The sequence below is a fragment of the Equus przewalskii genome, chromosome 28 (genome assembly GCF_037783145.1).
Source record: "Equus przewalskii isolate Varuska chromosome 28, EquPr2, whole genome shotgun sequence".
Classification (NCBI taxonomy): domain Eukaryota; kingdom Metazoa; phylum Chordata; class Mammalia; order Perissodactyla; family Equidae; genus Equus; species Equus przewalskii.
Window position 1 is genome coordinate 7,347,740 of NC_091858.1, and position 72,089 is coordinate 7,419,828.

A 72,089-nucleotide genomic window follows, 5' to 3' on the forward strand; every position below is an offset into this window, starting at 1 on the left:
GCAGAGCTTCTGGAGCCCCGCAGTCTGGGTATAACCCCTTCCCTCCACTTTCTAGTTGTGTCACCTCAAGCAAGTTACTTAACCTCTCTATGCTTCACTTTCCTCATCTACTAAATGGAGATGATCACAATAACACTTACCTCTTGATCTAAGGGTATTTTTGGTAAGTTATTTTATTTAAGGCACTTAAAACAGTCCTGAGGACAAAGTAAACCCTCCATCAATGTTATTGGTGCTATTATATTAGTTTCCATATTCCCCAGAATCTAGCATGAACCATGACATGGATTATGAACTCGATGGATATTTCTTGAGTTAGACAACAAAAAAATAATGTGGTTTTCAGTAAAATTATTATGCTTTGCCAAAGTGATGGAGGACATACCAGACAAGTATTAGGGGATTTTAACAGGCAGAAGTGTGGTCTGCAGCATTCACAGCAGAGACCTGAAATGTGGGCCTAAGTGGTCATGGGATCTTCATGTTTTTTTAAAAGGAGAACTGGGAACCGGGGTTCAGGACTGAGGCCCTCTGAGTCCTCATGTGTCTCTGACTTCTTTCACTGGGATTATAAGAGGCTCAGGAGGGAAGGCCCTGTAGAGAAAGACTGTTACACACCTGCTGGATTGATAGAAGAGCAGCTTAGTCACCAGCACTCATGATTCATCGCCTCCAAATTGATCTGGGAAAGAAGTCTTTAATCCATTTCAGTATGAGACAGAAGGGAAAACAATTAGCATGAACACATTGCGAAAATAAAAAGAAAAATGACCCATTGCTTTTCAACTGAATAATGGATGCTTTTTTCTTGCAAAAAAACCCCAAACAAAAAAACTAAAGACATGGCCCTTTCCTTACTAAGCAATGTCTAAGTGCTTTTCCCTCCCACTGTTGTTTCCAAGCCATTACACTGAAGTTTATTCTTTGCTTCAAAACTCTGGCAACATCTGTTCAAACTTCTGAAGCAATGTCAACATTGCCAGGCCACAGCACCTCTGCCTAATATCACAAAAAGTGTATATGGACCATCAGCCAAAATGGCTAGAAAGAAAGGCCCATTGGCAAGCTGGAAGTTCTCATGTCTTGCAATCCACAGAGATTCTCCCACCAAGAGAGGCTTCCACTCACTCTAGTGTGTAGACACAAGTCTTTACAGCAAGTCTGAATCTTGTAGTTCATCAGTGTAAGCAGGCACCGTTGATTGACAACTGTTCCTCCTAAAAGGAAAGGGGGAGGAAGGAGGTATTCTTTAGTAAGGGCACTCTTGAGGCTGTGTGTATTTTTAGGTTTGAGCTCTATGTAGTGCAGACTGGCTGTGAGCTGGAGCTCAGCCTTCTTGTTTAGTCACCAGATAATTAATTATCCAGGAACGTGGTGCCGTATCATCAGGGCCAGGTATGCCCCTCATTGCTATACCCCCTCTTTCCTTGGCCTAAGGAGCAAACATTCTCCTCCACTTAAAATGACATGCCAGTGGCAGTTCGGGCTGTGTGAGTACTTGGGGTCTTGGCTGTAGATGCCTCCAGAGGGCGGCCCCTTTGGGACTGGGCAAGAAAGACTCATGTTGAGGCCAACTTGATAATGTGCCAATCTCCTGAGCAAAAGTTCTTTTTCCCTTGTCCTCATTTTTTCCCTCTGAGAAACTTGAAATCCTAAGTGAAGTGTGCCTCTAACACTTTCAAAAGATTATCACTTTCCTCTGTGTCATCCTTAAAATTTTATCATTGCCTTCAACTCCACCTCAGTTTTCAGGATGTGATCCCATTCTTTTCATTTTGAAAATAGCTTGGGGCCAAGATGGAAAAAGAAACAACCTGCAAACCAATTTTTAAGCAGTTTTTAACTTACCCAAAATGTCAAGTTATTGCACCTTTTAAATCTCAATAGATCTATTTGTAGAAATTAGACCAAAATCAGCAATTTCCCTGTTCTCCTCTTCCCTCCATCACTCTTCCAATGAATCCATTGCAGAAACCCTCCTGTGACCAGGGGGCTGTGGGAGGCCCTGTAATTGGGTGTAATCAGATCCCAGAGGAGCTTTTCCAAGGAGGCTGAGATTCTTTTGACAGAAACTTTTGAGAAGTGGAGTCGATATAATGAAGTCCAGAGTTTTCCAGACTCCTCTTAATATATCCATCATGTCCAGCCCCATCATTGACATGTCGACTCTCTTGTTTCTGATTTAAGCTGTCAGACTCAGTAAAATTGCCCCAACAGCTTTAGCATATGTGGCAGAACACTGACAAGATGTTACTTACACCTAATTAAGGCTGAGAGCATAATAAACAATCCCAGCATCCCAGCAACCTAATTTCCTCTGGTTTCAAGTTTTCTGGATCTTGACCTCAGCACTTTGAAATTCAGGCGAATTTGATACCAGGATTCTTAGGGATATTGCAGTTGCCACACTCTAACATAAAAACGGAAGATAAGAGTGCAGCAAAGAGAATTTGAGAAAGAGGTGAAGTCACATACAGGGCCAGAATGGCTATCTGACCTGATAAGAAGCTGTGGTTGGACTGGACGGTCTTTAGTTCCCCTCTGCCATTTTCACTGTCTCTGCAGTCGGGGATAAAGCCAATAGGACAGGTAGTAGATGAGCAGTAAAAAATCTCTTGCTGGAAAGGTGGAGAGGAGGAAATGAATACTGTGCTGAGCGCAGTGACTGAATGTAGAATGTGCTAAACTCAATAACAAGCAAAATTGTTCCAAACAGTCATTATTAAAACGGCCATGGGATATGCTCCAGGGGGAAGAAAAAATCCCCGCTGTTCTAGTAATTTAAAACAAGTTTCGATGGAACCCTCCGCGGTGATGCGGCATGGAGTCTTTCCATCTTGGCCTGGGCCGGAGACTTGTGGTTGTCCCATCCTGACTCTTTCCTGTCCACCTTTGTCTCCTGCTGACATAAGACCTCTTTGGAGCACTGACCGTTCCCTCCCATCCCGCATGGAGTGAGTCACCCATGTCAGGATGGAGGGCACCTTGACCTTCTCTACTCCACCCCTTCTCGAAACCCCCAGTAAGAATTCACAAATCCAGTTAAGGGGGAAATTTTGCCATTTCCTCTGTGGAACACAGAGGTTTTATGTGATGACAAGTGAATGGATTTCTTCTCTGCTGAAGTCTCCAATTCTCACAGAATTGCCAGAGGCAGGAAAAAAAAAAATCAGCACTTTGGCAGCAATAAACAGCCTTTTGCCTTCAAAAATACTTCCAGATTTGTTTTTTACTCTCTCTCTCTTTAAAAAATTTTCCTTTTGTGTGTGTGTAGGAGGGAGAGTGATTTTTAGTTTTCTTTTGCTTGGTAGGAGACGAGGAAAGATTTGCGGTGAATCACACGCTGTCCGACTCCTTGTCCAATGGATCCGAGGCTTCTCCCCTCCTTCCTTGCCAGCTCCAGTGTCTCCTGAATTCCTTGGCAGGGCCCTGGACTTGTAGAGAGTTAGTTGCAAAGCACATTCATCCTCCAATATCTAAATGACCCAGCCAGGACTCGAGAAGAACTCAATTTCCTGGCCTGACTTTTTTGGACTCTGATCACTCCAGGTGTTGGGACCATTCAGGAAATAAGAGCCAGAACATGTGAGCATGTTTTTAAAAAGAACACAGAACACTTGCTGGTGGATGACCCAGACACTTAGCCAGGCTGTTGGCCCGCAGCAGAGTGAGCCCTGGGGAAAAAAAAAAAAAGGAAAGGAAAGGTTAATAATTATTGATAAAACAAAATGAAAAGCTTCAAACAGTCATATGATTTGAAAGGAGAAGCTCTTTTTGAGCTTCCTATGAAACCGGGTGACATCTCCCCTGTGGGGTGCATCTGTGGGTTATTTCAGCATTGGGAAGGAAGGGAAAAGGGAGAGCGTTTAATAAGAGAGTTACATGTTTTGTTGACTTCATCATGGAAAGTTCATTTTAATAAATGGAAGGCTTTTTTAGTTAAGTGTAGTTCAGCAAGAGAATGGCTTTACCTTGGCAATGGCTGCTGCTCACAACAGCACCTCCTGAGGCCGTTGGCGTTTTCATTTACTAGAGAATCTGGTGTTCTACGTTCTTCCTTTCCTTACCTCCTCCTGGGACAGAAGACTATCAAGTTCAAGTCTCCTTCTGAAGCTGTCTGAATGGGGCCAGCCCTCTAGCTTTCTGATTGGCATTGTCTCCAGCCTTGCTGGGAAGGCTGAACAGCTTCAGGTAACCACAGACGTTTTGAACTGGAACGATTTTGGGGTTTATCTTGTCCATCATCACACTCCTTACACCACCATTTAGGAGATTAGGAAACTGAGGCCGAGAGGGGTTACATGAGCTGCCAAGGTTCAAAACTGATTAGGAGCATAATTAAATCCCACACCCAGAGTGTGATCCTCTTTCCTTTACCAGCATGTCTCAAAGTGTGTTCTCTGTAATAAGTTTTGTATTATGTTAATAAATTTTATGTAATAGGAGAGTCAGAAAGAGAGAGAGCTTTAATTAAAGAAATTTAGAGAATATTGGGTTAAGCTAAATTAAGCAAGTTTGTTTACAGAAAGATTTCTCTTATAGTATGCTCACCCTTTTTGGTGCAGCATCTCAAAATTTACTACTTCTGTAGAACAGGCTTTGGGAAACATTTCCCAGCATTCAGCTCAGCCCTTTTTTGGTTAGTTAAGTTAGCAAGTTGCTTGCTTTCACTCATCTTGGCCTACAGCTTTTCAATTGTCAACTGCCAGGACAAATGTTCTATTTTGGAAAGAACCCTAGTCTAGGGACGTGAGCCCTCGATCCGTCAGTTCTGCCACATCTATTCCTACCTCCCCACATCAACTGTTAATTTCTCTAGACCGTAGTCGCATCGTGTGTAAAATGACGGTGTGGACTCAGTGATCCATATGGTCTCTTTGGCTCCTTTACTATTCCTGAGTTTAGATGGTGCTTGTTTTGTGGCTGATTCCGGAAAAATGCAAAGGAGAGAGATTCGCCCATCACTCAGGAGGCTGATCTCAAGCTCTCAATACTCAGGGATTTCTGTTTTTAAAAAGGTTCTAAGTAGAAACTATCTCAAAGATGAGACTGCTTCATCATTGACAGCCCAGAATTCCAAAGTTCAAAGTTTCAGATGAAAATTTAAAAAAATAATTAGAAAAAAGGTAATCCCCTAAGTGTTTATACTTCAGGGAAAACAAAGGCACTTTGAATTCTGGATCAAAATCCATGTTAGAGTGCCATTTCACTCCCGTGCTCCAGTTCACTCCCTTCTTAATCCCTTATCTACATGCACAGTCTGCTGTCAGTACTTGGGCTGGAATTCTGGAAGGTGACTGACAAGTAGAAAATAGAGTCTCAGTCCATTTCAGCAGAGGTATGATTGGTAGCAAGTAGGGTTGAAAGAGGTGTTACAGAAAACAGAACAAGTGAATGCCCCTGGCTATGGAAAACTGTCTTAAAGCTTATAGGCATCTCACTCAGCTACTAAGATTCCTTCGCTACTTGCCTGAAGCCTGAGGGCTCCTAGGCCATCATGGGTCATGATTTCTCCTCACCAAGTGCCAGTGGTGGTGAGGTAACAACGCAGGGAGGAGTTAGAGCAGTTTCCTTCCCAACTGCGTGCTTGAGGTAGGTGTTCTTCAAGAAGAGGAGTCCTCTTGTGATCCTGCCATTTTTTTCTAGCACTGTGGGAAGTTCTGGATTCAAACTTTTCCCCTTCTGCTTGCTCATTCTCTGAAAGGATTCCTCTGATGAGGGAAGTGGGTGGTGGCCCTCCTGTCAGGGCCGGGTGTAAATTCTCCGGGAAGGCTGGCTTTGCTCCTCTCGCTTTGTCCTTGGCCCTTGTGTTTGTCCAGGGCTCTCTGGTGTCCCTTTCTTGCTTTTTCTTTTCCAGCTGGGCTGTGTGTGCACTTTGGGGAGTCAGCGGGAGAGCTGATGGTTGCTGAGCCCCAGTCATTCATCAAACTGATGGAGCCATTTCACAGCCAGGGCTGCTGCTCGCTCATTGGCTCTTGGGAACTGCCTAATAAAATGACAAGAGGCAGGAGTTGATTTCCTGTCCGAGCTTCTGAGAGGAATGGGATGATGGGGTGGAAGAGGGCTGGGGCAAGGGCTGGGAGTGGAAATAGGGGAAAAGAAAACAGACTTTGGGGAAGCTGAACTGAGGAGACGGGGTGATATTTTGAATAGTGAGGGTTTGGGGATTTTTATAAACCATAATCCTAACTAGTCAGACTAAAATCCATTGCCTCCCATAAAGATATTAAACAATGTGTTCAGTGAAAGGGACTTCTGAGAAAACTGTTCCTTCAGTCTGAGGTTACTTTGTGACATATGGTGCCATCTCCCTCTCCTTAACCCTGGACTCAGCTTCCCGCTGGCTTTTTTTATGAAGGGACCTTTGAATCCCAGGGGTGGGGGTATGGTTTTTGAGCTGCTGCTCCCCATTTCCTGCTAAACACCTGTCCTGCTTCCAGGAACAATCTGAATCCAGCCCTGTGTTGAGAAACCCCAAGATGGATACAGTAGGTGTTTACCACCAGGGACCCAAACTTCTAGCCCATTAATCATTGGGGCAGACGGAGAAGCTGGGTCCCTTCATTCCTGATGCTCCCATATTTTGCGAGCACTTCTAACATCCCACAACTGGCAACAATTCTCTAAAATTCAAGTTTCTCTATTGCTTTCTCTTCCCTTCCACAGACCCCAGTTTTGCCTGCCCACCCACTAGCCTTGGTTACTGGGTCTTTTGTTCTGCCTGGGGCAGTCTTGCTAATCAGGGTATGTCATATGGGAGCTATCAAGAGAGTACGGGTCTGCCTAACAAGTTGAAAGCAGGCAAAATCTGAGTAAGCTTTCATGATTCTGTGACAGAGAGGCATCCAAGAGAAGGTAGACAGGGCCTATGGGCGATGTGAGACACTAAGAATGGAAACCTGCTAATTTTCACTCAGGGCTGGTGATGGTTGTATTGACCTTGACTCTCCACACCTCTCAATATGGAAATGCTTGGGAATTTTCCAGCTTCCCAGATCCCTTCCTGCTTTGAAATGGGCCATCTCTTTCTGGATTGTGGTTGCCTGGGAAACTGTAGCCCAGCTTTGGCCTCAGAAGGCATCTCCATGGGCTTAAAAGGCTTTCCGATTGCTATCCTTCCAGTAGGGGCCATCGCCGAGAAAGCCATCTCTCACCGAACTGCCACATTTCAGCAGCAAAAGAGAATAAGGGAGGAGGCTGTGATGATAGGATTGGGGTAGGGCAGCATCAAATTTTTTTTCTAAAAATACCTTCAAGATCAGTATTATATTATAATCTCCTAAAGGAAATAAAATGTATCCTTCCTTCCTTCGTTCATTCAATAAAATACTGATAAAATTGTTCTAGGTGCTGCTAATATATGAATAATAATAATAATATCTTCAAAACTCCACTTTAGCCTACACCCTTATGAGGAGAGCCAGACAGTAACAACACACAGATAAGTAAACATGATGATTTTTTTATGTAAGAAGCGCTGTCTGAGTGCAGAACACAGTACACTGGTCTCAGAGTTTCTTTTACCCCATTTAGTCTAAAAATGAAATTTTGGTATCATGCTTTACAACTAACAAGGCCTTTTCACATATACGTCACACTGTCCTCATGACAACGTCATTGTGGGCACAACAAATATTATTATTGATGAAGTAATGAGGTGCAGAGAGTTAGGGACTCGCACAAAGTCACGTGTCAAATAAACTATAGAGCCAGGCCTTGACACCAGATCTTCTTACTCCAAATTTAGTGCGACTTCCTCCATCCCTTGCCACTTCTCCACATCTCCAAGATTATGGAGTCTGTGAGATCTCCTCTGACAATAGTCAGGGACTGAGAGTTAGGGATAAAGAGGAATGTTTGTTAGTGGGGGAGGGCTGTGGAGCCGTTCAGCCAAGAATGAGTTTTTCATGAGAGCAGGAAAGTTCCTTAAGTGGCCTTTGGCTTAGCAGAGGCTCTGCTTCATCTCTTCTTGACGTTGTCCCTGGGAAGAGGGGAGCTGGGGTGGATGCAATGGGGAATGTGGGGAAAGTTGTCATTTCAATGTTGTCTGTTATCCATCCACATGGCCCCTGGGGCCCTATTTTCAGACTTGTCTGCTTGCCCAGAAAGGGGCAGGCCCAAGTTTCACAGAAATTAGAAGCACATACACTTGGCCTAACCAACAGAAATGATGAAGAGATGCATGCTGGTTCAAACCAGTGCCTTCAACACTCAAGAGCAGGGGGGGACCTTTTTTCTGCCTGCTTCAATGCGAAGACCTCTAATTAGAATCAGAGCTGCATAGAATATTAGAATTGCCATGAATTTTAGAGATGACAGTCCAACTACTTCATTGTACAGACAAAGGACTGAGAGGCAAAGTGAGTTGGCTCGAGTCATACAGTGATTTATTTAATCCTGGAGCTGGGACAGGAATACAGACCTCCTGACTCCCGACCTAGTGCTCTTTCCTCCCCATCTGGCTGCCTTTTGAGTTAACCACAAAAATCAGAGCTTGGTGACAGCTCAGGCAGAAGAGTGGTTGCTGGGCTAGAGGCCGTTTTCCACCATCACCTGTGACTGTTGTGTTCAGCCTCGCGAACACCTCCTTGAAGCCTCTGGCAGCTTGGTCCTGTGATTACTGCAGAGAGAAGGTGGTAAATCAAGGTCTGTGTGGGGAACAGCATCATCAGTTCTGGCATGTGTATCTAAGCAAGAAGTGCCTCTCAGGAAGGACCTCACTCCCTGTTGCAACTATATCATACCTTTAACAAAAAGTCACTTTGAGGTCACTGTTTTTTGTCCAGTATTTCAATACATTAAATGCAATTACTTCATTGTTGATTTACCTGTCATTACAGGCATGTGTTTGAACATGATTTATTGAGTGAGTTTTGTGCCAGTTGACTTGCAATAGATTGCACAATATTCAAAGGGGCTCATTTGCTTGGCATTACATTAGAGGCATGATGATTGCAACACAAAGCAATGTAAATGAATTCTGAGAGGCTCCATCATTCATGTTGTCATGTACTGAATCCTATTATTATTTATTACCATAATTGTACTGTGTTTCCTGGGGCGATAAATTAGGACTGATGGGCCCCGCTGACAGTCAAGGGCTGGACTTGCTCTATATAATTTAATAGGGATACTGTAGGGTCTGTGTGTTTGGAGGCGATTTTGGTAATGGTGAAAATGAAAGAGAATTTTTTTTAGAAAAAGTACAAAAACCTTCCAAGGTTTTTTTTTCCCCCTCTTTAGTGCCTTGGCTGCGTTTTAAGGCGTTGATAAAAACTGAACTATAGGGAAGAAAAGTTCTGTCTTTCAACACAAGATGGTTAAAGCTCATGGCCTCATGCCACTTTTCCACATCGAGAATGCTGACAGGTGGTGTTAACTCTCACACAAACAGGGCATTATCATGCATAAGGAAGCTAGAACCGGCTGAGAGCTCAATGGTCAGCACGACGGCATATTAACATATAAGGCTGATGGACTCTGGATATCTCATCTAACAGGGCAACACTTCTGAAGAAACTGAAAGGTATGTTTTCCTGGAACAACAGAGAAGGAGCAGCACAGATTATAGATAGAAAATTGCTTTACAAGACGTTAATGTGCTATGCAAATACCAGCATAAGATATTATTAAAATCATACAATGCAAGTGCTGGAAGCCATCTTAGAGATGACTCAGCTCAACCATCTCACTTTACAGATGAGAAAACCGAGATGCAGGGAGGACACAGCCAGCAATTAGAATGGTCATTAGAAATATCCTGCTAACCCGAATCATATGAAGATTATCATCAACTGGCCTTTGAGTTTGAGTGACGTCAAAGAGAGCTGAGGAGTAGTGGAGTATAGAACTGGACATTAGCACAGGGGATGGTCAAGGGAAAAGCCCCAGATAGTCTTAAACCTCCCCTTGGATCTCTCTTTTGTTTAACGACAAAGGAGTAGACTGTGAATAAAGCTAGAAAGTAGATGTTAGTCAAATGCTGCTGGCCAAGAATCTCTTAGAATCCACATTTAGCATAATCCTATTGGATCAATTTTATTTCAGGAAATAATCAATCTGTCTTTGACCCTGGGTCACAGGTCAGGGATTTCATCACGGCCTGGAAAGAAACTTTTTGATAGTTTATGCACATGCCTGGGGTGCTCTGTCTTTATCTATTGCAATCACAAATATCCTGTTTGGGAGCTCAGTGTATGTAAAAAAGGGGATCCTGCTGAATGAAACTAGGAAAGAGGTAGAATTCTGTTTAGGGAGTTAGGGAGTTAGGGAGTTAGGAAAGAATTGAAACCAGAGTCGGTTTAGGCTGATAGACATAATCTTCTCAGTAGAGACCTCATCTAAGTAGTTTTATTTTCTATTACTCAAGAGCTTAGAGGAAAGATTTCATCCTATTTGCCTGAATTCAGCTGTGTTTCTATGTGGCACTAAATGGTTTTATTCAAATTGATTCAGGCAGTGCCATAATAAAATCGATGCATTGCCACCTAGTCAATCAGATTGGGTTGTTAAAACAAGTGAACTAATCAGCCACTTCTTAAAAATCAGATCAGATCATCTGTGTGTGATTCTCCTGTCCCCTGGGCAACTGGCATTATAGTCAGAAATCAGCCCCAAACCTCCTATAGTTCTGACCCACCTTAGCCCCATCCCTATAGCTAAGGCACCAAGAAATGGCTCCATGTTTGGCCAGTGGCACACACGATCCAGACAGCACCCTGTGCACCCCATTGGGTTGGAGATGGCAGTGGGCTCTTGGCATCTTCACGTCTCACAGCAGGAGGCAGAGTCTTCTGTTTTAGAGCATTAAGGAGCAGTCTGCAGTAGCAGCAATCAAGTAAAGGAGGCAGAAAGCTGTTGGAGAAGGAAAGCAGTTGCTCATTGCCTATTACCTTGTCCCCTGAAATGGGGTGCTGGATTTACAGGTGGCTCCCCAATGTAGAGTGGCCCCATCATGTCTTTCTGGATGACCTCAGGGGTTCTGAGATATCTCGGTCAACAGAAAAGCTACGTCCAGCTTCACCACAGGCTGACCCTCGAGACTGAAGTCTTTCATTGACAAAGGGAGGCAAGTAATCAGGCCATTAGCAAAAGGCCATCCCAAACTTGGTATTTAGGTTCAGATTCCTGCTTTTAGAAAGACCCTGGCTTGGGGCCTAAGTGGCTGCAGTGTCTCTCCATCAAAAATTTGTTCTTGCTGGTGTCCTGTCTTTTGCTGGACTGAGGAAAGTAACAAAGTGCATTTATCTATTTATATCATGTTTGTGGCCATATCAGTCCATTAGAATGAAATCACCAGCACCAAAACAGGACTGGAAAACAGTAATATGGATGATAATTTTGACATTAAAGTAGAAAAATATTATGCATAATTCACGAGATTCTGGATGTGGGGCAGACTTCTGTGTGTCCGAAGCAGAAGCTCTGGCCAGCTTGGGGCCCAGGTCCCAAATACACAGAAAGGGGGTCCACCCTGTTTTCTGACTACTGGCAGATTTACTAGCCCAGGATTCACCGTTTGAGCAACTTATTAGACCAGGAAAGATAACAAAGTAAAAGGAGAGTAGGGACTTTGGGTGGATATAAGAACATTTAAGTTAAGAAGGTGATTATGACAACATGGAAGATGTTGGGCAAAACCCATACCTATTAGTCAGTGGTCTAAGCTCATCACGATGTGGATTATTCATGTTCTAGACTAGGATCAATTTACACCAAATTTACCTCTTAAATATCTTCTTGCACCTTTTTTGATGGTGTGCAAGGATGTAATTGAAAATAATTAAAATGTAAACATTTGTCGTGTTTAGAAATAGTCTTAGTTCTCATTTCCTTCTTCCTCAATCATTTTCACAGAGAGAGAGAGAAGGAAATCTGCTTATGCTTGGACACATTTTTCTTTAAATCAAGCCAATGGCAGCCCAGTGAAGCTCAGGTGTGTTTTCCCCAGTGTACTAAAGATACGTGCTTGAGGAAGCAGGACCCAGTGGGAACCCCAGACCTGTGGCCTTTCTCCTGGAAGCTCGTATCTCAAAGCTGGCCGAGCTCTCCTCCCACCGAACAAGCTGGATCCTTTCTTTGTATTCCTTTAAGGGATATTCTCTTAAGGTTCATACAATGTTTTTAATCAGAACGGCCCTACCCACAACCACAAGTTTTGCTGGCTAGTCAGAAGCACCTGCTAACAAAGTAGAGGATGACACTTCCCTCTGTTCCCTGGCCACTGCAAAGTAAGCTTTCTGCAGTGAAACCCTGTAAATCCTTTGAGGTACTGACCTGGAAGGTGGTAGTAGTTAAGGGCTCAGAATGTGCTGAGTAAGGAGATTGGCTGGTGAAGAAACACTGTGGTCAACAGAGAACATTTTAGGGCCTTTCCTTTTGGAGGAGAAAGCTCTGATGTGGCTAGTTGTCCCAGGGGCGGAGCGGTTGGCCTGAGTAAGAGAGCTTGAGTTTTGGTAAAAAACAACTTGGTTTGAAATCCTGACTCTGCCATTGTACTGAGCAGCCAGCGTCGAGGACCGCTGTGAGGACAGGCAGGGATTTTGTTGTGCAGGTGCTCGTGTCAACCGTGGCTCTCTGCTTGCTGTTCTGAACAGGAGTGCCGATGGAGACTGGCCTGCTCTGGGATGTATCCACTTGGATTTTCTCTGTGGAGAACTCCAGTAAGTTTGCTCTTGGAACAAATTCTAGATCCCTCTAATTTGGGCAGGCTAATAGGCCATGTTTTTTATAGTCCTGGGCGTGTATTTCTCTTGGCTGACAGCACTGGGGAGAGTACCTGGGGGGCAGGGGAAATGTTTGGATGAAGGTAAGAGGAAGGAATGTGAATGAAGAGTCCTACAAGGATAAGGAGAAGCTTCCTCTCTAAGTCCTGAACAGCCCTCCCTCTTAGATTTTCCTCACACCTTCCCAAAGGGAAGTTTCATTTCATACTGGTGGTAGGAGGGCTTCTAGAAGGACACGGGGCGTCCTACTTCCTTGAAGAGAAACAGTATCATTGATAACTTGAAACCCAATTAGATCAAGAGGGAAATGCTTTGTTGGGACTGGAGGGGCCAGAATAGAGTTTTAATGAAAAACACATTTTATTTCTAAAGTAACTGGTCTTATGTTTATCCCAGAGAAAGTCCTCAGGGTGCAGAGGAGAGAAATGTAATAAAATGATAATGAGGGGGCCCAGGACCCTCTCGAAGGTACTGTTGCTGTAAGCAGTTACTTCAAGGAAGTTCCCTGCTGCTTCTCCAGGCTTTTGGGCGTGCCTGGCAGACCTTATTCTTATTCCAAATCAATGCATGTGGAGGCAGCCCCCTCAAAAGCTGAGAGAAAAATGTGCTGAGAGATTGGCTCTAGAAATGGAAACAAAGAGCGGAAAAGGCTCTTTTTCTCATCACTTTGGTATAATCAGACCGTCTTCATAGCCTGAAGCTCTCCAGGTGCGCACGCCTGCTGTGGTCTAGGACTGTCCAGCTGGACCGTGCCTGAGCCGCGGGCCCTCCCTGGCCAGGCCTGAGGCAGGCCGTGAGCCTCCTTGGCCCTTCCCTGAGCCCCGCCCCCCAATCCCCACATCTCACCATTCGACTGTGTAGAAGAGGCAAGGAAGGGCGACCCAGGCCTCAAAGGAAAGAGAAGCTTTCATCTGAAGGTCTAGAAAGGCTCAGAACTCCTGATCCTGGCCTATCCGCCAGTGAGTTCTTCTTAAACTTGAGGCAGCTTCACGCTGTTTGCACCACATGAGCCAGCCACATGGTCTTGCTGGAGAGAAAGATAATTCCTAAAGAATTAGAAGGTAGAGTCAACCACTGCTAACAGTTTCCCTTGCCATGTTGAACACCAAGGCCTTTGGCAACATTGCTCAGTAGTACTCAGGGTCTTATTTCTGATGCCCAGTGGAATTCCCTCTCCTCAGGACTGTGCTGACCATGTATCTTCAGGGCTTACTATGTAAAAATATGTTACATGTAGTATCTCATTTAATTCTCACCACTGTTCTGTGAATGACTACCATAGTCTCCATTCATCATCTTCATTTAACAGAAAGGATAAGTGGCTTATCCAAGTCATACAGCTGGTGGGTAGATTGAGAATTTGAATCTGTGCTCCTAACCTCTGCACGATTAGGTGAGAAGTAGGCTGGAGCTCCCCCTAGTGGTGGTCATGTGAAACCAACCGTTGCTACATTAATTGATGTGTGCCCAATTGCCATTCCCCTTCTACTGCTGCTCACCAGTCCCTCTCCACTTTTCTTCTCAAACCCTGGCCATTAAAGTTATAGTCTTAAATCCCAAATTTCATCCTTTCTCCACCTTAGCCTTTATTTTCATTCCTATCCAGAGTCCTAAATTCTTGTCTTATGTCTGTCTAATTTGTAACTCTGCACTCTATCCCTTGGGACTCTTTATATTTAAAAAAAACTCACAGATCTGTCCAAATAAGTTTTTGTACATCATCCCACCTCCTAGCATTAGGCAATCTGTGCCTTTTCTCTGAAGACATGTTTCTCTTGTAATCATCTCCAACATGTCCTTCTCTTATTCCTTTTCCTTAACTGGACAGAAGGTGGGGTTGGCACAGCCGTTCTCTCCACCACTTCTCCCAACCATCGTTTTGTGACCTTTATCCAACAACCGTGCAAAGTTGAAATTCATAGACCTTGCTTTCCTTAATGCAAGCAATTAAGATCATTGCTTTCCTTAATGACCCCAGCACCTGGCTCACAGTCTTTGTTTCCTTGCTAAAGTCCAGGGGACTCCAACATAAAAATTGATCATCCTCCCAGCTCCGTACTCAGGTACAGTTCAAGTTCCAGAGCCTCAGGGAGTTCTGTCTTGCCTCCACGGAGCTGCTTACCCGGGGGACAGTCAAGATCATCTTGGGCAATTGGCTTTAAGTTCTTTGGAGCTAATGGGACTAGGTTTGAATTCTAGGTCTGCCACTGTATGCCTCTGAGCAAATGGCTCAGCCATCTTAATTTATTCATCTGTAAAATGGGGTAATAACAATAATGCCCTACTCACTGGGGTATTGTAAAGATTTAATGAGATTATACATAGAAACTGCTTAGCATACTATTTGGCACTTAAATACTACAATCAGTTTTAGCTTTAACTGTTATTATTGTCATCACTGAGAATTCCTCCACTTACATCTCGAGCTCTTACATTTTGTGAGAGCATAACCTCCTCTCTGCTTTACTTTTCTTACTTCCTCATTTCATTAAAGCAACTTTTAAATCTTATCAGGGTCTTGCCCGTCCTTCATTTCTTGTTGGCTTCCTGTTAGGTTCTGAGTGGTACTTCCACAACCTCCCTCCCCTCTCCGGCTCCACCCCCATCTCCTCCTCCTCTCACTCTCAGGGGATTGCCTTGTCTTTCACCCTCTGAGATGATAAAGCTCTCTGACCTGGGATCCTTCAAAGTCTTCCCTCTCACTAAGCACCTCTGCTTTTTCCTTGTTTGGTATTTCATGAGCCATCTCTTTCTTTGCTCTTCTCACGGAGAGAGAGGACTGCACTTTTTCCTAATCCCAGTGAGTCTTTCCACCTATGCTCTTAACCCCCTCCCTTCCTAGTTCCTCTGAGACCATGATTCCACAAGTTTCCCAATCCAGTAGTCCACACTCCTCATCCATTCTGTAAACTGGGTCTTGTAGAGAATCTCTCTTCCCCTAGCTTCCAGAAATCTGCATAATTCTGGTTCTTCCCCTAATTAGTCACCTCCCCCTCCCCTTTAAAAGACTCATTTGATATCTTCTTTCTTTTCCAGTCCGTAATTGTAAGCTATTCATTAGGCTCTGCCTATTGGGTTTTATTTTCCATTCTATACTCTCTCTCTAAGTGGTCTGCTTCACTCCCATATCCATGTCTTCTACAGCCATGTCTAGCTCCGTCATTACACACTGAAGATTCAGGTGCACATCTCCAGTTATCTGCTGGGTGTAAACATCATGGGTTCAGTTACATCTGAGTTGAGCTATCATCTCTGTTGTTATCATATCCCATCCACCAGCCCTCCCTCAATGTCTTTCTTTCTAACTTCCGTATTTTTGTTAATGGTGCCACTCTTCTCCCTTGTCCATAGGCTTGAAATTTTGGAGTCGGTGTTTAAATTTCTCTCTACAGTAATCATTGCATCTAATCAGTTGCCATTTTCCTTAGAGTCTATTTCCAGAATGTCTTTCGTCTCTGTCTCCTTCTTTATACTTCTGATGCCTCTAATTTGACTCAGGGCCTCATCTTCTTGGACTATTATAACACCTGCCTAAGTAATCTCTTCACTTCCAGATTCTCTTTATTCCAGTATAGTCTGTCTTTATACTGTTATTTGTTTGTTGCTTTCTAAAGTCAACTGTGTTCATGACTCAATTCATTCACTCAATAATTTATTCAATAATTCATTCATTTGTAAAATTTATTGAGTTCCTACTTTGCACCAGGCCCTACAGATAGGTAGATAAAATAAGACACAATATTGTTTACATAGAGTTATTAGCTAACTGCTATAATGTAAAACTCCAAAATCTCAGTGGTCCAACATGGTAGAGTGACAGCTCAGTGCAGATTTGAGGCAGTGGGAAGAGTTTCACATAGACTGTTGACGCCCAGTCTTGCCATCTAGTGGCTTTGTCATCTGCTAGAACTCTGGAGACCTCCCCCGAATCCTCTGCACTTGGTTTGCAGAAGAGGGAGCACATGAACGAACACATGAGAAGGCTGAGAGGCCAGGTCTAGAAGAAGCACACATCATTTCCACCCACATTTCACTGACAGAACTGTGTGGGGCTGGGAAAAGTAGTGTAGCGAAAGGCACCAAAGGAAAAGGAGAAGCAAGGATATAGATGAACCTGAGCAGCCCCCGACACTGAGAGCATACAGGGTTTTTGAAGGGCAGTCAAATAAACTGACAAGTGAAATACAATGCACCATAGCCCATTGATTTAGAAGCAGGCTTTGGGCTGGACTTTCAAGAAATCCTCAACTTTAGCTCCAAGAGACCTTGCCCAGTTTAACTCCTCGAGAAACCTGTGTGCTCCAAATGGAACTGCTTGTTCCTAAAGCAAACCTTGTGTTTTTTTCTCCTCTGAGTCTTTGTTTGTGAGTTTACCCAAGAATTTTCTTCTTTTACATCGCCATTTCACATGAAAAAATCCCACCGTTCCTTCAAGATCTGTCTCAAAGGCAACCATGAAATCTTCCTTGGCTTTTGTCCCCCTTTTAAAGCATCCACATCTCTCTGTGTGGCATATTGTTTATTCTGCATTATATCATAGTAAGGTCTTATCTCATTACCAGACCATGTGCTCTAGACGAAGTGTAGGCAAAGCTGCTGCTGCTCTTCGTTTCTCCTGAAACATGTAGCACAATGTCTTGAGCAAAACTGGAATATAAGACATATACTTTGTTAAACTGAATCCTTGTTTTTTGTTGTCATTTCTTATCTCCCCAACCATACATTAAACTTGGAAAGCTTAAGGCATTCCTAACAAAGTGCCTTATATGTGACCTTAATAGGCATTTGTTGCTTGGTTTATTGGGTAATTGACAAAGACAGAGCATGGCATAGAGATAGTGCAACGGATGCAAGCTCTTGTCCTGAACCTACGTACACTAGTTGTGGGACCTCAGGCAAGCCACTATGCATATTTAAGCTTCAGTTGGATCATCTATAAGGGTTGAACTAAATGATTTCCATGTTACTTTCTAGTTCTAAGAACTAGTTCTATGCCTTGCTGACTCCTCCAGGAACGACCCTAGAGCTCTGGTTTGGAAGCAAAATGGTTTAAAGAGAGCCCAGTTTTCTGGGCTAGAGTAAAGAAGTTAGGTAAAGAGAGAAGGATATGCTTGGTTATGTTGAATCATTGGATTATGGGCGGTTGAGGCTGAAAGAATGAAGGAGAGAGATCCTGATAGCCTGAGGAGAGAAGCTGAGTTCCGCAGAAGGATGAGTACCTGCAGCCTGAGGAATCTTGTAAAGCTGGGGTTTTCAATATGAATGGAGAAGAGGAGGGCTGCCATGCAGAGGGAGTTGGGAATTCATCAGGGTATTTTTATCAACATCATAACTGGCATTTCATCGTGGATGGAGCCAAGAACAACAGGCATCCTGCCATGCACTGGGCAACCCCACACGTCAAAGAATTACCTTGTTTCACATGTAATTTTCAAATGTCCCACTGGACATGTATCTGGGTAAAAGACCTGTTTAGAATTATCTGAGCCTAAATCTATGTCATGTATAAACACCAGAATATTTTTTACACTGTTTTGAAACTCAATGAATTTTTCAGTAAAGCATCAATTCTGTAAATTGACAGAAAATAGTACTTTAGTTTGTTTGACACTTCACCAAAAGTTGTTCATCATTTTAGAGAATATATCATTAACACAATGCCACCGCACTGTTTGAATCATAATGAAATATTCCAGTATCAGTCCACATTCATAGCCAATGCTTTCCTGCCATTGCATGTAGAAGAACAGGCACCTGAAGACTACATGCTTTCTTCTAGAATGCTACACTATGTGCCGTCTTCTAGAATAGTCGTGTTGAGTATTTACATATTGAAACCCTTTCCTTGGATTTCTCCTTCACATTATTACAAGTATGGTACTACATGATTTTTCAAATTATGTGTAGAGGTAGGTTATATTATTTTTGAATTTCACTACAGGATAATAAATGGAGTGGTTTAAATACTTAACATAAAAAGAACATTAGATGTAATTGGACCAAGAACCAGTGATGTAAAGAATTGAAGAGTTCATGAGAAGCTGGCCATGGGAGATCACATGGAATCCAATCGTATTCTCACTGGGACAAGATTAGTCTTTGAGTCTGCTATATGGACTTGCAAAAGTGTAACTTTTATGTAGTTTGTCCATTTCTAATATCCTCACATCTACAAAAGAAATCTTCTCCTAGTAACTAATATCTGCTTAATGTTTTATGGTTCACTGAATATTTACGTTTAAAATATTTCATTTGGTACTCAAAGCCAGCCCATGAGGTAGGTGTGGGTCGTTATTATTATCCTTGTTGTTTGCTGAGGAAATTGACATAATTAGAAGTTAAGTGACTTGCTTTAGATTATCTCTCTGGTATGGGGTGACATGGCACCTCTTAATCACATTTCCTTGTTGTGTCACTCACAATGGAACGATGACATTTTATTGGTACAGAATGCACAAACAAACATGGATTCAAGCATTGATTCTGAGTCTCAATGGCGTTAACATCTTGTCAAATTTCTCTGAGAATAAAATGAGGTACTACATGTAAAGTGTTAAGAACAGAGTTTGGCGTATTAAAGGTATTCAGTACTGATGAATTCCTTTCCAAACTCCACGGCTACAAGAAGGTATACTGGTTATTTTCCTGGATGCAGAAAAGACTAGGTGTACTAGATGGTCATGGAGAGCTGGAAGCATCTTGTGTACAAGTGGAAAGTGTAAGGGTAGGCTTATGTAGAGATCTTCTTGCTTTGTCAGTGGTCAAGACATATCAAGGGAGCATTCTTCCCATGCTAGGATTTAAAAATTTTCCCTTTTGCGCCATCTTCGCTAAAGCCACTATGCACTCTTCATCTAACCTGAATAGGTGCGAGAGCTTGACCTTTGGTCTGTAGCTTACTCCCTACTCAGTTGCATTGGTGGAAAACTTCGCAAACAGGAAGATGTCCAACACAGCCCTGGAAGTCTCAGAGGAGGCACTGAGGCCTCAGCACACAGCTTTGAATTTCCTCCCACCCTCATTTCCCAAGCATGGACTCAACCTGAATAAACAGAGGTGGAGGAAAACAGGAAGGGGTAAAATAACCCAGCGGAAAGTAAGCACCCAGCAAAGACATAGCCCTGCTCTCTGCCTACTCAGCTCTGCTGGAAGTTGAGAAAATCAGAATCTATGAGGAAAGGCCTCTCTTGTGTTTCTGGTCTGTCTCCAATTCTGCCCACTCTTCTGCCAGCACACCCTGGTGTGTGTACATACACATGTACACAGACCCCTACTTCATCACTCCCTGTCCTTCCCATGTAATAGGCTGACCCTGTGGAGGTTCTGCAAGACCGCAATACCTTTGTTCTAAATTAAACTGTGGGTAGAATACCATTAATTAAGATTTTTCTGCAATGTTCATCTCCCTCTTTGTTAAGCTTTTCACCAATGCTGTTGACGGTGGAGCTGGCTACTGAGTCAATCACGCCCCTAAATGAATCACTGTCATGAATGAAAAGCTTTGGTCTAGTGGTCTGGAGTCTCGGATTGTTGTTTTAGCTCTGCCTCTGCCACTTTTGAAATCAGATCAGTCCTCTTAGCTTCAATTTCCTTGTTTGTCAAATGACAGTATAGGGCTAGATGATATCTAGGGAAAGAAAGCAAGATGCTGTTTATCCTAGTCTAAGGCTGTGAGCATGCAGAAGCCCTTCAGCTATTGAAGACGTGCGGACTTTTCTCTAATAAAAGGAGACATGGTATCCACTTGAGAGGACATTCCTCTGTCTGAGAGATAGACTGTCTCTGGGCAGCCAATCAAGTCTCTCAGATCTCCCAAAAGGCATCTCTGGGAAATGTGCAGAGCTAGCCTTTCGTTATTTTGAAAGTATAGTTGCAGGCTTTCTATCACTAATTTAAAAGGGGAAATGCATAACTGGTCCTACACATAGCAAAATACGCATTCTGTAACACACATTTGCTATTGCTTCTCTAAATTTCTACCATTCAGGAAAGATTGTTTCTAGGGGAGGAGAGAACTGGATAACTTCATCCCCACACATGCTTCTTGCTCTAAACATGGCCATTATCCCAACATTCCTTTGCATGTGAGGTTTGTTGAACATGACCTATAAGCTAACATGATCTATAACCTCAAGAAACGTCTAGAAACTTCAGACCATTTCTGTCCTGGCACAGGAGCATGGAGCTGGGGTTGTTGGCTGAATGCCTCCAGAAAGTTGGCCAGATAGCCATAATCAAGGTCATTGTCTCCTCATAGAGGGTAAGGGACCAATCGTCTTCCCATGACTTTGGGCAAATGCATTTTTATTATCCCACTCCTGACAGATGATACATGCCTTTCCATCAAAAAAGGCTCTTTCCTGTAACCCCTCTTGGGCATTCATAGGCTTTTGGCCTGAGGTTTGCTTCTTTTAGCTTTCTTGGTGGGGTTGGGGAGGGAGAAGCTACGTTTTCAGAGCCTTCTGTTAATACACAGGCAGGTCTTCTCCAGACAATGAGACCACTGTGCGGGAGAGGAATGCCTGCTTGGGCAGATCCCAGGTGGCTTGATTTAGGAGGTGTGCAATATCTGCCAGGCACCACAGAACCATTGTGATGCCAGTTATGTGCCAGAGGAATCCGGGATTCAGAGAGAGATTTAAGCACCTGGATTTGCGGACTTGCTCTGTAGGAGCTTGGCTGGGTTTCTAATTTCCCTCCCCGTTTTAGGGCATACATTCCTCAGTAGCTGGTGATGTGTTCAGTACGGTCTTAACCTGTGCAGACTTTCCAAAGTTGTTTTTTGACTCCTTTCCTCATTCCATCTTTACCAACCTCCAGAGCTTCCGGATCTCAGGACCCCATTGATCCATGTTTCCTTTGAACTCTTTGCTCTGGGACTGAGGTCAAACTGTCCCCTTCAAGGCCTTGAGAATGTGACTGTTGCCAACTCATTTATTAGTCTGAAGAGAGTCATGGTGCCATCAATATACCATGAAGGTAGTCTTTTGGAGGTGATGATGTTAGATTTAAAACTGAAGTTTATGTTTACAAATTACTAGCACAAGCACCTTAAAGAGGTTCAAAATGTGAGTAAGCCACCATCACTCCTGTTGGTTTCAGAAACGTACCATTTTTATCATGATTTAGGGATCAGAAGGCACGATCACTGTTACTCAAATGTCACCATGTTCTCCTCTCTACCCCTCTCATCATCCATGCCCTGGAAGATAAATTACTGAAATTCATATTATTGAAACTTGTACTTCTGAAAATGTAATTCTTTGTGCACTTATCTCCTCCCTATAGGTAACTTAAGCCAAGGGATTATATATTTTCATTTTTTTCTTTAATCAGTGTTCAGAAAGGGCCAGGCCTTTAACAGATATTTATCAATAAATGAATGGGATTCATGCATTCTGATTTTAGACATGAAACTAAAGAATATATACCCTTAGTCAAGTAACTTTATATTTATAAGCTTAGAATTCCATGTCTAAAAAAATAAAAGGTCTTTCATTAGATAATTTTGGAAGTTCCCTTTAGCTCCAACATTCTAAGACCCTTTTTCTTATTTAGAGACGACTGGGATTAGGTTTTGCCCAAATTTGATTACTATAAAAGGGAAATGATAAAGCTGAAGTTACAGGATTATCTCAAGAAATATTCAGAATAAGTTAGGTCAATGGCATTTCTAAGGCCCATTACGAATTATAACATCTTTCTCCATGATGGGTGGTGCAAACCGCACTGTTAATTCATGCATCAATAATTCTATGCCTGGGGCTTAAATTGGAGAGAGGGAAGCATAAATGCTGGCAGTGCTCCCCACATCTGTCAAACATCTAAAAATGGGTGAAATGTGGTTAAGATAGGTATAAATGGTAGTCTTTAAAGGGAAATATAGGATTAATGTATTACTTTTTTTTTTTACTTGCCTTCTTAGGATGAAGAAAAGAAGAGATTTTGAGCAAATTGTAAGAAAAGTCGTGGCTACTGAAATGCCTCAGAAGGAGGTGACACATAGGAAAAACAGATTCTCTATCTCTCAGATGACATCTCAATCTCACTGCTGTCACCACTTGGAAAGAATTTTGAGTGAAAGAAGTAAAATGCTTTTCTAGTAGAAATCCCTTGTCTGAAGGTCACAGAAGCCTACATATGGATTGGCTGCGGGAATTCTGATACCCTCCCAGATATTTTTAAAGAATCCAGAAGAGTCCAGGATTAAAGGGAAGTGCAAGGTAAGGCTTGCTCTGTCCCATCACCTTTTGTACCCAATTCCTGCTCTGGAATAAATCACTGGCCTCTCCTTTCTCTTTAGCCTCCCACAGCTGCTGTCCCTCTCCCCATGTGTGGACATACCCTTCCTTCCTCATTCAGCCAGTAGCATGAGCCCAATGCGATTGAGTGTAAGAGACTTAGTGGTATTTGGGGTGAAATGGAGGGTACTACATTGTAGCACAAAATAACATAGAACCTGAAACCATGTTTTCAGCCTTCTGGCCAAAGAAAAGTTTTCAGAAAATATCTTCGCCCTGAGGCTGCCTGCTCTTGCCAGGGGTTGGGGCCACTTTCACCATGGCTCTAAAACTTTCCTCTTTTGTTTTCCATTTCAGGATTCCCATTCTCTTCCGAAGCATCAAAGAGAATATAACCAGAATTTTTTTTTGCTGGGAGAAGATTGTCACTGAGCTAACATCCATTCTGGTTTTCTCTGAGGACCATTGTAAAAATTCATTCTCTTGGGTACTATCTCAAGCCTAATAAGAAGAATTTAGGGAGGGAGGTAGGTTGAGTTCAGAGCCCATGATTCTGAAATTCAAAGACTCTTCTTGTGTTATACTTAGGTAGCTGGTCTCAGGACAGGCCATTAGGAGCTGCTGCCAGAGAGCACAATCCTCCGCTAAGGTCGGTCCAATTTTCTCTGTCCTCTCACTCCTTCCCTTCCCGCATTTATATCTTGCCTCTTTCTCTCCCCTCTAGTTTTTGCTCTCTTTCTCCTTTCCTCTATCAAATATTAGGTTCTCCATATATGCGTGGTACTTGGCCCCATACTTTCATTGCTCTGCCCCATTGTGTTCGAGTCACCCCCCTTCAATTCTCCTTTGCCTTTTCCCAGCCTCAAGCACCCCAAGTCGCGAGGAAACAACCCGGTCTCCAGAGGCATCTATCTGAGCATTTCCTGAGTCATCATCTCCCCTGTCGTATCCAAATGTTTCAGGGGCATCTGGGGAGGCTTTCCAAAGTTACTATGATGTTGCTTGGGAAATATTAAGATATTAATCCTGTATCTCATTTGATGGTGACCATTATCATTTGCAGTGGAGCTGCTCTTCACGTCTATCTTCTTTTAGAATCACTTATAGCTGAAAATGTCTTAAGGGCCCAATGAGGCTGAATGTAAAATACATAATATCTTCTAGATAAAAAGACAATGGGGAAGATCCGTCTCTTAGGAAACCAGCTTGCTACCTCCAGGGACAGTACCCAGGAAGAAGGTAGTCTACTCTATTTCTCTCTTTCATTTTTTAAACTTTAATGTAATGAAAACCACACCATTTAGAAATGATTCTAATTCCAGTTTCAAGTCCCATTCTTTTCTCCAGTCATGCACGTATTTAGACTTTTTATTCCTTCATTAACACAGGGAAAATGCAAACCATTACGACAGTTAGCAGATATAATTTTAGACAAATACAACTTCTTATCAAATAAGCCTGCAATAAGTATTTGATGAACAGGGCTCTTCAATATAATTTCCAACACTAATTTAATGAGAAGTATCAAATGAATTTTTTTTATTCTGATATCTCCCATGAGACAAATGATACTTTGCAGACCTATTTTTAACAAATGAATTATTGACTTAAACTGGCACAATTAATCACAATATAATGGGATCAGGGGATGTTAGGGGCTCATTCATCATAGCTGATGATGAGTACCGACTCTTCCGAGAAATGAAACTCTTTAATCACTCCTAGATTAACAGTTACATGCTTTCAAATTTCAATCATAGGAAACTGGCAGCATAGAATGAAAAGGAGCCAGTGCTGGAGGAGAAAATGAAAGGGAGGCGTGCAGAGTTAGTTGTCTGGAGTCAGAAATCCAGCTCTGGCCAGTACTCCTCAGTGGAGACAGAAAAATGATTCATTAGAAAGGCAGTGTTGGTAATGGGCTGAGAACCGGGATGGCAATTAAAATTCTTGAGATCTGGGTTTAACTCTTCCATTGAAAGTCTGTGTGACTCCTGATAAACTGCCTGACTTCTCTGAACTTCATCTTCTTCATCAGCAGGATAAATATAGTACAAATTTCCAAGTAAAATTCACATGAAGATCAATTGAAATAACTACATTCTCATGTTTTGGACAATTTGAAAGCAGAGTTCCTTTCATGTGATCCTTAAAATTGCTTTCAGGACTGTTTGTTTTCCATCCTCAGGGCCCATGCCCATGCCTATTAAATGCTTTTGACTAATTAAAGAAAGATATGCAAGAAAATGTGAAAGCCAAATAAGGAACTCAGGAGAAGACAGATCCACTCATTCAGCTTCTATGTGAAGCCCTCCTGTTATTGAAAGATGAGTCAGATGTGACTCCTGTTCTCCAGGAGTTCAAAGAACGTTGGGCAGACAGCAAGAGAGTCACATCGTCTGGACACAAGCAAAAGTGAAAAAGCAATAAGATTTTATTTTGTTTTTTTCAATCAAAGACATGCACATGGTTAGAAAAAATCAAATGGTCCGGAGGCTGCTCCCTTCCCTCACTGGGGACTGTGCTCCCAGTTTGCCCATTTTGGTCCAGGTTTATGCCTGTTTTCCCAGCATAAATATTAATAACACCTGCTTTTACTCTCAAAAGTGTCTAGGTTTGGATAATACATTTTTAGTCAACCTAATTTTAACCATGTCTTTCTTCTTTATTTTATTTTTTATTTTTATTTTTTTATTTTGAGGAAGATTAGTCCTGAGCTAACATCTGCCAACAATCTTCCTCTTTTTGCTGAGGAAGACTGACCCTGAGCTAACATCCATGCCTGTTTTCCTCTACTTTATATGTAGGAGACCTGCCACAGCATGGCTTGACAAGCTGTGTGTAGGTCCACACCCGGGATCCGAACCAGCGAACCCTGGGCCACCAAAGCGGAATGTGTGAACTTAACCACTGAGCCACCAGGTTGGACCCTCTTTCTTCTTTTTTGTTATTGCCAAATATCTACATACTAAGATCATATCGTTATTTTCTTTAGTTTATCGTTGTGATATATAGTCCACTTACTCTCTATCTTTCTGGATTTGGCATAGCTCACACCTCCCTGGCCTTCCCTCCCCTCCTTCCAATATAGTTAAAGAAGAATTCCGAGTTTCTTCTTTTGTCCCCCTCTGCAAGTTCAATCATCATATTTAAACCTCGTATCATATTCTGTAAGGATAGGTCTCTTGACTCCCCATTCTTCTGTTGACACTCCCCCATTCCCTCCGTTTCTACACCCTCTCTACCTGTAACTGGCATCTGGTAGACATTTACTTTTGTATCATCAAGGTTGATTTTTCAACCTGATATTTTACTTCTTCTTATTTGTACATTTGCTGCTCTTTGTCCTTGATCGCTTTTCCCCAATGTGTTTTTCTGGGAAACTCCTCATTCTCCAAGAAACTGCTAAAGTGCCTATCCCTTTGTGATGTTTTCATTCAGTATTCCAGCAAAGCCAGGCATTTCAGCTTTGTGCTTCCACAGATTCCAACAGATTGCACTCTACTGCAATCACTGCTTTAGATTGATATGGCTTCTACTGAATCTGAGCTCCTTGGGAAACACTTCAGTTCTTGGAAGATAGTAATGGTTAAATAAATATTTTTGGCTTATATACAAATAAATAAAAATCAGTTCTGATTCAAAATGGCATTTGGCTTAAGGTTCCTTGTGTAGCCTCTTACTAAAATATTTTTTACTGAAATACTGATTAACGTATAGAATAATATTTTTAAAAATCTCATACCACCACTAAAATTTGGTACTGACAGATAACCAGTGGCAAATACTTTATATAAGCAGGACTGCTTATGTACAGATGCTTTAGAAATGAGGATTTGAGTCCAGACAAGGAGCCATGACTAGTGAGAGAAAGAGAATAAAGAGAATAAGGAATGAAGAGAGGAGGAAAGAAGCTATAAACACTAGCAATGATGATGTAACCAGTTATATAAAAGAAGATCATTTCTTCTTTACTTCCTCACTTGGATCATTTCTTCCTTATGTCCCATATATATATATATGAACACCACTCCAAAATGGATGAAATGATGTGGGACTTTTGTATCCTCTTCTGGGAAGAGGAATTTCTTCAGGTTGTATGATGGACATATTTGCACCACATTAGGTGGAGCATGATTTTTCTATTGTCTTTGTTTACAAGTTAATATAGTCAAAAGATGCATGTATGGATGCCATGGTGACGAGAGTCGGACCGTACTGGATTGTTTTATCATCAACCTGGTTGACATTTCCTGGAATTGTTTTCCCAGTGAGAGATGGCCACAAGAGGTACTTGCATGAAATTTGAGAGGCAGAAGATTATGTGGTTTACTTGTGGTATCAGACTCACAGGGGCCAGAGAATTCCAGCTTGTCTTCGGGTCCTTCAACTCCACATCCAGATTTTCTTTTCAACTGCCACCTCCATGTCCAACTTTTTTTCCAGCTGGTCTATAGCCAGACACTTGACTGTGACCTACAGATTTCTTCCCCCCCGGCCTCACTGTAATGGCTGGATGTACTAGCCTTCTCAAAGTAGGCTGTTATTGACTTCTCTGATCCTCCAAATCCCCTTTCAGACAGCCCTCCCCAGGTCCTCCCATAATTCTGTAATGTCTAATTGCTGTAGTAAATCCCTTACCTAAAATTCATAGTTGTTCTGCTGATCTAACTAAAAGCTGATTGGCACAGATATCATTGGAATAGAAAAAGAAAAGAGTTTTGGAGACTAAGGGACAAATTCACAGAATTACAATGGTAGTAGGAGACTGTAACACATATCTGTGCATCTTTTATAGATCAAATAGAAAAAAAACCAAGTTATGTGAGTCCTGAATAATATAATTAATAAGGCTATATGTGTAAATGTGTATATATTGATCTTTGTGTCCTGCAGAGAATATCCTTTATTTTCATTATCAATAAAACATTTATGAAATATTGATCTACATTATGTTCCAAAGAAAAACTTGAAAAATAATTATGAAAAGCAGGAACTTGGGTCCATGGATAAGCCTGGAGTATTTGTAACAGGTGCCGCAGATGATGGTATCATGCTGAACGAGAACTGAATAAAGACACAAGTCGGTATGACTCAGTAAACATTTGCTTAATACTATGACCCAGGTATTGTGTTAGATGAGGGGGCTTGTGAAGATAGTAGACATGACCCTTACTTCCAGGTGCTTGCAGTCTCACAGCGAAATGGGGAGGGCATTCTAAGCAGGCCACAGAGCATGGACATAGCTCAGAATTGAGTTGAGCATTTCGTGTCCTGGGTATCGCTCTGGGAGGTGAGGATATTTGTGTCAGGGGGCAATTGGAATATGACTGTTGATATATGAAGAAAACAGAGAGTGAGAAACCTAAAAGCATATTAACTTTATCCACTTGAAAGTGGGAGCTACTGGTGGCTTGAGAGGTTTCAGGAAGATTAATTCAGGGGCATGTAGAATAGACTGGGGCAGGAGAGCAGGACTGGGGATGAACTGGAGCATGAGGTTCCAATAGAGGGAGGGCTTAGCCGAGGTTAGTCACACTGTGACTCGAAACACAAGACTGAATGCAGCTAGTGTTTGAAAAACTTAGGGACTTCTCTGAGATAGGGAGGAGGGAGTCAAAAGTGACTACACCAATTTAAAACCTGGATGACTGTTAGAATGGCATTACCATTGACAGAAATAGGTTATTAGTGTTTTCTAGTTTCTCAAATGCACTATCAAACTTTCGAGAAAGGTAACAACTTAAACACATGTCTAATCTCTGGCCTCTAGAATCCTACAAAAATTATCTCTAGATAGCAATGGGGTTTACTGTGCATTGAAAACTAGGCAAGGATGCAGGACAAGCTCCAGAAACTTGGAGGAAATTTTTACTGGGGAAAGTGAAGGTAGAAATCTACCATATCTGGTCAACGCGATATGCATTTTCCTGCATACGAGAGAGCAGTTTGTCTGGGAAGTAAACTGAAGAGACCCAATTATATCTTTCCAAACCACCACCCACCAAAGGTTCTAAGCAGTGGCCGTTTGAGAATGGATGTACTGTGGGATGGTTGGGAGGACATCTGTATTCCAGCAGTTTGTCCTTGGTACCAGAGGCTGCACCAAGCAAGTAGCTGATGGCAGTTTCTAATCCTGGCATAAACCACAGAGAATGGAGACTGGTCCTTACTGATTTCTGAATGCCCTGCCACACCTAAGGAAAGTTCACCAGCAGAAAGGTCAAGTCACCCTCAAGTTACCTCCAGCTTGGCACCTCCACATTTCTCTAATGCTGGTGAATCCCTGCATTGGTAAAGTAAAACCAGTGTAGGGGACAGCCCTGTGGTGTAGTGGTTAAGTTCGGTGGTCCAGGCTCATGGATTTGGATCCCAGGCACAGACCTACACCCCTTGTGAGCCACGCTGTGGTGGCAACCCACATATAAAAAGTAGAGGAAGATTGGCACAGATGTTAACTCAAAGCTAATCTTTCTCAAACAAAACACCAAAAAGATTGGCAACAACCAGTGTAAATCTGTACCTTTCTCTTTTCTTTTTGGGGGCCTAAATGTTAAAAAAAATTTTTTCTTTTTTGGCAAAGGCTCACGGAATCTATGATGGGATTGTGTTAACTCTTGATACCTTAGTATCTTCAACTTGTAACAATCATATACAATCCACTTTTAAAGTGCACACATGGAGAAAAATGACCAGCATAAAAATATTCTGCAGTTTAAAAGGAAATCATTCTGTGGAATCAGAGCAAAATTCTTCTCATAAAACTCAAACTGCTGCAATAAACAGAGAAATCATTGAACGTTTCTGATGTATGTTCTCTCTCTATCATGTTCAAGTAGATATTACATTTGTGAAATTCGAGCAATATCATAGAAAGGTAACAATACGAAATCATGAAAGACCAAATGAAAATTTCAAAAATGTGAGTATAGAATTTAAAACCTCAATGTAGCAGAAAACAGCTGAATGGATACTGCCAACAAAGTATGTTCGTGAACATGAAGGAAAATCCTAAAATTTCTCCCAGAACTCAAAGGGAAAAACAATACATGAAAGTAGTGAGGGAGCTATGAAAGATGTGATCTGGGAAATCAAAAATATTCTTAGCAGTGGGTGCAGAAGAAAGTAAAGCAGACGGAATAGCAATAGAAGAAAAGTCTTCTGGGAGAGTTCACAGACCATTAAGAGCAGTGAATGAAGACAATGCCTGGACATGCATGATGGAATCTGGTATCTAAGAGTAACTCTCCCCGTCGAGATCAATGTCCATCTTCCTACCAGAATCTGGACACCACATGTTCCTATTCAAAAATACCAACATTTAAAATGTGTAAGTGGAACTCAATTGCTTGGTTTTTTAAATTAGTTGATAAGTTTTAATATAATTCGAATCAAAACTCTAAAAGGATTATTTTTATCTTGACAAAGTGATCAGAAAGCTCATCTGGAAGGTTTTTGAAATGTTCTAAAACGGATAATATACACAGGGAGTTGCATTTCTAGATTTGATAAGATTTTGTAAAGCTGGCGTAATTAAGCAGGGATGATAATGGAATAGAATAAAAAACCCTGGGACACACCACAGTGTTAATCAGATGATAAAGCTACTACTTTAAATCAATGAAAAGAGATGATTATTGAATAAATGGTACTAGACCACCTGGCTAACTATTGAAGAAAACAGCTAGACACCAGCTTCATATCATTTGCCAAAGAAATTTTTTTTTTTCCTGAGCTCAAGCCAGGGTTCTTTTTTCAAACCTAAGATTTTTTTTTTTTTTGCAAGGGAAGATTATCCCTAAGCTAACATCTCTTGCCAATCTTCCTCCTTTTGTGTTTGCTTTTCTCCTCAAAGTCCCAGTATATAGTTGCGTATAGCTGTAAGTTCTTCTGCTTCTTCTATGTGAGCCGCCACCACAGCATGGCTTCTGACAGATGAGTGGTGTAGTTGCACGCCTGGGAAATGAAACCAGGCTGCCGAACTGGAGTGTGCAGAACTTTAGCCACTAAGCCATCATGGCTGGCTCAAGCAAATTCTTGATGGATTAAAAATATAAACATAAAACATGAACTAATTAATGACCTAGAAGAAAATGTAGATAAGCATCTATCTGATATCACATAATAGCAAAATGAGAAACTACAGAGGAACATATTGATAGATTTTAAAACATAAAAAAGTTAAAATCCGTATTCACAAAAAAACTATAAACAAAGTTAAAAGATTTATGACAATTGGGAGACTATTTGTAACATGTATAGACAGAGGTATAAATACAAAGCTATGAATATATTTGAAAATTCAGGAGAAAAAAAATTCCATAGAAAAATGGGTGACAAACATAGTAAATAAGCATTTACAACATAGGAAGAGATATAGTGGTCAATAAATATACAAAGTTAAATTAAACCTAGCGTATTGGTTTGCTATGAATGCTGTAACAAAATTAGCACAAACTTTGTTGCTTAAAACAACAAAATTATTCTCTTACAGTTCTAGAGTCCAGAAATTTGAAATCGGTGTCACTGGGCCAACATCCAGGTGTCAGCAGGCTATGCTCCCTCCGGAGGCTGTGGGGGAGAATCCTTGCCTTGCTTTTTCTAGTTCTGGTGGCTGCCAGCGTTCCTTAGCTTGGTTGCATCATTTCAATCTGTGCCTTTGTGGTCACAGTGCCCCTCTTCTGTGTGTCAAATCTCCCTCAGCCTTTCTTTTATAAGGACACTTGTGACTACATTTAGGGCCCACCCAATAATCCAGGATAATCCTTCCATCTCAAGACCCTTAACTTAGTCACATCTGCAAAGATCTATTTTCCAAATAAGGTGACATTTCCATGTCCCAGGGATTAAGGCCTGATATCTTTGGGAGTCATTGTGCAGCCTATTACATCTAACTACCGGAAATTGTTTTCAGAGGACAATTTGGCTGGATACATCAAGCTACTTAAAAGTGCTCAAGTTATTCACTTTTTAGATATTTTTCAAATGGAGGTAATGAAAGCTGTAAACAAAGAAGATCATCACAATATTATTATAGTACTATTTATAACAGTTAAACATTGTAAGTCACCTGAATGTTTGGAATTTTTTTATAAAGGTACAGTATACCAAGCATACACTAAAAATCATTTCTTGAAGAACTTGCAAAACACACATGAAAAAATGCTAAGCTTGCAAAGCAGGGAAACAAACTGTATGATTCCATCTTGTTCAATACATTTAAAGACAAATAAATGCATATATTCACACGTGCAACTGGAATGACATACTCCACAACATTAGGAGTGGATATCTCTGGGTTGTGAGATTATGAGTGATTTTTATTTTCCTTTCTGTATTTTTTCAATTTTTTTACATTCTTTTGCAATGAACATATTTTACTTTCTTTTAATTCTATGATCCCTGTTAGACCAAGGTCTTAATCACTTAACCGCTTAATCATTTGACCACAGAGGGTGAGCTGAGCTGGGCATCCTGAGAGAGGAGGGGGCAGACAATGACTTTAATTTTTTATGCTAAATTGATAGTGGGACATCCAGATACCACTTGTACGTGGACTCTGGGGTCTTGGGGATCAAGTGGGGCTAACGGTACAGACACAACCATCTCTGGAGCTGTGCATGGTGAAGCCCTAGAGGGGCCGAGCCAGCCTTCTGGCCTGCTAATAGTATTCTGGTCTGCGTTCTCATGGAACACCAGCATTCTGCACCCAGATTCCTTCCACTTTCCTCTCTTTGTGTGTACGTTTATGCGCACTGGCTGCCTGACCTGCAATAATTCATTTGTCCAATAAGGTACTAATAAATTAAGATCTATGTTTCATATTGAATGAAGTATTTAAAATTATCATTATAGTTATATTTCATTTATTTCTTTTTCTTATTTTGTGAAATGTTCAATGAGCGCAACCTTCCAGGGTTGCCTGTCCCTAAACAATGGAGAGTAAAACCCAACACTCAGCTCATGGGGCATATCTCAGTCCTCTATGCCCAAAGACACCTGAAAGTGAATCAGTTTCAAACCCTGTGTTGCAAAAGAGAACATGACATGAGCTATGACGGTTCCGGGGGATAGCATATCACAGAAACAGAGACAACTTGCTGTAAGAGATATCTACATTTGGCCTCCAGGAGTGTAATTTTTCCTTCTGTCTTGAGCAAACTCGTATGAACTACAGAATGGCATTTTGCAATAACTGCAGAGCTGAATGCTGGGCTCTGGGGGAAAGAATGAGAGTACAGAAGCTAGCAGGTCACAGAGTGCTTGGACCCTGCTTCCTGAGCATAATCCTGAGGAGGCGGCACAGATCTATAAAGGTAATTTTTACAGAAACTCTGAGAACGCAGCAGAGTCTGGAAATAAAAGAAATCACAAATATTGTAGCACAAATGAAGCTAAGAGGACAGGGCTGGAGCAGAAAGGGGCATATGGATATAGAGATGACTTAACATCACCTTGCTTAGACCAATCGCAAGGACCAGGAAGGGAGAAGTGCACTTCAGTGGGTGTTCCTCTAGGTAGAGGATCGGAGTCCAGATGTCTGCCCCAGATGTCTTGGCATTGCTTAATAGACGTGAACTGGGATGCAACCCCAGGAAGGCAGGAAAACAGGAGGGCTGAAATGACTCAGATGAGTTTCTACCTCTTCAGTGGAATGGGAGCTCAAATTGTTATTAAACTAATTTTGTGGGCTGGATTCATGCTGCTGAACCAGTGTGCCCGTCGGCTGGGTCACCTTCCTGCTGGAATGAGGCAGAGCTGGAGAGAGAAGGCAGAGAGGATGGGCGCGGGGAAACGGAAGCGCAGCCTTTCTGCAGTACTTTTTGCTGTGCATCGCAGTCTGCTCACAGCCAGGGTGGAGAGGAGGTGCAGGCCTGGAGGTTTGTCCTCTTGAGCAAAGCCTGAACTTTAACTCGGGAATTGAGGCCGTCCCTGGATGTCTCAAGCGAAGCTGGTAACCAAAACTGCTTTTATTTATGGGCATGTCAGAAAGTTAGAATTGAGGGGAGAGGCCTTGGTTTATAGAGAAGAGGAAATCCAGGGGCCCAAACATCAGGCTGGCCGTATTTTCATTCACTGGTTCCATTTAACAGCTTCTCACAACATATGCAGTTTATATTATGGTATCCGGCACATGTAGACTTTGGCTGGGGTTATCCTCCTGAGTTCAGAATTTATGATCGTGCAAATAGACATTGAAGCAAAGAGTAGTCACACCAGAATAACCAGAGAGAAAAGCCTTTATTCTATTTCTTCTGGGTCATGTTAACTCTGTCCTCACCAAAAGAAGAACAAAGGGATCTCTTTTTCCCCAAAAAGAGGCTGGGCAGGAAATGAATACTCTGAGATTCAGCTCTGGACTTGGGGAAATGTAGCTTCTCGTTCTTTCTCTTTCAGTTCCCTGGAGCAGAAGGCTTAAGAAGGAAGGGAGGCCACTGAGCCCTTTTTCGGCTCTAAGAAAAATGAGGTCATTTGAGCAAGGAAAACAGCAGACTGGTCATTTAATAGCAGGCCCCAGAAACCATATAAATACTTCCTCATTAGAGCAGCCCAGCATTTTACAGCCAAACTCAAAACAGGGGCCTTTGAAGTCAAAAGGAGTCAAATTTGAGTAAAGGCTGTGAGCATGTCAGTTTCACTGAGGAATGCTGTTACAAAATGCTTTTGTGGGGTTTATCCAGTCACTGTGAAATTACATTTAGTTGATGTGAGAGTAATTGTCGGGTGAGGAAACCTGGTTAAAGAAAGAGAAAATTACACCATTGCCTGGATATGATGATTTATGTAATTATCTGGATACCACTTGCAAATTATAATGAAGTTCTGTAACGTTCCCTTCCAGTGTACCTACTTTTTACACTATCAGTGCATCTTTGTGCTCAAGAGTTTGAGGCAGCATCAAGCACAACCCAGGGCTCCTTTTTGCATTTTCACCATCAGGGAAAAGAGAAGAGACGATGGGAGAGAGCCAGCATTTAATGGATCACTTACCATTGGCCAGATACTGTTGAAACACTTTATTATTATTTCCACTTTATAGATGAGGGTGTTGAGGTTCTGTGAGGTTAAGTAATTTCTCCAAGATCACACAGCTAGAGAGAAGCTGAGCCTGCTTTAAAACCAGGTCTATCTTCCTTTCTTCCTTCAGTCCTCGTCCCGCTCAACTCCCCCTGACTTTTGAGCTCACCACCTCTACACTGCTTTTGGTGGAGCCACCAAAAATGTGAGTTGCCAAATTTACTAGCATTTTCAAACATTTTGCTCCTTTGTTGGCAGTATTTCACACTGTTAACCACTCACTCCTTTCTTGAAACTCTTTTCTTCCTAAAGTTTGGTGACTGTGTTCTCCCTATTCAGTGCTGACCTCTTTGGCTTCATTTTATCTGATATAATTATAACAGATAATAATATTTGTAGCAGTATTTGTAAAGTGCTTCCTATGTTCTAGGTACATGTCTCTCATTTAAATTTCACAGCTGCTCTGTGAGGTAGTTCTTCTTATTATTAGCTCTATTTAGCAGAGGAGAAGTCTGGGCCTCTGAAGGGTTTAGTGAATTGGATCAAGGGACACAGTCACTAACGTGTGGAGCCAGGATAAAAGCTGAGGGCTCTCAGGCTCTCGTCACCTGCTGGCTGGCATCCCTGTGCCTATCCATCTCCTTTGCTCTCTTCTCTTCTCCCTCTGCACCTTCCCTGAATAATTCCACTCAACGTCACACTTTCATCTACCTCCTAAACACTGAGGACTTCTATATCTCTCTTGGACTCTAGACCTCGTGTCCAGCTGCCTAGATGGACATTGTCACCTGGACGTCCCCAATGGCATTCACACTGAACATGCCCCACACTGTTCCCTGTCAGCCTCCTTGTCACCTTTGGTGCCGTCATCTTTCATGCAATTGTTCCACTAGAAACTGGGAGGAGTTCTTAGAGTCCTCCCTCTCGTGACTTGCTCGTATCCAAGCCAAGACGTCTAGAAGAATCTTCCTAAATATCTCTCTCATTCATCACATCCATTCCCTCTGCTCTCACAGCCTTGACTTGAATACAACTTCTCGGCTTCCCTCATTTACCCCGTTCAGGACTCCCCTTACCTGTTTTCCTGCTCTTTAGCCCGAGGACCTCTGTCTAATCTGCACTTTGTGTTCTTTCCAACATTAAGTCTGATTATATTACACTGAATTCTTCAGGTTCATCACAGCATGACAGGAGTTTCCTTTTTTCTTTTTTTTTAAAGTAAGAGGATCCTGTTTGCATTGAAAACTTATGAGAAACTCTGATAAATACGACAGATAAAAGTTGGAGAACAATTCGCTGAGACTTATCTGCTTGGCCTCCACTTCTTCCCTGAAAGGGCTTCATTCACTCACTCATCTGTGTGCGAGCACTGTTCTAGGCCCTGGGAATAAACCAGGGAGCAAAGATCAACCTAAGTCCTGCCTTCAGAGGGCTTACATTCTAGTCATGGTAGACATACAAGGAGATAGGTGAGAAAACTAATAAATAAGGGAATGTGTAATATGTTGGATGGCATGAAGAAAAAATAAGCTTGATGAGAGATTAGGAAAACCTGAGGTGGGGGTGGGTTTGCTACTTATAATAAGGCAGCCAAGAACAGCTTCTCTAATAGCTTGATATTTGGTCAGAGACTTAAAGGAGGTGACACAGGGGGTCTTGGGTGTGTTACCAAATAGCCCTCCAGGCCTAGGGAATGGAATGCCAAAGCTCTGAGGTCTCAAAACCAGAGGCCAGCGTGGCTGGAGATGTGTGGGTGAGGGGACAGGGTAGGGCGTGAGGCCACAGAGACCTGGAGGCAGAAGGTCAGGTCACATGAGGCATGGAAGACCATTGTGCCGACTTGATCAACCTGTCCTCTGAGTGAAGCAGGGAGCCTCTGAGAGTTTTGAGCAGAAGATCAACGTAATGTAATTTGGGTTTTGAAAGTAAAATGGGTGTATTGGTGGTAGGCCATGAGGGGGCAAAGGTGGAAGCAGAGATCATCCAGAAGGCTATTCCCGAGCACCAGGTGAGAGACGGTGGTACCCTGACCAGGAGAGGAAGGGCTGAGAGGCGGTCAGACGTAGGACAGGTTCTCAAGGTCAAGCTGACAGAGGTTTCTAATGGAATTGTGGTGCAGATCCAGAGTGCTGTCTGAAAACTGCAGGTCCGGGAGATAAACTCTTAGAGGCCTTTACAAAGCCTCGAGACTCCCCCCGACCAGGGCCTCACCACATGCCCAGACTCGGCAGCTTTCACCACCTCCACGCTACCTGTGCCAGTGATGCTTGTTAATCTGGAGCCCGCCACCCTCTCTCCAGCCTCCTGCCTTTGCATGCGCTGTTTCTTCTTCCTCCATCTGGACCACTTTGCAAACAACCTTTAAATCTCTGTTCAAATGCCACTCCCTCTTTGGGATCTTTCCTTCCTCCCCAGGTCTGTTTCGATGCTTCTTGCTCTATGCTTCAATTTTCGTTCATAATCCCACCAAAGCAACCACTTGGTGTATTGTGACTAATTGCCGCTTTCTCCCCTAGGTCGTTCAACTTCTTGAATGTCTAGACTGAGCCTTTTCATTTGGTTTCCTCAGGACTTACCATGATGCCGGCATGTAATGGGTGTTTTATAAGCATTTGTTGAATAATAAATAAATGTTTTAGCTTCAAAACTCATTTCACAGTGTGAGTGGTGCTCAGGGTGTCTAACTTTGGTAATAAGAGCCACGGGTCCGGATTCTTCCCTACGTTGTTCCGCGGTGTGAGGGGAATTTTGGAACGACACTCCAATGGGACAATTGCAGGTTTGCTTTTTGAGAGACTTTCATATAAAGTGTCCACCAACAGGTTCTTTGAGCTGGAGAAATAGGAGCTGCAGGAGGCACTGCATTGACATGGCAGATGGGTCATCCATTGTTCAGCCATTTTGGGGGCGTTTTTGAAGTTAAATGAACTAATATAAATTGACTTTTTGCTACAAAACTTTTACTTCCTGCAACATATGAAATATGTATGTGGGGTACTACTGATCCCAGCATGCTGTTGTCCCCTGTTAAGAGACACGATGAGATTCATGGCCATCATTTGCACCCTGGACCCTTTCCCTAAACTGGGAGGTTTCTTTAGGAAGGGGCATCTCTGCTTCCAGTCTAAGGCTTGCCTTGATGCCATGGCTTGAGGTGTTATTTGTATAATCACACGTTTTTTCGAAAGTAAAAACAAAAACCTTTGGATCGAAGACTTCCATTTCACAATAGGACTCCCCAAAATATATGTATAGCCATGCTGCAAGCTGCCAGCTGTCAGTTGTTAGAAAAAGCCTTGCTGGAAATTAATTTTCAAGTGCATTTTTAGTAGTTGTTGATTTAAAACCAAGGAATAATGGAATGAAACAGATTTGAAGTAGGATCTGTATGTTCCTAAGAAGGAGAAATAAAAATTATTATGTGCTATTTCTATCCAGGCAATGTGTTAGACACTTCACATTTTTTATCTCATTTAATTCTGATGACAGCTTTTCAAGGTATTTTATTCTCACTTTCCAAATGAGAAATTAGAGGCTTAAGGTCACATAGCTAGTTAGGAAAGAGCCAGTTTTAAAACAAAGTGCTGTCAAATTACAAAGTTCTTTCTACTCCATCCTAATGCCTTTCTGCCTTGGTTATTTCTTATAATGAACACTTTTGTTCAACAGATACATGCACTTTTTAAATAAGCTTTTTTGTGGTGTTTATAAATCATCTTTCAATAAGGTGACCTTATACCTTCTTTGCCCTGGACACCCCTAGTTTATGCCTGTTGCCTTGGTGAAATTATTAATAACACAGCATTTCACTCAGAATTGTCCTGTCTGGAAAGGAAATGACACAGTCACCCTCTCTTTGAACTTGTAGATCACACTGCTTATTCAGTTGCTTCCTGGTGAATCCTTTGCCCAAGCTCCAGGGGTAGTTTTTTCAGCTTGACTGCATAGCTCCTAGAACCATCTAGATCCTCAGAAATGCAGGCAAAAGATCCAAACAGAATCATGATACCACAAAGCCAACAAGGCAATACAAGCTGATTTTAGTTCACTGAACAGATTGACTGAAAATTTTTCCAGTTGTTCATCTGGAAAACCAGATTTAAATTGCGCTGTGTTAGAAACACTGGTATGTCAAAAAAAGACTTATATATATATAAAAATAGATATAGATATATATATATAAATTGTGTATACACACACACACACACACACACATATACAGATACACACACATCATGATGGAGAGCAGTTTTCCGTAGTAGGTTTGGCAGTTGGCTGGCAGAGACCCTGTGAATTTCAAATAAGGAAGAAGTTGATCCTCTAAGCCTCACACAGGAATAACTTATTCTTTATTTCTGAAGATCTGGAATCTTCCCTTTGATGGTAAACATGCCCCTGCTCTGGGTTATCCAGGTGTGAAGTCAGAGAAGCCAACCTTGCTTTTGTCTTAGTAAACCTGGCCATGAGGATGAAGACCTGGAGATCAACCCTTAAAATGTGGGCTAAGAAATGCCCCAAAGCCATCCCACCCTTGCCAGCCACTGGTCTGCCTTTTTGGGGGAGCCATTCTTCATTTGTGCCAGCTATTCTTGTGGGACTCCACTTCCTGTATTGCTCTGGCTAATCGAATTCCCTACTGGGATGAAAGCATTTCTGTGCTGGCTTGAAAACGGAAGAGCTCAAATGCGTACACTGTAAATACTGATGACAAGAGAATCTCATCCCTCCTGTTGTTATTTATTTTGAGATTTTTGCTGGGGCCATAGTTTTACGTTCGACATTTATATAGGTCACAGTGAGCTAATTGCCATCTGCCATCTGAGGACTCTTTTGTAATGAACATTATAGAAGACTATGGAAACATTCTCTGGCATTTCTGATTTGCACACAAGCGGAAACGGAGCTCATCTTTACAATACGCTCTTCTTGCTCACATGTGCTCCGCCGAGGTGCTCACTCACGCTCATGCACGCAGGCGGCATGGTGCCCCGGGAGCCTGGGCTGGGCTGAGCCGAAGCTCATTTCTCTGTCATCCTCAGATACCTTTTTTTGGCAGGAAACTGAGCTCTGGCTTTCAAGCTAAGGGCTTCAGGAAATCTCACATGGATCTAATAGTACCTGGGCTAGACAATGGGCTTTCAATGAACCCTGCTAAGTTTGTGGTAGGTTTTCAAAAGAATAATGACTGGAAGAGACAGCCCCGAGTGTGTTGCTTGCAGACAGCCTGGTGCCATTAAAGGAGCACGCACTGTCTGACTAGAAGACCTGAGCCCATTCAAATGAGGCCCTCACTTGAACCCTTGAAGCCTCTATTTCTTCGTCTATAAAATGGAAATAAACCGTCGGCTTTATTCATTTTGAAAATTACATGAAAGTATAAATATGAAACACTTGATGCACTACTTGGTAAATAGAGCTCCCTCTTTAAGTTGTTCATTTCACTTTTTTATTCTTCTTCATCTACCCTACGCTCCTAGTAAGGATAGGAAGCCCTAGGGAGGTATATGTAGGCGGGGAGGATGGAAGGAAAAAACCTTCTTCTTAATCCATGTGCTTCTTCAGTTCTACCATTGACACCCTGGTCAGTGAGTCTAATAACTCAAACGGCCCCAGAGATTCTGATTGATGTTACAACAGCTGGTTTGTGGGTGTTGGTAAGCTCAGTTTCATCCTTCCCAGAGGAGTGGATTCAGCAACCCCTGCAGTGGAAAAAAAGAGAGTGCTCATACTCCCCACGGCCCAGAACAAACCTGGGCTACTTGGTGAGGCCCCAAGGGAGAAGAGGAAGGGGTAAAGGGAGGCCAGGAGCATCCGAAAGACGAATGACTCAGAGGGAAGAGGGGAGACTGAGCAGGCAGTGACTTTCGTTCTCTCTAGTCACTAGGATCCATTCTTACTGTTTTCAGGTAACTGTAGTTCTTTCTGATATGCGGTAAGATATTTTTCAAATATCATTCTGCACCCAAAGAGGAGAAGGAAAGCCAGCTTGCAGATTAGCGCAGACCAGATGTTATTAATCCCTGTATGAGAAATGGCTTGTTGGACCAGAAAGATTGCTTTGCTTAGTCTCCCTTCCACCAGCTTTTGCTTTGATGTTGCAGTAAATGACCCTTATTCTGTCTAACTACAGTGAACTGACATGTGGCATTTGGATCCTCTGTTATCAGGATCTGCTGAGATGAGATTTCTGATTGGACCATTTGCTACTCCTACAGCTTCACGGTTTTTTGTTTTGTTTTATTTATTTGTTTGCCAATGACGTTACTGGAATTAAAGTTAAAACGTCTCCTTGCTTCCACAACACTAACCTAGAATCCTGAGGTGGGTCATCCCCAACCCCAGCCCAGCCTGTCACCCTCTCCCTCTTGGCTTTGTATTTACTTTCTTTCATTATCGCTGTCTTTATCTATTTCCACTACCAGTCTACAGGTTTTATTTACGGCAGGGACCATACCATGTCAACTTGGTATATCCTTAACACCTAACACAGTGATTTGCACATAAGAATGTACTTAATAAAGGTGCATTAAAGAAATAAAGGAATGACATTAGCCTATTCTTGCCCAGCAGCCATCTCATCTTCCAGCCTCAGTATAAATGACCAGCCCATCAGAGAGGGCTTCTCTCATCCCTGTTCTAAAGAAACCTCCTCCTTTATTATTTTTTCTCATAGAGCTCTATTTTTTTGGTATATGGCATTTAGTGCCATCTGTAATTATATTTATTTAGGGGAGCACTTGCTTATTGTTCATCTCCCTCAGTGGACTAGGATAATCTCCATGAGGGTAGGACTCTGTCCGTTTGTTCATTACTGTATGGCCACAGCTAGCCAAGGTGCCTGGCATGTAGTAATGTTTATTAAAAAAAACAATTAATGAGTAAAGAAAGCACCTGATTGAAAAGCTGACCTGAGAGCATTTCCTGGTGGCTCAAGACCTGTGAAGCCTGGTTTTCTCCTCTTGGTGAGAAAGCAAGGAAAGAAGGAAGATAGACAAGCAGAATCTGTGCTCCTTGGTAATAGGCTGAGTTAGGCAATAGGGGCCTGGCTTCCAGTTCTGGTTCTGCCCCTAACCAGTGGGCCAGCCTTAGAGAAGTCACCATCAGATAAGATCCTTTCTTGGTCAAGGAAGGATTTGGAGCAGCTTGTATCTAAGGAATCTTCCAGTTTTATAATAGCTTTTGGAGCACTGTACCTAGGGCTGATTCTCTCCTTAGGGTTAAGCATTCCTTTATATTTCAGTAAATGTTAATAAATAAAAACAAGTAAGCAAACCAAAACAATTTACCTACTCCAGGTCCCTAGGTTTCGTTAACTCCTAGAGCTTCATGAGGATGGCTGCTCTGTGGGGCATTGGCTATAGAACTCTTTCCTCTCCTGAGAAGTCTTATAGGCAATGCTTATTTCCTACCACCAAGGTAGTCAAGGTCATCTCCTTGGTGTTATGTGTGGGTGGCGGCAGAGATGAGGACAAAAATAAAAGAGAAGCAGTCGAGCTGACTTCTGATTCATATAAAGGATGTAAAAACCACATCTAAATATCCAGACTTTCTATCTTCCTAAGGATTATACTAGAGAATGAGTTTCACATAATCGAAATGACTAGAAAGATACTGAAAAGAAGGCTGGGGGCATTGAACATCAATGGCTGCTAATATCAAAAGAGATTGAATGCCCTGAATTCTCTGTTCCCTATGAAATGATGCAATACCACCGAGAATCTTGCCAAGGGGATCAAACCTGACATCCTGAGTTCTGCAAAATCCAGACTGTGAAAACGCTACAGGTCTAATAGCCTGGGATCTTCCACAGATGAACTGTAGAGAAAAGAAAGGGATAGAGGAGAAATTTTTAGATTAAATGAGACTTAAGACAAGCAAAATTTTTTTCTTTGATAAGATTAAACCTAAGTGTCTAAGCATGAACACATGGTGTTTGAACATGAAAAAAATGCAAAGACCTGATTACTATAAATTTCAGGATAGTTTTGGAGAGAAGGAGGGAGCTGTGATTGGTAAGGCCACATAGAGGGGCTTTTGGAGTAGCTGGCAAAATTCTTTTTCTTAACCTAAGTACAAGTGTTTGCCTTGTAATCTCTAAGATTTAAATCCGTTTTGAGCAGTTTTAGTTTAAAATGAAAGGTTTAAAAAAATAGGGGAAAAATTCACACACACGTAGACTTCTAGAATTAAACAAATATGTATATATTCATCTACAGAAAAATTGCAAACATATCTTGAACTTTTCTTAGTCATTTTTTTTCTGTAGTGGTATGGATACAGCCATTTTTAAAACTATTTTGTTTATAAAAATGAATGAACATATTGTTTCTGTTTTTGATTATTTGCTTTGTGAGCCAGGATTCTCACTCTGAAGTAGAGAAATACAAATAAGAAATAGTAAAAGACAAGAAATGTATCCCAAGAATTGGTTTGGATTGGAGGTATCAGTATAAGCAGATAATTTCAAAAATGTATATTTTCAGCTCTGTCTGCTGATAGAAACTTAAAGCAGTGTCATCCTGAAAACATTGACCACATCTGGCATATAGGTCTTGATTTGTTTTCTTTTCTTTTTTTTTTTTTTAGCCCTGAGCTAACATCTGCTGCCAATCCTCCTCTTTTTGCTGAGGAAGACTGGCCCTGAACTAACATCTGTGCCCATCTTCCTCTACTTTATATGTGGGATGCCTGCGACAGCATGGCTTGACAAGTGGTGCGTAGGTCCACACGTGGGATCCAAACTGACCAACCTGGGGCCACCAAAGCAGAAGGTGTGAACTTAATTGCTGCACCACCGGGCTGGCCCCAAGGTCTTGATTTTTAAATATCGTTTCTCACTTAAAGGAACCAGGAATCCTGGGATAAAGGCTGATTGCAGGGATTGGGCAGGGAAGACACAAGAGGATCCTGGAACATCTTATACTGCCAAAAAGTAAAACAGAGCTCAAGGAAAAAGAATAGGTACATGCCAGAAGGACAAAGGAAAGCTTGACAGGGTTCTTCTGGCCAAACCTGGGATAATTTGAGCACGAAAATTAATAAGATTGGCAATGGATTACAACCCAATGAGTAAAAGGCAAAAAATTTACTGGTTGCTAAATTCATTGTGGGGATTGATGGAGAATAGAATATTTACATGTTCTGAAAGTCTCCTTGCAAATTACTTACTAATTATAAAAGGAAAACTAATAACTCTATAGCAGAGAAGTCATTGATCAAAATTAACACGATCAATAAGTGGCACACAGACTTAGTGTTCCTCCAGATGTGATTCCCTGAGAAGAGTATGTCACTCCTGTGGTGTTCCAGCCAAAAGGGCATGGCTTGAATCTAACCACAGGGAAACATCAGGCTGATCCAAAAAGAGGAGCATTCTGTAAAAGAACTGGGCTGCAGTCTTCAACAATGTCAATGTCATGAAAGGTCAAGAAAAGCTGAGGAACTGTTCAGATTAAAGTAGACTAAAAAGACATGACATTTAAGTGTAAGACGTGATCCTGGATTGGATCCTATGTGGGGAAAATGCCATAAAGGACATTATTAAGACAATGATGAAATTTGAAAATGAACTGTGGATTAGATAAAAGTGTTGTGTGAATGTTAAATTTCTCGGATTTGATAACTGTAAGAGAATGTCCTTATTCTAAAGAAATATACATTGAAGTAATACAGGAAAACAGGCCCAAAGAAATCTACTAACAAATGTGTCAGAAAAAATAACGTGTGTGTTTGTATAGGTAGATAGAGAACACAAACGTGGCAAACATTAAAAATTGCTGAGTCTGGGCAAAGCGTATACGGAGATCTTTTGTTATAACTAATGTCCAAACTTATAGAAGTTTGGAATAAGTTCAAAATAAAGTTAATAAATCCAGACTTTCTTTGTGAGGAGTTATCTGGACCATGCAACTATTGAGTTATTTTATCCCCTGTGTGAACTATTGTGTAACATTATTTTATCAAATATTTCTTGCTTACTTTGTGCCAGGAACTGGACTAAGTTTTCGACACTGACCTGCTCTGCTGTTTCATGCTTTCCTTCATCCACTGGAGTTAAGATGGTGTGGAAGAATTTTATCCCTTTAAAAAAGTCCAGGTCTCGCTAGGGCCTACTCTCCTTATTTGTACAACATGGACAACGAAATAGATGTTCTCTGGTCCTAACATTCAGGATTCTAAGTCTCTTTACCTGGCTCCTCTAATTCTTATTGTTTCTTTCTTCTCTGAACTTTTCTCTAGATTGTACCTGAATGGCCGTATTCCATGTATTTCCATGATTGGATCAAGGAGGCCAATTGCAGTAGCCTTTCATAAATAGGAAATGCAGCCGGAATTCATTCAAAGAGGTGGAAGATGGTAGAATCTACTTCTTGCCTCCTGAACTTGCCTTCTTGTCTCTTTGGCTTTAGAAATACCCCGAACACTTAGGACCATAGGGGTCCACAGCAGCCTCCAAACCACAGCCTAGGTATGCTAGTTTTAAATGTTGGCACTTTTCATTTCTGTTCATCAATGTGTGCATATGGTTTAGAGAAACTATAACTCACACGTCACATTGGGCCTTACACCTTTCTCCCTCAACAACAGAGTGGGGAGTTGGGCATTGGGGAGTTCCTCCATAAGCCTAAAGCTTGTAAAAAAAATAATAAAATGAAACCAAAGCTCAAATCAGCAAAAAGCAATTGGGACATTTAATTTTATTTCCTTTATTTGGAATTTAACAGTTAGTCACTGTTTCTGATTAAGAAACTTCTGAGCGGGAACAACGGCCCTTAAAGAGAAACACATTGTGTTTTGGCAGAAAACCTTAATGACTTAGAACATAAACCTTTGTCAAAGGACCAGAAGGCCCTGATGTTAGAGAGAGGCCAGGCTGAACGCAGTAACTCATGTTGGACCTCTTCATCACATTCTCTCTGCTCAGTCCAGGAAGCAGGAGGTCTGGAATCTCCTTTTCATATAAATTAGCTGGCTCTATTGTGTTTAAAGGGAGGCCTATTTATTTTCCTAGACTTAAGCCAACCCTGAACTTGATGAGAGCCCTGTGCAGAGGTACAGAGAAGGAGATGGCAGTGTTATCTGAGAATCGGGTGAACTTCTCTTATGGGTTTGGGAAATGAAGACAGATGGAGCACATCTGGCCAGCTAGTGGGGACCATGGGGGTAAGCTGTACTTGGAATATGTTATTCTCATTCATGCATCCTTCATTTTTTCAACATTTATTAAGAACCTTCCACATTTCAGACATGATGCCAGGCCTTGAGACACTGTGGTTGAATAAGGTGCTCATGGAACATCCAGTCTACCGGGGCAAACTGTCCCATAGCCAGATAACCACAATTCAGTGTGGTAGGTGCTGTTTTTGAAGTTATGTGGGAGTACAGAAGAGGGAAAAATTTACTCTGCCATAGCTGGGTAGGGGTAGGCAATTGAAGACTTTACAAAGGAGGTGATATTTGTGCAGGATCTATGACAATGAGTAGAAGTTCATAGGGTGGAAAGGAGAAAGGACATTCCAAGAAGGGGAAAAAGGCAAACATAATGAAAAACCAAGGTGTATAAGTGAATTGGGCTGGAGTTTAGGATGCTATGCAGTGAGGGGTACAAGATAATACAGGAAGTGTGGATTGAAGGATGATTTTGGAGGCCCCGGAGTACTATGTTAAGGAGTTCAGTCTTGATCTTACCTGTGAGCCATAGGAGGCTAGGGAAGGGCTTTGAATGGGGGAGTTACATGCTCACTCCAGTAGCTGTGTAGAGGTGGGTTAAGAGGCTGGTAAAGGTTATAACAGTAATCATGATGAAAGGGTGTGAGGTTCTGAATGAGCGCTGTGGTTGAGGGAAGAGAGAAAGTTGGTGGGTTCAAAAATGCATATCTGGAGATAAATTGAATGTTGAGGATGAAAGAGAAAGAGGAGTTAAGATGGGAGCCTTGTCCCTTGCTCTTTGAAATCTTGCCTTGTACTGCTTATCTTCCTCCTCCCCTTCTCCCTCTCTGCTCCTCTCTCCCCTCCTCCACTTCTCCTCGCTCCTCCTTCTCCTTCTCAGCTTCCTCCTCCTCCTCCACTTTTTTCTTCTTCCCCCTCCATATCCCCTCCCCATCCCCTTCCCTCCCCTTTCTCCTCCACCTCTTCCTACTTCTCCTCCTCCTGCTTCTTTTTCTTCTTCTCCTTGTTGCTCCATAGTAATCTCCAGAGGTTCTCTGAGAAAATGGGCTATGTTTTTGAAAAAACATAGTTTTCCAATCTTATCTAAGTCCCAATGACACCTAGATCTTGTTTTCCTCATAGATCTGAAAACCTCGAGGTGATGGAGGGCTGCATCTCCCAGTTCCATAGGAATCCTACTTCGTATCTAGAGAGCCATTCACTTCTTCTGCGTGCAGACTGGTAATGTAGCCGAAATGTTCTGGTCACTGAGCAGAATTTCCCAGAGGGTCCTCCTTGCTCACTGCAACATGTCCAGCACGTCCAGAAGCCCAGTGTACACTCTGTGGGCAGTGGGGGTGGTGAGGTTTACACTTCTAGAGCTCTAATGGGATCTACTTCCTTTGCTATCCTAGTTTGCTCCCTGTATTAGTTTCCTAGAGTCATAATCAAGTACCACGAACTGGGTGGCTTGAAACAACAGAAATTTATTGTATCACAGTTCTGGGGGCTAGAAGTCTGAAATCAAGGTGTTGGCAGGGCCATGCTCTCTCCAGTGGCTTTATGGGAGAATCCTTCCCTGAGTCTTCTTAGATTCCGGCAATTCTTGGCAATCCTTGGCTTGTATATGTATCATTCTAATCTTTGCTTTCATTGTCGCATGGCCATCTTCTTCCTGTTTGTCTCTGTGTCTTCGTATAGTGTTCTACTTTCTTATAAGGACACTAGCCATATTGAACTAAGAGTCTACCCTATTCCGGTATGACCTTATCTTAACTTATTACATCTGCAAGGACCATATTTCCAAATAAGTTTACTGAGGTACTGGGGGAGGGGTATTCAGCATATCTTTTGGGGGACACAATTTGACCCATGACACTTCCTAATATCCTTTTTGCTTTCTCTGAGAAGAGCAGAATTCATTAAGCCTCTATAAACTGAGCTACTCTTTTTCCATAAACAAGTATCTTCTAAAACTGGGCGGAGGGGGAGGGGTATTGAAGACCTAGAATTCTTGTACAAAACTGAAAATAGCCTTTCACATCTCTTCAAATAAATTTATCTGCAAGGCTCGCTTCTAGCCCTCACATGATCATTTGGGATCAGACTAAAGGCCCAGAGTTCTGTCTGTAATTGTGACCTAATTTTCAGGTCATGGTGTATAATCAGACACTGTGACTCCTGATGATTTCTTTATGAGGTTATGTGTGTGCACATGCATTTGTGAGCTCAAGACCCCTGTGTGCACCTGACAGCCTTAGGGCTGCCTTGTATGTTAGCAAATATACCCCATGTCTCTCAGGTCCCAGGAGAGTATCTGCAACTCTTGTCTACTTTTCAGGTTTAAGAAAATTCAAGGAACAGTCACAAATAAGGATAGAGAATACAGAGCCTTTTCTTTGTTTTCGTGGTGGGTGAAATCCAACTTTCACCCTTAACACAAAACTGTGCTACGGTCTCCGCCCTGTGGTCAGGAAAAGAGTCTGAATTTTTTTTTTAAAGCTGAGTGTTATGAGTTGGGGTGTGCCATTCATTGTAAGTTAATATGAGTTATCATTACAAAACAACTCGGAGCAGGATGGGCGAAACGCTACCTAAGTGATAAAGCCAGAGCTAGGATTTTGCAAGAAATATAATCAAAGTTAGGTGGACGTGAGAGGGCGTACCTATTTCTAAAATAGCACTAAAAGTGAGTGAGGGGTGGGAGTGTGTGTGCAGAACTGGGTATTTTGGAAACATGTTCAAATTCAGATTATTTAGGCCAACACCAACTGCAGCCTGAAGTGGAGGACTATGGCCTCCTGGACCATTCATGGCAGACTTCATCCTTCCCTGGAGCCTGGACGGGGAGCCAGAAGACCCTGAGGTCAGAAAACACAGCTCCTTTCCATGTGGCCACCAGAAATCTGGAGAAGGAATCTACTTTTGATGTTCAAAGGATGCAAAACGTTATGAACCTTACAATTCACGTAAAGGTATTGCCAAGGTGATAAACTCTTTCATCCAACAGAATGTGTTGAGCATTTGTGTGCCGCAGTTACTGTCCTAGGTAAAGTGGTTACTCCAGTCAATAAGACAAGAAATCCTCAAGGCTCCTTTTGTGCATGTGTGGGTATTGCCTTGCACAGGGGCGCTCAACGAGGAGCCGAGTGGGCAGTTACATTTACGATGAGCTCCTCTGGCTGAGTCTTGTGCTTGAGAAGCTGTGACCACCTGAGTAGGGGTGGGTGCAGTGCCAGTTTCTAATTCCCACAAAGGTTTATTCTAGGCTCTTTGGGGTCATATAGGTGGTCTCGGCTCTCATGGAGGGGTCTCTGCTCTCTAGTGGGGTGAGAGAGACAGTAAGTAAGTGGACATCTCTTAATAAGTGCTGTAGGAGACACTCTGGTGCCCATGATATATCCTTTTGGTGCTCCTCTCATTTCAGCTCATATCCGTGGTAGACAATTTCATTTGAGTTCAGACTTTCTTGGAGCTCCTAGTGTCCCACTTCCAGCCTCCATCCTGTGTCTCCCTCATTCTGCCCCAGGGTTTTCTCAGATGCCTCTCAGGAGCTCCTTGGCCAGCAGTGAGGGGCAATTCATGCTTCCAGGGGCAATCTTCAACAATCAGGGGACACCAGGAACTGGTGGGGAATGCTCCAGTCTCCAGTGTTTAAGGTAGACAGCCCTAGGCTGTGTTCCAACCTCTTCTCATCTTCTCGGGAGTCTGAGTGGAATCAAGTTCCCTTTTGCCTACATCAGGGACCATGAAAATACATATTTATACTGCCTTTTCCTCTTTTCCCTCTTTCTAACTTCTGCTTCCTGGGATCACTTGCCAAATAAACAATCTACACCCAAGTCCTTGCCTCAGGTTTTCCTTTTCAGGAAACTCAGACTTTAAGACATACTTGATGAAGGAAACAAAAAAATAAAAAATATAGTGATTAGGAGTTGGGAGGGAACCGCTGACTAGAGTGGCTTCCCTGAGGAGAAGATAAGCGAATTAGGACAGTTTGGTGAAGACCTGCTTCAACTCGTCAGGGGCACATGTGATTTTGCTTTGGGGAGATAATCGTGACAGTAACTTCCGGGTTTGGGAAACACCACATCCGAATACCAGTGTCATGCAGTGGACAGACAGCAGCCTCACTGGGCACCATGACACCTGCTTCCCTGACTCGAGAAAGAGCACTTAACCCTCCACAGAGTGTCGCTAGAGAGCATATTCCCCAGGGACAGCAACAAGGCTCCTGACAAGGCTTTATATTTTATATCCAGGAGTCTGCTTCCAAAAAAGGATTTGAGGCATCTTACAACAAGAAAGGCAGAGAAAGTTGAAGGCGGCATGGGTGATTTACTAAGACGGAAGGGAAAATTGAGGACCTTAGATTGGTGGGAAAACTTGAGTGTTGACGCCGAGGGAGGAAATACCACGTGTGTGGCCAGAGATGAACTAGCTGTCAACTCCAGTTCTTCCCCCTCATTAGGACTTTGTAGGGACATTTCAGGGGATGCCTGCAGGGAAAAGGCTTCGTAACAGAAATGCCCTTCATCTTTTAACCCTTCGCAGCCATAACGTCACTGTTTCCAATGCTTGTCTGTCAGCACTGATGACTGTGGGCACGACCTCTGGTTCCAGCACACTTCAGCAAGCCCCTGGGCAGCAGCCCCAGTCAGCCAAGGCCAGTTTCCACACCACATTTCCTGTACCCTGGAACAGACGGGCCTTTGGAAACAGTTCAGTGGCTGGGATTTAAAATTAATTTTCCATTGCACTGTTCTTCTCAGTTTTGTTCCAGTGTGCTCACCCTGGCATCTTTCTGGTGACCTTGCTTAGTGCCTCAGCTCTGGGATTTTGTAGCTGCGATGAATGACCTCCGCTCAGATAAATCAAAATAGGCATGTCCCAAGGTCAAGCTGGTGCAGATGTAACTCATTTTATGCAATATGCTGTTTCCCACAAGTTGCCTGTAAATTGCTTCTCTTGGCTTATATTTTGGAAGCAGCCATGATACTCCAGTCTACCCATTTGATTGTTCACCATTTGGTAATGTGGCCCCTAAGCCTTGTAAATGCTAATTTCCCTGCCCTGCCCCAGCCCCTTAGTGATGTATACAAATGGAGAAACATATTGCAGAAGTTTACCATTGAAGGAATCATTTGTGCCATGAAAATCCTAAAGATATCTAATAATCGTAAAACATCCCACACACCCCTTTGCTTTGTGACCTCTCCTTGGCAGGTCCTCAGCATGTCGCCCTATTGCATGTGGCTGCCCTCGTCCACTGTCAACTGTTTCCTTCCATCTGATTTTCCCTCATTGCTACATCAGACCTGGGTCCTTTGCTGTAGCTCCTCCTTGCTGAAGCACTGCCTGATGTTTGAATTTTTACACACTGGGTTTTCACAACGTGGGACTCATTTATATTGCGATATTTGCTTTGGCATGATGGTTCTCTAGTAAACTCTGGATTGTTAGAGAGAGGTCAGTGTTTTAAGTTGGGGGGAGTTCAGGTAGTACATTTTCTTAATTTGGCCTTCTCACTACTTTTTCTTTTTTTAAAAATAAGTTTTTAATATAAAAGTAACACATAGCCATGATAAAAAATTTGACGTCCCATCTACCCAGAGGTAACTACCATCAAATCTCTTATGCATCCTTCCAGAAATTAAATAGAGTAAATTTAAATAAACACACATATTTCATAGAAATTGGGTTTTATTATACATACTCTTCTGCAACTTGCTTTTTTCGCATTAAACAGGACATCTTTTCACCTTAGTGGAGTCAAACTACTTTAGGACTTGGTTCCCACTTTCTTTCCCCATTGCTATTGCTTACGAAAATCTCAAGTGGCCACTAGTGGTGAAACGTGTAGATGGAATTAGGAGAGACCCAACCAGGGCTCAGGATTTGGAATGAACAGGGTTAAATTTGTGGCTAAGAAGCGGAAGCTGGAACATGTGTTTGGAACCAGGATGGGCTTTGGAGGTGTGAGCAACCATGAGACTGGTGTATCTGAAGTCACTTGAGTGGCTGATGACTACGGGGAGCCCATTTTAATTTCTTTATTTCCCACTAAATAGTGGGAAAGGCATCATATCTGCATAGTAGTAGCTTTGCATGGGACAGGGTTAGGCAGTGGGACAAAATATATAACAATAATTGCTACCATTTATTGACCACCTAGTTTTCAGAAAATGCTTATACAAGGTCTAACACATATTCTGCATGGTGGATGCATGATGTCAAGTGCCGCCAGGTAGAAGGCATTAGCCACATTTCACAGCTAAAAGGGATGAGGCTCAGGGAGCCTAAGGGATTTGCCCACAGCCCTGAATCTCGCAGGAGGCAGAACCTGCTGGAACAGCAACCTGCCCACCTCTGGAATCCACGCTCCTGCTGCATCACATTGGTTCCTATAATGTCGACATCCTTTCTAAATTAAAAAAGTCTCTGTGAAGGAGAAAGCCATGTTAATAAAAATAGGAAAAACACCATTAGAAATAAAGAAACGTCAGCTGAATTTATAACATTTTGACGGGGCTTTTACAAGCTCAGTCATGTTGCCTGCTGCCTTTTAATGAGCAGGATTCACAGCCCAGCACCTGAAGCCAGAGACTTTATCAGAAGAGTCCACCAGACCCACAGAAATGAAACCTAGAAGCCACACAAAGCTTACTTAATACATGGGGTATTAGCATCGCTTTGATTTTTTTTTTTTAATGGAAGATGTTTGTGATCTGGTTAACATTAAAATGGAGTTTGGTAAACATGAGTTTTATCTTCCTACTCTTGGTGATGTGACAGTTCCCATGTCTGATTTTGATTTATCTAATTCCAGTGTGTCCTTACCATTTCACTGTCTGAATTGTTTGTCAAAGGCATGTGGTCGTATTTTAATTTCTAAGGGAAATATATATTGATTTAATGTTGTAACTCAAGAAACAGCCCAAGAGATTTTTCTTAAAAAAGAAATGTGTGCACATGCACAAAATCTATGTGGACAGGTTGATTGTGTGCAAGCATGTCCCTCTTTGGGCTGAGACCAAGCATCTGTGTTTTGGCCAAGGAGCCACGCTGCTTCCTGGAAATCCGTGGAATGACGGAGAGCCCTGACGCTCTCTGTTGGTGCACAAACTTCTGAGATCAAATTAGTCCCGTCAAAGCAGAGAGGGTGTCTGGCTGGAGCAACTCTGCCGGCTGACACTTCTCAGCACCCTTCAGCAGCTTGTATGATAATGCTCCAGCCCAGCAGTGAATAACCTAATCAAGCCATTAAAGGAAACAGAAGCCCTCTGCCCTGTTTGATTTCTTCCCATAATGATATAAAGTGCCATTTAATGAAGTCAAAGGGGTCCTGGGCCTCTCGGTGCGTTCGGGCCTTGGGAGGCAGCACTGTCGAGTCTGTTGCTGATGTTCATTACCAGCCTGCTGCCATGGGCCCAGCCAACAAACGGGCCCGCTGTGAGCTGCGTTGTAGTCCGGGCTTTCTGGGGCAGTTTTCCGGTTGCCGCAGCCCCGCCTGCATTTTGTCTACATAAATTAGACCTTGTGCAGCATATTGGCCTGTCAGGGGACTAGGAAGAAACTGTATATTGTTTCTGGCATCCCTGAGCCCTTCTGCCCCTGACATCTGCTGCGCTTGTGACAGGGAATACATTCTTGACTCATTATCCGAGCAAGTGGAATCCCATCCTGACAGGACCATTAATCAGAATCAAGCAGTCCGGCAAATAAAAAAGCGGGTGAGCGAGCGAGCCTGTGAGAGAGAGAGCGACCACAGAAAAGAAAAGAGACACTTTCTAACTTTGGCTTTGGTGTCATTCGGGGGTCTGGACAACTAGCAATCTATCTTTCTGAGTGACAGACCTGATGGATGGCATTATTTATGCTTTTGTGTATTAAAAGACAGCTCTGGCACTGGCTTGTCATTTTCACAGAGGTTTACAAAAAGTTGAAATTTAATTTGGAGGAAAAGGAGGGCAGGGATCAGAGGAGGCTGGTGATTTGACAGTCTGCAAAGATGAGAGAGGGAGCTGAGGGCATTTGAGTCCAGGGATTCGCTGGCCGGAGGTGGGCTGCGGCCGTGGCAGGGTGGGACGGCGAGCCTAGGTTCCCTTCGGTGTGGCTATCATGTGTTTGGATGACTACGGGTCTCTGCGGCTTTGAAATTGCATTCAGCATGTGTTAATCATTTTATTGAGATGAATGTTGGGCTTTTCCTGAGAAAAGATGGAAATGGAAAACATACTTGAGTGCTTGGGAATGTGTTTTTACACATATAGATGGAGAAAACTTATATGATTATTTCCAAAACTAGGCCATTGCATGACACTTCATAAATGTAACTGGTGATACTGTCATCCAGTACACATTAAGTCCTGGCTAACAAGAACAAATAATTCACCTAATTCCATTGATTAAACCACCAGGGTGGACCATGAACACGTATGAGTGTTGATAGAGAAGAGAGACATAGAGACGGGGAGGGGATAAACAATTCTGTAGCACAAACTTCTCACTCCATGTGTCACTCCTATGTCCTGGAGTAGGACAAGGGAGTGAGAGAAATAAAGGATAGAAGTAAGAGATTACATCAATGCATATTAATTAATTGAAAATTGTTTCCAACTTTATTGAGATATAGTTGACACATAATATTGTGAAAGCTTAAGGTGTACAAAGTGTTGATTTGCTACACTTATAGATTGCAAATGATTACCACCATAACGTTAGCTAACACCTCTGCGATGTCACATCATTACTATTTCTTTTTTTGGTGAGAACATTTAAGGTCTATTGTTGTAGCAACTTTCAAGTATATAATAGTATTGTTAACTATAATCACAACAATGCATGTTTATAACCTTCATTTATAACTCTATGCTCTTGAATGCCTCGCACTTGGCTATTTCCACAGACATCCGCTTTTGAATCCACCAGCCAAAATGCATCATTTGCTTTAAATTAATAACTTAAGAAACTTTCAGCCCTTGATTTCTTCTCTTTTTCTATCCTTGCTATGCTGGCATCTCATAACTTCTCCCTGAGGGTCCTGCACCTTGGGCAGCTGCAGCACTAGCGAGGTTTCCAGGCAGGATGACAAAAACCAGCTCCTTGTTCGTGAGCAGTGGAAGGGACAAAGTCTGAAGCTCAAGTGGGCTCAGCATCAACCTCCAGCCCCACCATCAGGTGTTCTTCCTCCCTCTGAGCCTTTCTTCTTTCCTAGAAGGAAGTGTACGAGGGTTCTGCTCATCAACTCTGATTTTGCAAGAATCTCCCTGGGTGTTGTCAACTGTAGGCCTTGACCCTAGAGGATCATGAGGATGCTGGAGCATCATTGATCTCCCCTGAGAATATACAGATGGCATGGAAGCAGAGGGCAAAGCTGTTGTAAGGTAGTGTACTTCAAGTTGGGGTTAGATTTAGTTAGAGGGAGGGCTTAGGTCAGGATAAAGGTCTAACATGAATCACAGTATCATAGCAGCAGCCTTCCACATTTAAGATGGGGTCGTGGGCTCCTTACTTCAATGAACAAGTGAATCGGAGACATCTGGTGCCTAGATCAACAGACATTAGACCAAAACTTGGCCAATAAAGAAGTTGATGTCAACTATCAAGCTAAGTGGAACTGCAACAAAGAATTCTCCTGGGAGGAGTTATGTTTCTGTGACAAGGATTTAGACTTCCCAAGCCACCTGTTTGTTGGCTTTGTTGTCAGACCATCCTGGGTTCTAATGTTAGCTCTATCATTTTTTAGCCTTTCAATTCTCAGTGTCCCTGTCAATAAAATAAGGATAATTATAATTACTTCTTTGAGTTGTGAAGATTAAATGTAACAACATGTGTAAATCATACCATAAAAATGCTGGCACCTAGTAAATGCTCAAGGAACATCACAAACTTAAAGGGTCCATGTCCCTAAGAGGAATACAGTTCCTTCTAGAGTTTTCACCTATGTCTTTAGTTCCTTATGCCCAACTGGGAAACCATCCTTGTGAAAGAATACCTTGATCTTTCATTTATCATTATAATGTGTCCTACAGTGTTATGGACTGTGTCTCAATTTGAAACTAGAAAACTAAATATTGAGAGGACTGAGAAAAGAGAATGACCTGGTGGTAAGTATAAAAACCAAATGCAAAATAGAGGCTTTCTAAATATGGCATTTTATCTGTCAGAAAACACCAGATCATATTATGCTGTAGGTCACATAAAACAAGGTTGGCATGGGAGGGCACAGAACGAAACACTATGGGGCATGTTTCTTGGTGGCCTTGTGGGGCTCTGAAGTTTTACCCCTCCAGGACAGAGGCTGTGCTAAGGCATTACCCGCAGAAATTTGGATCTGGCTGTTGTAGGCACACCAGCCTTCTTCCCCTTCTCTGGTATGAACAATTGTTTCGTAAATAAAGGGAAGAGAAGTGAACTCATCTTCAAAAACATAACTTCAAGGCAAAACAATTAACATTGATGGGCCTCAGTTTCTTCATTGGTAACGTGGAGATGAACATATTTTCTTTAGAAGGTCATTAAATAGAGATCTTACATGGAAAGTACCCAGCCTGGCACATTGCTTGGAGCACAGGGTCGGTTGTTCAATAAATGGGTCTATTATTGTCATAGTTTGGCTCTCAGAAAACAGGTTTGGCACAAATGGACTGGGCATTGACACAGGGAAAGAATCTATATGCAGTAACTCTCCCCAACCACAAGTGTCCTTTAAGAAAAGCCTACTTTAAATAGATTTACTTCTATATACTTTTCCTCGAACTGAATATTTAAGTTTGATTACACTGAAAGTTTTAGTCAGTCTTGACAAGAATAATTAGAAATAGAGGAAACTGTAGGTTGGGCAGAGAGAAAGGGCATCAAATGGAAGAAATAATAGAAAGAATTAGGCATAGAGACTTCTACAATGCTCCTGTAAGAGAGGAAAAGGAAACGGAGACAAAGTAAACCTGGCCTTTAGGACACATTCTTGCCCTCATAGCAAGGGGGGAGCTGAGACTTGAGTGAGAGGATGGGCAGAGTTAGCTCCGGTGGCTCTGCTGTGCTCTTGTCTGCAGTTATCAAAGGTGGAACGAAGCTCCAGCACAGGAGGGAGGTGGACTGACAAAGCCTCGCCTTTCCCACTGCAGGAGCCAAGTTCCTCTCCATCTCTAGGTCCGTCTTGGGGTCCAGGAGGAGGGATTCAATAGCTGAGTCATTGTAGACCAGACTCTGAACATCTGGTTGGAGGAACAGCCACAGAGGGAAAAATCCTCTTGGTATTCATATTATCTGCTACTAATTAAAAGACATTTATATGCATTTCACTGAAACTGAGAGTCTGAAAGCATTCTAGCATGGGGGGCGTTGAAGAGTAGATGGAAATCAAGTGTAGAATAACCAATAGTAATAACTGAACATCTACAAATTATTTTTGATAGTCTCTTTAGTGTACTGTCTTCATTATTTTAGAAAACCTAAAAATACTCTTAAAGGCTTCCATTTATCCTCCTCATCCCTTCTATTTTTCTCATAGTATTTTAAGCCTCTTATTTACGAATTCTCCTACTATGGGGATTTCATGGCTAAGGGAGGAAATACTACAGACATCTGTCCCCATTTTTTTCCAGCTGGGATAGCTGGGTAACTTCATGCTGAATAGGTCATCAACTGCTAGTGGAATGGACAGTGGTGTCATGAGTCATTCTAGATCTTCTCTGGGTGAGTTCTATGACCTTAAGCAAATCAGCAAATCATTTAACCAACCCCTACTCCCACATCACCCAGACCCCAATCCTTGGTCATTTATTTAAAATCCTGATATATTGCTTTCATAGGTTGTTGAAAAATGCATGCAAATTTCTTAGCACAGTGTCTGGCCCTTCCTATAAATGCTTTCTATTCTTATTATCACAGTCCTATGACAGCAGTGATCAAGTACAAATGGAAAGTCTAGAGCTGATACATTTTACTTGATGGCAAGTGAGAGAAAAGCTAAGCGGAATTGGAAGATGAAGCAAACCATCTCAGAAAGACATTCTACCATAATTTATTTCAATGCAACAGTTAGCTGATCTCTTTACGTGGTCCCAGAGAAATAGAGGTGAAAAGACACAGTCCTTGCCCTCACAGTCCAGTGGAGGAAATAAATGCAGAAATTCAGAACCCTTATGGAGACAGGCACAGAAGAAAGAGGATCTTCTAAGAAACACTCCCTAGGAAGCCTCTGGGGCCTGTTAGCTGCCCCGATGTGGCTCTCTCTTTGCCCTTGGAACAGCTAGGAATGATACGGTCATTTGCTGCCCAGAAAAGGGAACTATTTCTTGCTTTTAGCTCAGAAGTTCTAAGTCCTCAGTATCCTCCCAGGACAAATGCCTATTAGGCAGGCAGCTTGCTTCTAGGTCCCTGAAGTTCATTTGGTGGACTCAGCTGTTTGTGAAACCCAAGGGAGTTACTCATTAACATCAGTAAGAAATGCCTGACTAACATCTGGCTTGTTGGGGGCTGGGCTTGGTTAATTCTACTTGGAACAACACCAATATTAGTTCTGCTTGGATTAACACCAGCACTAATGATGACATAAGACTCTTACTTCATTAGCCTGATGAAGGGAAAATCTTGCTTGTTCAGCCTGAGCCAAAGAATAGAGCCCAGGTCCGAGACCCAGGAGTGGAGCCTAATGAGTGAATCAAGCTAACTGGACAGAGGAAATGACCCAAGCACAGAGGGAGGGCTGCAATGGCGTGTTGCAAGGGATGCCCTGAGCCAAGACAGATGCATTGGGAACACCTACGTATCCTAGAAGTTATAGAGATTGGAGGCGTACTGACCTGAGGCTCAGTTTTCAAGGACAGTTCAAACAACCAGAGAGCTGCTTTGGTTTTATATCTGAAATGTTCAAATGCCCACTGACATGGGGAGAAATGTCCTGTGTTCAGGAAATAAAACCATCAGCAGTTTGATTTCGAGTCCTTCTCTTCCTCCCTACACACCACTATTGGGCTCAAACACATCAATAGTTAGAGACACACAGCTTCTCCATTATCCACTCAGATTACAAATATTTAGTAAGCATGTGCCACAATTCTTGCAAGGTACCATGGCTATAGCAGTAGATGAGGTAGACATGCCCCTCCCTTCATGAAACTCAGATTGGAGTTGGGGGCATACAGACAAGTAAGAAGAAAACTGAAGATATCGAAGTTCTGCTGGTGGAATAGCACATCGCTCAGACTTAGGCAGGGCAAAGAAGGTGGATAAGGAAACCCATGAAGCCAGAAAGAAAAGGTGTGATGCAGGAGAAGGATGCTCTGGCAGAGAGGACAGCTATTCAAGACCCCTTCAGAGGAGGGAAGCTGGAGGGAGGAGGGGCTGAGAGACCTCCAGTGAGTTTTGAAATAGATCTGCAAATAGTGAGAGCAAGTGGAGAAAGAGGCAGGAATCCGATCATAACCTGACAGCTGTATTAGGGAGTTTATCAGCATCTCTGTCTCACACACATTTGGAACTCTCTAACCTGAAAGCGTGGTCAGAAATACACTTCAGAGAAGAGTTGTGAAGTCCTACCAGCCAACATGTTCCTACTCTTCTTTCTCACTTTTAAGATATTTAGTAAGCTGTGACTTTGTGGTGTCAGTTCAGATTCCTCTATACTTGTTTCTCCCAACCTGGAAATGACAAATGCTGAGAGCAATGATGGTGTTTCTGCTGTCATTCTCACTCAGACGTAACCAGGACACTCACTAATGGCGGCCAGTCCAAGAAGGCTGCCAGCCCAGAGAGCATTCTCGGATCAGGAGCTCCTAGGGGGAAACCAGGAGTCCCCTTGGAGACAGGAAGCCCTTCCTTAGGGTTTGGCTGCCTTCACCTGATACTCAGCTGTCCAGAGTCACCCAGTACCCAGCCCCAACTTAATAAAGTTTTATTCATCTTAACTGTTTGTGTAACACTTAAGTCTCAACTGCATGTTTGTGCAAAATGATTAGGCTGCTGTTTAAGTTATGGAAAGGGTCAGCAAATTTGCTATGACCATCTTGTCTGATGCCATTAAGTGCTTCCAATGCCTCAGAAAGTATTTCCCCTTTTGTTTACATATTGTATTAAGTGAGTCACTAGTGGTAAACTAATCAAATAGCCCCACAAACTCAGCATTTAGCAGCCAGCAGAATTCATTAGCATAGTGAGAGGCAGCAGTCTTATTCCAAAACCAAATATCTAGTTAAGGCAGGAATTGAAGACTACAGCTTAATTCTCCCAAACAAATAGAAAGCAATGTGCTAGTGAAACTTAGTTGAGTTTATTACAATTGACAATATTAAAATTAAAAGCAAAAATTGTTTTTTGTTGGTTCTGCTTTTCACTGACCTAATGAAATGGAAAGGGATGGGAGGCAAAGGCTGGTGATTTTGCTGTGTTTTCCTCTTTGTGGCAGAGGGCTGAGGTCTGAGGCCTTTGCCTGGTCCTTTGGCAGCAAGAAAGCTTAGAGGGAGGGGCCAGGAGCCGCCACAGAGTGAATTCTGGGCTCCGAGTCCTCCTACCTTTTCTGCCCGGAATTTGCTGATAGTCCCTGACCAGGAGGTTTTCACTGCCCTATGCCAAACTCTGGTCATAAAAGCAAATGGCTATAAATGATTAGTGAGGTCTCTGCAAATGTAAAATTTAATGAAGATATCAAATGAAAGGATACAAAGTCCAAATCCAAAGTTAAAGCTGATTTTTCTTGACAGCGAGAAAATATGTTCCATGATGTCTAGTTTAGGAGGTAAGTGGATCAGTTTAGATTTGCATCAGGGATAAGAGGGTTGAAGGAAGTAATCGCTGCTGATTAAGAGGAGCAGGTCAATCTGACTTCCCCATTTAGAAAAGGCCTTCTCAGATATCAGTTGGGTCTATGGGACGTTGAAGACAATATGGCTTTCTAGGGGATCTAGTGTTGATTGAGCATACATAGTAAACGAAGTGCATGTGTCAGTCATTTAGTTCTGAAACTGTGTGAAGTAGACACTGGCCCTTCTTATACAAGAGGGAAGTGGGGCTCAGAGAGATTAAGTAACTTGCCTAAAGACACACAGCTAAGTATTGGGACTGGGATTTAATTTGTCTGATTACAGTGCTTGTTTCCTTTCCACTATACCTCCCAAAGGATATGGGAAAATGTGGTGTGGTCTTTTATGTTATTCTCTGTGGAGGGAGAGTGGAAGGATCAACCTTATGGTCTTTCCCGTTGGATTGTCCACTGTGGGTAGACAGCCCTTCCCCCATCGACACCCCATAGGCTACGGAGGGGCTAATGCTCTCCCTATTCCAGATACTTCCTTGGCCACTCCCTTCTGCAAAGCGAATGTGCACACACCCACACACACATACACACACACAGCCCTGGAGAAGGCTCAAGCAGTTGTTCACTCAGAGGCCCTGGTAAAATGTTCAGATTGCACAGAGGTGGGCCTGCAACTGGACCAGGAGTTGATGGCCTAACGTATCTTGTTCCCTTTAGTGTAAGAAATAGCAAGCCTCACTGCCAGATCATCTGGTGTCCCGTGTGGACACCCCCTGAGCTCCCAGAAGTTGTTCTAAGCCAATGCCCCTCCTTCCCCAAGGAGATTGCATCCTTTGTTTGTTTTCTAAACCCTACCCGCCCCACAAATTCTATCTGCCCACCATGGATTTTTCTGACGTAGTACTCCTCCTTCAGAAATCGTTACATCCCAATATTTGATGTGTAAATTTCCCTGTCCCTGGTGCTTATTGTGAGTCCAATGTCTTCCCTCTTCTGCCCAATTTTGTTGCTCTGAGAGGGAAAATGTGAACTTCAGTGCCCTTGGCAGGTAAGATGGAGGGAAAGAAGGGTGGACACACAGGGGTCTTTCTCCCTCTCGGTTGCAGTTCACTTTTCCCTCAAATATCTAAATGATCAGTCACATCTCATTCTGCAAAGATGAGTTTATTGCCCTCCAAAAAATCTTCATTTTGTCTGCATAAAGTAACACTTTTCTTCCTATTACTGTAACTCTGACCTTATTATCCTAAAAGAACAATTATCTGCCAAGCCCTCCCTACGTACACACAGCTATGAGTTACCTTTCAAAATCCTTTCCCATTACTCTGACTTGTTGCAAATTCCTAGATTTCTTCCCTTGCTGCAGAAGAGGATGTCAAAGGGGGCATGTCTTTGGGAGGTATGTAGAGATCATAATCATGTTTGTAACAAGTTACTCACTGGTCTGTTGACAGTCTCAGCTTCCAAAATCACCTAGAATTTCAGTTCTCATACTTTGCTTTCCATTGGAGTTTCAAAGTAGAACTCAGTTTGGAATTATTTTCTGAGCCGACTGGCTTAAATTTGATGTCTTTCTGGTTGCTCATATTGGACGCTCTTCCTACCTACCCATTCAGGGTGTAGGCAAGGGTTAGGTCCTCCAGGGTTTCCTCAGCAGATGTTCAGTACTCGACTCACATGCTAATATAACCCATTCACGTGAAATTCCTAGAGCAGCCATACAAATTACTACAACCTTGGCGGCTTAAAAGAACAGAAATTCATTCCTCCCCGTTGTGGAGGCCAGAAGTCTGAAATCCGGGTGTCAGCAGGGCCGCACTCCCTCCGGAGGCTCCAGGGGAGAGTCCATTCCTCGCCTCTTCCAACTTCTGGTGGCTGTCGACATTCCTTGGCTTGCACTACATCTCTCTCTGCTCCATCTTCACGTCACCTTCTCCCCTGTGCATCGGTCTCAAAACGTCCTCTGCCTCTCACCCACAAGGATACATGTGATTTCCCAGGAAAAGTTTCTCCTCTCAAGATCTTTAACATAATCACATCTTTTGCCATCTAAAGTAAATTCTCAGGTTCCATGGATTAGGAGGTGATGAGGGCCACCATTCAGCCCACTGTACCATCTCTGATTCTTGCCTCATCCCCGCCTTCTGCCATCAATCCTTGTACCGTGGCATGTCTGTTCCTTCTTGAGCCACATGGCTGAAATGATTTATGATCTTCTGTCCCAAGAATTATCTTGCAACCTCTCAGATCCCAGGGACAATGGAGCACATGTGTGCCTGACAGTGGTGCCACCCTCACTCTCTTAGTTTTTTTTCTTTCTTGTCAATCAGTGGTTGGATTCCAAGATGGGAAATCAGAGCCTATGGTCCCTTATCTCGAGGCTGTGATGTATCATATCTCCCCTTCCCTGATCCACCCATCCTTTGCCCTGCCAAAGCAATGGCAACTTCCCACAGCAACACCATCCAGGCACCATCAAATACTGCAGCACTAGACTGAAATATTCCTTGGTCCAGGATGAGGAACATCAAGAAAGCTTAAGAAAAGGAACAGCTAGTACATTAAGAAACATTTCCATCTTCCTCAAAACCACTGATTTTCCCTGAACTAAAATGCATTAGAAAAAATATGAGAAAAATATCCAGTTCATGCAGAGCTAAGAAGGCCTAGAAAACTCTGGCTAGTGATGAATTATCATTCTGGACAAGAAGTTTTCTAAGATCAGGGATCAAGAAGAAGCACAATTCAGCAACAATAATTTAGACCTGGCAGTCAGAAGACCTGGATTCCAATCTCAGTTCTTTCACTAACGAGTTACGTACCTGGGAAAGTTACTTTATCTTTCTGAACCTCAAGTGACACATCTGTAAAATGGGGTGATAGTGTTAGCCTTGCTTGCCTCACAGAGTTATGGTGAGGCTCAAATGAGATGACAGTTATAAGAATACTTTGGAAAGTTTAAAGCAGCACATATAGTGTATGCTTTTCTTCTACCAAATAGGCAATAGCTTGGACTTGCTTTATATAGACCAACCTCATCTTTGGCTTTGGGATGCCTCCTGCCTCTCCCTCCACTGTCTCCTCAGCAAATTGCTGGTTTAATCTGCAGACATGGAAATGTGTGAGATTGCAGGTAAATATCACTATATTTGAACTTCAGCTTCTTCATCAGTAGAATGGAGATTCTTGTCCCTATTCAACTTAATCACATGAAATCATATATTGAGAAAGCCCGTTGTGAAATTACAAACCAGTATACAAATTGAAGGTCATGTTATTAAGATGACCCATTGTCCTTCTCCTCTGATGCCCAAACAATCAGGACAAACTATCACACGCATACTTTTCACCCAACCCAACCCCAGGAGTTCATGGTTGGTTCCATGGTCCTCCCTTAGTGTGACAGTGGAGATGAGATGGGAGCAGAGGGACCATCTCAGATTTACTTTCTTTTGTGCATCTCACCAACAAAAGTGGTATATTAGTTAGTATGAGATAAGTGCTGTAACAAACAATACATCTCAGTTGGCATACTACAGCAAAGGACTATTTCTCACTTGTGTCACAGTCCCAAGCAGGGTGGGAGGAGAGGGCGGGGGGGCTGTGCTCTACACAGTCATTCAGGACCAAGGCTCTTTCCATCCCATGGCTCTACCATCTCCTCAGAATATTCCGCTTCATTCTATGCATCCAGCCTGGTGATAAGCAAAAGGAAAGCGTCTAGAGGGCTATGAGGAAGGTTTTGGAGGCCAGTCCTGGAAATGGTGTACAGCTCTTCTACCTACACTTCATAGACTGGAACTCAAGGGTGTGGCCTCATGTAACCTGAAGACAAATGGGAAATATAGCCCAGTGGTGTACCCCGTATGAAATGGAGAAATACACATATTGGTGAGCTCTGGCAATCTTTGCCAAAGTGGAGTCTTTCAGATCAATTTAGAGACATTTAAATTAGGACCAATTTTCCTTGGTCCATAGCCAGAGACAATAGAGTAAATCTAAAAGATATTAGGCATTACTCAAAGCAAGTGGACGTGTGTGTGCATACACACACACGCATGCACATTCCATACCTAATGGATGGGTGAGGCTCTTAGGATTTATGTGTAAGTCAGTTGTTTAAAATTTAAACACATTTCTTACAAAACCAGAGTTGTAGAGTACAGCAGTTAAGGTTTAAGACTTGGTGTCAGATAGACTGGGTGCAAATCCCAACTTACTGTTAGCTAGCTGAATAGCCTTGACAAAGTGGCTCAATCTAGTGGCCTTCAAACACTTTTGATATGCATAGACACACATACCATTTATATATATATAATACATATACATATATATGTGTATATAAGTATGTATGCATACATGTGTGTATGCATATGTATATGTTGTATACAATTAAGCTGGTGGAATCAATTTAATTGATTTTATACCCAGTAATGCATCATTACCTTCAGTCTGAAATCATTGAGTTAATCTCTCAGCAGTCTCAGTTTCCTCAACTGAAAAATGGGCTGTAGCATCCATCAAACAAACTAATGCTCATAAAGGATTCATACACTGAGCATTTAATACATGTTAGCAATTATTATTAATATTATTATTGTGCTATTTTAAACTATAGAAACTATAGCTTGCCAAAATTCATACACACTAGTAAGAGGTAGACAGAATTCAAACAAGGAATTGCTGTCCCCTTTCCATGTTAGCACAGTAGGATCATTTAATTATTCTTTCTTTCCTCTATTCATTCTGTCAAATAGGAAATATTTATTTAGTGCAAAATATGTATCCCAGGCTTGTGATAGCACTGGGAATAGAAGGATGAATAAATCATGGTTGCTGTCCTTACACAGTTTGAATGTCTAGAACTGTGCTGTGCAACATAGTGGCCACTTGCCATATGTGGCTATTTGCATTTACATTTCAATTAATCAAAATGAAATAAAATTGAAAATTCATTTTCTCAGTCACACCAGTCACATTTCAAGTGTTCAACAGCCACATGTGGCTAGTGGCTGCCATATTTGACAGCACAGGAACATTTCCATCAGCACAGAAAGTTCTAAGGTATAAATAAAGAGCCTTGATGGAATGGGCATCTATTCTAAAAATTTGGAGGATAAAGAGAAAGAGGACTCACATGAAATGGCCTTCATCTTCTGAGGAGACTTGAGAATTTCTCAAATGTGTCAGAATGCCACCCTCTGCTCCAGGTGAATGCTGCTTTCAGTTCGCCCTGTTCTCATATACCTGGGCAGCCATTCTTTGTTACCTGCACCTCTTCTGTTCTTTGCTGAGGGAAGTATCTCTCACAACATCTGAGCAGCTATACCCAGATTGGACAATAGAATCCTATTCAGGAGGAAATAAAAGGGACATGCCTAATTCCAAATACGGACGTTACTTAGTCCCAGTAGGAGTCATTGCCTTCCAGCCCTGCCCAACTGCTGGATATAATAAATCCCTTTCTCTGGAGCCAGTGAAAGCCAGACCTGGTGGTTCCCTGGGAGCATCTTATCCACTGGAGTGAAGGTCTGGGGAGTGTCTGCAGGTGAACCTTGCCCCAGAGGCCTGTTGAGCATGAGGCTGTAGCCCTTTGTCCATCACTGCGTGTTGACAGAATGACTGGATCTTGGATTCTGATGGAAACAGAGCCTGTCTGCTCAGCTGAAGACCTTGATCTTCTGCCTGATGACTTCTATTCCTTACTTTCGAGGGTTAGATTCACTATGGGTATTCACCAGCCAGATTCCTTCTTAACTTGGACCATTCTCTCTGGACATGTTGTCCTGACGGCTCCCTGATGCATTAACCTACTGAAGCCTAAAAGCATCTATTCTGATATACTGTCCCCACCTTAAGAGATAACCCATGCATGTAAGAACTGCAGAGAGCAGAAACGAGTCTGATTTGGGCTTGATGACTTCGTGCGGATGGGATCCACTCTATTTAATGTAATGCAAAGAGCAAGAACTTTGGAAATAGCCTGTATTCAAAATCACAGTCAGTTACTACATAAGAACTTAAACAAGTTACCCGTCACTCTCGCATTAGGCCCTTTGATCTATAAAACAAGGATCAGAGTAGACACGTAAGTTGTCTAGGATTTAATGAGGTAAATAGGTGGAAAGGGACTTACACATGGCTGGTCCAGCTTTCTTTTTCCCTTTTCCTCCACTCTCTTTCTTAGAGGCTTACCTATCCTGGCCTTGGCAGTCTCTGCTCTTGAACCAGCTCTCCCCATGTGTTCTGTGCCCACGGCATTGCAGGTTTTGCTCCCCAGTCCTCAACCTTCAGAGAATAAAGGGGGACATCCAGGGGTGGAACGATGCAAGAGGTCCCATGTAAGGGAGGGTTGGTGTTTCATTCCCTAGTGCAGGGGAGAAGCCTTGATCTGGGCTGGCATTGACCTTGGTTTTCTGTCTTTCATGTCAAGGATAAGAGCCTTTCACCTCTGAAGGCAAGTTCACTGAGACCATGGAGCTTATGACCCAGGGAAGCAGTTTATGAGAAATGAGCAGTTAGGTGTTTATATAATCAGTCTGTTTATTTGCAACTCTGCAGAGAACAGATCTTTCACATGAAGATGAAGAGTATAAGTGAACTCCCCCTGGGAGGAAATATGAGAAGACTGCCAGATGCGTTACTAGGGTCACACTGGTCCTTGTGCAGGTCTTCAAACAGCTAAACTCTTTCCTATTGTATGATCCTCACACATGCTCTCATTCTGCCAGGAGTGCTTCTCTCCCTCCCAGTCAGTTTTTGGCCAAGCCCCATTCAACATTCATTTCTCAGCTTTCCGTGTGGCCATCTCTGAAAAAACCATGCTGCCTGCTCGTTCTTCTACTTCATAGCACATGCTTTATTCATAACACTTATGAAAATATGGAATTACTGTATGTGTTCATTTACATGATTATTTAATTTTTATCTCTTAAACTGGACTGTTAATTCCATGAGACTATGAGTGCATGCTTCAAACATGAGATCATGCTTGACTTTTTCTCTTCTGTATATATTAGTGTCTAACCCAGTTGCATCGCCCCTGGTCTCATGGCATGGTAGCCCTCGATAGCAAGAAGGCTGTGGTCCAGGTGCACATTGTTCTTTTTTGTCCACTCACATTCTGAACTCTCAGAATAGACTCAAAAAGTTTGAAGGGATGAGCTGGGATTGAAGAATGAATGGAAGTAGGTGTTAGTAGGAAAATTTGGAGAAAGAGGATTTCATGGGATACAGAAATAATGTGTCAAATGATGGTCTAGGAAGGAATTGACAATCTCAGCTAGAAATTCGGAGGATTAGTATAATTGCACATCGGTGAGACTGTGTTGGGGCCAGCTTGCTAAGGGACCTGCTCAGTTTGCCCACATTTATTAGTGGGAGGAATAAATTCCTCCTGGCCATGTCCTCTTAGACTTGTGAATAAGAGGGTGTCTGGCTCAATAAATATTTGTTGAATGAGTGGTAGAGTTCAGATGGCTTTGAATTAAACTAAAAATAAATATTTTTTAAAACCCCAGGATAGTAAGGGCAGAACAGAGATTTCACACACTTTGGTATAGGTGGGAGAATTTAGTTTTGAACCACCAGCTTGTTTTTTTGAGAAAGGTTGGACTAGATGCTCTCTGAAATCCTTTCCAATCAAGTCCTTTCCAACCACATCTTACATTCACCATAAACATTGCTTCAGCAAGAAAGGGATCCTGAGCTCCAACTGAGGAAATTAGGACATATCCCCTTCCTGTTAAACAGAGGAATTGACGAGGCTCCTTCCAAGAGAAGTAAAGGCTCCATTTGGGCATAACCCTGACCCAATCACCCTTAGTGTATCCTGAGGGATAAAGACCGATTTCTCTGGAGACTGACAAAGGGTATAGATGGGAGTGAAAGGGGTGGTTCCAAAGAAAAACTCTGACTTCTTTCTCTCTCAAGAGATATTTATTTGGTGTTTGTATGTCTGGAGATGCCTCTGCAAGGGGTGCAATGAAAACGCTGGCATTTCATATCCTTAACTCACTGCTGCCCATAAAGGCTCCCTCTGGAACCCAGGGAAGCAAACTTCTTCCTCATCTTTTAAGATCCAGTTCTATTCCCTGGCCCTCCTTCCCTGATGGCCCATCTGAGCACTCCCAAACAAGATATCCTCTCCCTCCTTGGAGATCTGAACATTTGTTACACCTCTTGTCCTTTCACTGCATTTTAATCACATATGACCTTGTGGCAGCTCTTGCCTGGTTGAATTATATTGGCCAGGGTGGGCTATCCATTGAGGACATCGTAGTAGAGAGAAAAGTGGTGCTTGATGATGTCCAGGTCCTATTCCCTGGAACTTGTGGGTCTGTTACCTTCCATGGCAAAAGGGTCTCTGTGGATGTGATTATAGTAAAGGTCTTGAGATGGTGAGATTGTTCTGGTTTATTTGTGTGGGTTCAATGTGATCACAAGGGTCTTTCAAAGAGGGAGGCAAGAGGGTAAAGGCGGGAGAGAAGATGTGACAATGGAAGCAGAGATTGGAGTGATGAGCTTTAAAGATGGAGAAAAGGGCCATGAGCCAAAGAGTACAGGTGGCCTCTAGAAGAGAGAAAAGGGAAAGAAACAGATTCTCTAGAACCTCCAGAAGGAATGCAGCCCTGCTGACACCTTAGTTTTAGCCCATAAGACCCATTTAGGACTTCTGATCTCCTACAGAGTAAGATAAAAGATAAGCAGTGTTTTAAGCCGTTAGGTGTGTGGCAATTTCCTACAGCAGCAATGGGAAACAAATACAGACGTGCTCAGCAAACACTTGTCTGCCTGGATTAAGGCCTTGTGGGACATTCTGCAGGCTGATATAATTTTGAACCTATTTGGAAAACAATGAAATAGCCATGAAATTTTTATGTCGTCTATAAGGAAAGTGTGGTTAAATACGGAGAGCCCTGGGGGCTAACTAAGAATGCAGCCCCAGCCTGCTCTAAAACTGAACAGAGGCTTCGGGCCTTAGCTCTGCTCCTAGCTCGGAGGGCCCTCGCAGCACGGAGCAGTTTACAAAGAGAGTCTGTGTAGCTGCCACGAATCTGGGAAGAGGATATGGTTCATAATTTAGCTGAAAGTGGGCAAAGCCTCTGCCACTGACATTGTGTGGCCAGTCCCAGCAAACGGAGCAGCTCCTCCTTTCCCGCTGGACCCTCTCCGGGACTCCCGTGGAGGCAGTGCTGCCATCCCTGTGGAAGTCAAAAGCCAAAATGCAGAAGTGGTGAAGAACTCCAGCTCCGTCTGGCTCCCGGTTGAGATGGTGGTAGTTAAGCAGCTTTCCTCCGAGCCAAGGAAGCACAGCTCTGCCAGGGAAATCAAATTAAAACAGGAAGGTGGAGAAATGATCTTCATTAAAAGCATACCTGCCACACTATTTCTTCAAGCCAATTTGGCAAGGAACCTTGCCTCGACTGCTTTTAATAGGTGTGAACTGATGTTTTATTTAACCGTCCACCTTCTCCCGGCTCCTGATGCTGCCTAGAAAAATAAAGTTTTAAAATTTATTTCTGATTTAGCTGGCCATGAGTCCAGGCTAATTCCCAGGGCCACAGCCTCAGGAAAACATTAGAAAGAATCCTCATTTTTTCAGAATTAGGTATTTCATTCAAAAACTACTGAGCTCCTATAAATCACTTTGGGAAACATCAGAGCTCTTTGTTTTTAAGGGGGAAGTCATTTCTGTTTTTGCAGCATTCTTAATTTTTTCCCCCGTGATTATTAATCAGTTTAAATGTTCTTTTTTAAGCTAATTTGTGTAATGTATAATTTTTCAATGAAATCTTTATTTTCATCCATTTTTCAATTTTCCAGATGCAGTATCAAATGAAGGCTTTTTTTGAAATGCACTAATTTCCATCAAATCTGTGAAAAAAAAATAAATCTGGGAATATATCCCCTCTGTCTTATCCAGTATTGTATATTTGTGCTTTCTTTCTTTTTTTTTTGTTTTTTGTCCTTCCCAAAGCCCCAGGACATGGTAGTATATCCTAGGTGTAAGTCATTCTACTTCTTCCATGTGAGCCGCTGCCACAGCATGGCTGCTGACAGACGGGTGGTGTGGTTCTGTGCCCGGGAACTGAACCTGGGCCACCAAAGTGGAGCATGCCAAACTTTACCCACTAGGCCATCCGGGCTGGTTTTTTTATATTTCTTGATAAACAAGTTTAGTGGATTTATCTGTTTTGCTGTTTAGATCTTGCAAAACTCTAATTCATTAAATTTTGGTTTCATATGTTTTCCTTAGACTTGTTTACTTATTCTTCCAAATTTTGAATTAAATACTAATTGTTTATACCAGTTTCTATTAAGTAATGATGTTGTTTAAGGTTATGAATATTCCTCTGAGTGCAATTTTGTTTGTATTCAGTAAGTTTGAATGTGAAGATTTCCTTTGTTGTTAATGTTTTAATTAAGATTTCGATATTCTCTTTAATGTGAGGTTTTTCTTAGAGTTTAAAATAGTTTATGAATTATTTGTACTTTTGTTATTTATTTTTTGTTTTGTTTGCATTATGGTCAAAACAGGAGTTGAGCTATCTTTGGAATTTATTTAAATTTTTTTTCACATTTTATACAATCAGCTTTTTAAAAAATGTTAACATTTGGACATAAAAAGTAGATATATTTTTATTTATCAGATATGGAGTTTGATAATATAGAATTTGAAAGTATATAATGTACATCATAATTTTATTGACTATATCATTCAGAATAGGTGTATTCTATTTAAAACATTAAAGGTGTTTCATATTTGATTTTGAGTCGTGTGTCTCCTACTGCCAGTGTGTTTCAGCAAAGATTTTATTTCATTTTAAACAGATTTTTATTTTATATGGCTTAATTTTATTCTATTTGACACACACAAGTAGAGGTTAGATACAAATTCATGGAGTGTTATGTCCTCATCAACAAAATAGGATCCTATATTGTATACTTTGTCCTTGAAGAATTAGATATCTACACTCTTTCCATTCAACATAATTAGCAAAATCACTTGGGACCAACTCTGTGTTTATGTACATTAGATGTTAAATATTAGCTTTTCCCAAATGTTCTTCATTCATGATCTCCTTATTTTGATTAATTCAGGTTTTTCAGGGGGTGCTATGCTTCAGTCTTTGAGTTTGTCTTTCTGTTGTCAATACACAGGAATGGAAATTCGCTAGATATTAAAGTCCTTAGTTCACA

The 72,089-nt window shown here is 42.3% G+C and overlaps 1 long non-coding RNA gene across 1 annotated transcript; it reads left to right on the forward strand.

Moving 5' to 3' along the window:
* The first annotated feature begins 12,488 nt into the window (after positions 1 to 12,488).
* Positions 12,489 to 37,632, forward strand: LOC103553113 (uncharacterized). The gene is made up of 8 exons (XR_545392.2): positions 12,489 to 12,662; positions 22,651 to 22,948; positions 23,324 to 23,453; positions 23,555 to 23,615; positions 24,131 to 24,205; positions 25,771 to 25,885; positions 35,112 to 35,186; positions 37,498 to 37,632. It is a non-coding gene; the product is annotated as an uncharacterized lncRNA (long non-coding RNA).
* Positions 37,633 to 72,089: the final 34,457 nt, after the last annotated feature.